At 44.9% G+C, this 52,245-nt stretch overlaps 1 protein-coding gene across 1 annotated transcript; it reads right to left on the bottom strand.

Annotated features, from left to right (window-relative positions):
• Window positions 1-6,969: 6,969 nt before the first annotated feature.
• Window positions 6,970-51,805, bottom strand: HKDC1 (hexokinase domain containing 1). Its single transcript, XM_081074820.1, has 18 exons — window positions 51,634-51,805; window positions 46,975-47,137; window positions 40,859-41,007; window positions 40,641-40,760; window positions 36,753-36,848; window positions 35,593-35,692; window positions 33,239-33,422; window positions 30,158-30,313; window positions 28,852-29,085; window positions 27,723-28,027; window positions 25,886-26,031; window positions 25,695-25,814; window positions 20,351-20,446; window positions 20,061-20,160; window positions 18,518-18,701; window positions 16,475-16,630; window positions 12,418-12,651; window positions 6,970-8,324 (listed from the first exon to the last, which is right to left on the bottom strand). The coding sequence occupies exons 1-18, from the start codon at window positions 51,694-51,696 to the stop codon at window positions 8,177-8,179; spliced, it is 2,754 nt and encodes a 917-aa protein (XP_080930946.1). The 5' UTR covers window positions 51,697-51,805; the 3' UTR covers window positions 6,970-8,176.
• Between the last annotated feature and the right edge of the window lie 440 nt (window positions 51,806-52,245).

The following is a 52,245-nucleotide window of genomic DNA, read 5'->3' as shown; positions in this document are numbered from 1 at the left end:
GCTGGGGTAGCACTACTTATACCAGACAAATGGACTTTAAAACAAAGGTTATAACAAGAGGCAAAGAAGAACCCAGTAATCCCACTTCAGGGTATTTATCTGAAGAAACCAAACACTACTTCAAGGGGAAATGTGCATCCATATGTTCATTGAGCGTTGTTTACAGTGGCCAAGATGTGGAGGCAGCCTGGGTGTCCATCGATAAAAGAATGGATAAAGAGGAGGTGATATATATATATATATATATATATATATATATATATATATATATATATATATACACACACAGTGGGGTGTATACATATATACATACATACATATATATATATATATAGTGGAATATTGCTCGGCCGTGGAAGAGAATGGGTTCTTGCCATCTGCAGTGGCATGGATGGACCTGGAGGGAATTATGCGGAGTGGAGCATGTCAGAGAAAGACAGATGTAATGTGATTTTGCTTATACACGAAATCTAAAGAACAAAATAAACCAAAAAACAAACAAAAAATACAACAAACAAATTCATAGATACAGAAAATATTTTGATGGTTTCCAGATAGGAGAGGGGTTGTGGGTGAGTGTAAAAGGGGAAGGGATTAAGCAGTACAAATTGGTTGTTACAAAACAGTCATGGAGGTGTAAAGTAAAGCATAGGGAATATAGTCAATGACATGGTAATAACTATGTATAGTGCCAGGTGGGTACTAGACTAGTCAGGGGGATCATTTCTTAAATTATATACAAGATAGGCATCACTCTTACAATATCTGAAACTAAAGGTAAACTGACACAGCTCAATATCAGACTGGATTGAAGAAATGAGTCCATCATCTTCGCTGCCTCAAGAAGAAAGGGTTCTCATCTACTTCAGACTCTACAGTTATTATACACAATTACTAGATATATACATAGATACATATATCACACAAAGTAGTAGAAAAATGTGACTCATAAGCAAGAGAAAAAATAGACAATAGATATAGTCCTATAGCCCTTCTGCGTATTTATCTAAGGGAAATAAAATCATTAGCTGGAAAAGATACCTACACTTCCCTGTTCACTGGAACATCATGTACAACAGCCAAGATACGGAAACAATCTATGTGTCCATTAAAAGAAAATGCGAAGAAGGTAAACGGGGCCAAATATATGGTGATGGAAGGAGAACTGACTCTGGGTGGTGAACACACAATGTGATTTATAGATGATGTAATACAGAATTGTACACCTGAAATCTATGTAACTTTACTAATAATTGTCACCCCAATAAATTTAATTTTAAAAAAATGTGGTATCTACATACAACGGAATATTATTCATCTTAAAAGAGATGGAAATCCTGCCATTTGCGACAACATGGATGGAACTTGAGGGCGTTATGCTAAGCTAAATAAGTCAGACAGAGAAAGACAAACACTGTATGAGCTCAATTATATGTGAACTCTTAAAAAAAAACCTGAATCATAGATACAGAGAACAGATTAGTGGTTACCAGAGACAGGGAGGGTAGGGGAGTTAAAAAGCTTAACAAAAGTAATGGAAAAGTCTAGTAAAGTAACTGTATATAAGATCAATAATAAAAGTCAATTGCATTTCTTTGCATCAGCAACCCAACAATTAGGAACTAAATTAGGAATAAGTCTATGAATAAAAGAGTGCAAGACCTATGTAGGAAATTACAAAGCTTTTTGAAAAACATTAGAGAAGACCTAAATCAATGCAGAATCATTCCATGTTAATGGCTGGCAAGAAACAACATCTTAAACCAGGGGTGTCCAAACTGCGGCCCGTGGGCCAACTGCGGCCCGCAATCCATTGTTAATTGGCCCGCAGCAAATTCCAAAAATATATTTAGTTTACTTAAATAAACCAGGTGAGGCAATACGTACTTCACCTCGAGTGAGTGGCCCGGCTGTGTGTGTATTTTACCGCATATGGCCCTTGGTGAAAACCGTTGAAAAAAGTTTGGACACCCCTGCCTTAAAGAGACCATTCTCCCCAAACTGCTCTATAGATGCATTGCAACATCAGTACAATTACCAATAGGGGTTTGGTTTTGTTTTTTGTGGAATTTAATCATTTATGCCAGTATGTCATCAGTAGAAAAAGCAAGGACTATTTTAAAAAAACAGAGCTTGCAAAACTATCTGTATGGGGAAAAATGAAATTTGTTTCTAATCACACCACAGATAAAAATATCATCTCCACTTAGACTAAGAACTAAATGTCAAAAACAAAACTAAAATGTTTTGGAAAACAGAACTGTTAAAATCTTTCTGACTTTGAGGGGAAAGAAAGATTGGTCAAACAAGACACAGAAATGTTTACTTTTTAAAGAAGGTTGAAAATCTTGATAATATTAAATTAAGAACTGTGTTAATCAAAACCTAAAAGAAAATAAAAAGACAAACTAAATGAGAAGATATTGGATGTGCCTAAAATCAACCAAGGACTAGATCCACAATATATAAAGAACTCCTAAAATCAATAAAAAAGAAACACAGAGCTCATTTAAAAACAGACAAAAGCCATGATTAAGCATTTCACAGAAGAAGGAAAACATTTGGTCAGTAAACATATGACAAGATGTTGAATCTCAGAAAAATACAAATTAAAACCACAATTATAAATCACTACCCACCTATTAGAATGTCTAAAATTAAAATGACCAATCAATCCAAGTGTTGGCAAAGATGTGGAGAAACTTGAACTCTCATATACTGCTAATGGGACTGTAAAATGGTTTAACTATTTTGGAAAATAGTTTTGTCTAAAAATTTAACCAAACGACCTAGCTATTTCACTCCTAGGCATTTACCCAGGATAAATGAAAGTATATGTCCATAGAAAGACTTGTATAGAACATTCATAAGTGCTTTATTTGTCATAACCCAAAACAGGAAACAGCCCAAATACTCATGAATAGGTGAATGGATAAACAAACTGTGGTACATCCACACATTGGAATATTCAGCAATAAAAAAAATGAACTTGTAACGACATGTGTCTCAGAATAAATATACTGAGTGAACGAAGCCAGATCAAAAATTTTTGATGGTGATGGATCCGTTCTTTATCTTGATTGTGATGATGATGTCATCAAAACGTATCAAGTAATGGGGCCGGCCCGGTGGCTCAGGCGGTTAGAGCTCCATGCTCCTAACTCTGAAGGCTGCCGGTTCGATTCCCACATGAGCCAGTGGGCTCTCAACCACAAGGTTGCCAGTTCGATTCCTCGGCTCCTGCAAGGGATGGTGGGCTCCACCCCCTGCAACTAAGCACCTTGAGCTGAGCTGCTGCTGCGCTGCCGCTGAGCTGCTGCTGAGCTGCCGCTGAGCTCCCGGGTGGCTCAGTTGGTTGGAGTGCGTCCTCAAAACCACAAGGTTGCCGGTCCGACTCCCTCCAAGGGATGGTGGGCTGTGCCCCCTGCAACTAGCAACCTCAACTGGACCTAGACCTGAGCTGCGCCCTTCCACAACTAAGACTGAAAGGACAACAACTTGACTTGGAAATAAAAAGGCCTGGAAGTACACACTGTTCCCCAATGAAGTCCTGTTCCCCTTCCCCAATAAAATCTTTAAAAAAAAAGTTAAACAAAAAAACAAAACAAAAAAAGTATCAAGTAAATTATATAGAAACAGAAAGCAAATCTATAGTTACCTGAGTATGGAGGAGGAAGTAAGAGGTGGGAAAGAGAGATTGCAAAGGAAATTTTTGATGGTGATGGATATGTTATTTACCTGCATTGTGATGATGGTGTCATCAAAACAATTCAATTTTTTAAACTTTAAATAGGTACAGTTTACTATATGTCAGGGAATCATGTTTGCTGTTTTTTGACTCTAAGGGAACAGAATAATTCCTTTTAAAGAGAAAAATCCCTTTTTTTTTAGTCAAAATATCTCAATGGTTCTTTTTGGTTGGGAAAGGCAAGGGCTCTTGGGCTGGCCTAGGGATGTGTTGATACCACAGTAGGGTCACTTGCTCTGTAACATAAAGCAAGAGGAACTTTTTATTTTATGGAAGTTGTCCAGAATTCAGAGAAGAGGAGAATATGAGAAAGAAGTCCCCAGAGAAAATGGAAGAATTCATAAGATGGTAGCCAGCAGAGCCTATGGAGAAAGATGACCAGTGAGAAATTCTCTGGAGTGGGGATAATCATGGAAGTTTGTTATCTGATATTCATGTTTAAATCGTTTCTTATCCTGTGAAGTAGTCTCCCTCCACAATCCTCAAACCTTTAGTTAAGTCTGTTCCAGACATTGGCCTTGAGTTAATGGTGTTTTTGGGAATCAAAGAGGAAGGAACAGTTCCATACATCAGCCAAAACAGAGAGAGAGGCAGCAGCTGCAGGAATTTTGAGAGCAGTTGAGATGAGTGAGAAGCAAGCTGGAGCAAGAGTTAGAGGAACTGGAGGAGATAAGCATTCCCTTCAGGAATTGTTGAAATATTATGGTGGGAGATAGGCCTCGCTGTCGTGTGTGGGATGTAGAAGAGAGCCTTTTTATTTGAGAATTAAACTTGGGAATATCCAGTTACTCTTAGAACATACTTTGGGAAAAGCCACGCTAGTCCATGCTAGCTACCACAAAGGTGACTCAAGAGAAACTGAGACTCACATATAGCCTATGATGGGAATGACACCCCCTGGGATCGTCCCTTGTGGTATTAGTACACTCCTGCTCTTCAGGCCAATGCCTCAAACCACTGTCAATGACCTACCTTTCTTCCCATCTCTCCTTTCTTCTCATATTAAAAACAAAACAAAAAACCCACGAAGATGTTCACGTTCTCCCCACTTCTCTTCCTGGCTGGACCAGAAAAGAATTCAACTCTTCTCCTCTAACTGCCCTCCTAGTTCACCCCAAATATGAGCGACTAAATCCCTACTTAGTCAACTTCTCCCAAGTCCCTTCCTTCCTCTACGAAAATCCGATTCACCAGGAATTTCAACTAAAACAGCAAGAAGGGGAATATCAAGATGGGGGTAGAGGGACGTGGGTGTGAGAAACTCGTTTCCCCCAGTTGTCATCACTAGCCATCCACATGTCTGGGCAACGCCACATGTCATGTTGATGTTCAGGGTGCTCATACCAATAATAAGATGGGCCCCCTAACCACAGCAACAACCGTAACACGACCACCTTACACATGTACAAGTGGCTCACAGCTTATCCACCTGTCTACATATGTAGCTTGTGCAGTTCACATCAACGTGTTACGCTGTGAAAGTATTCTCCTTTCTCACATGAGGAAACTGAAGCTCAGGAAGCATGCCCAACTCTTCAAACCACTGTCTCTCTGCCATCGAAGATGCTATATCCCTGAATTAGTGCCAGGTCTATGCGCACATTTCAGTCAGCAATTATTAACCTGGGCCACCTTGGTTAAACCCTCCAGAATCCATAAACTTTTCTGTGAAAAAGTTACTTCACTTTCAATCACCTCTACTTGAAATTTGGCATTTCCTTCCATTATGAATGTGGGCAACGATAGTGCCAGCAGCAACTGTGACTTGATCTCTGGGCGGAATCACAGACATTTTCATATCTGCACTGTTGTTGTGAATGTCTCAAAACACTGTTTATACCACCAGGACTTCAAAATCCTGGTTATTATTTGGTTTCTGCTGACTCTTGTTACAGAATGCATTAATAACTGAGCACATATATTACTGTATCACCATTTTATTATTCTAATAACTATAATTCAATACCATTGGCTTCCTTGGTAATCCTAGGCATTTTATTATGCATTTTAAAACATTATTCTGTGAGAAGGATTGCCAAAGGGGTTATGGTGCATCCTTCCAATCTCAAGGATGCAAGGCACGGTTAGAAACTGTGTCTTCATCTTGTTTCTGTTTACCATATTGTATTGCAGATATTTACGTGTCTTTCTTTCCTTGCTAGCGTCTGAGTACTTACAAAGCAAGAACAGTGTCTTCCATTTCTTTGGGTCCTCAGTGCCTAGAACAGAACTTAGCATTCACTGAACCATCATTTATAGAGTATCTACCGTGTGTAAGTCTCAAGTCCCATTGGGTGAGGCACTAGAACAGAGAGATTCAAAGGAGAGCAATAATTCATTCCCGTGTTTGTTTGAGCATTCATTCATTCAATCATTCAATTATAGAACTGTCCGATAGCTACTCAATGCCAGCCACTGTGCTAGGATCTGCGGACAGCAACAAAAATGAGTCTTTCTTCTCATGGGCACCCATTTAGCTGATGGGAAGAAGAGAAAACAAGACTTCTGAAGACACACAAATGGGAAGGAGGTCACTTGTTCTGCAGAGTTAGGGTAATAGGGAAAATGTAATTCTAAAATCTATGTTCATTAGCTCTCTCTAGCCAAAAAGTTACAGGGAGAAAGTAACCATAGGACTAGATGTAGTTGAAGATGCTCTTCCCAAGAGAAAAAGTCTGTGGGGTCCATTCATAGGGAATGTTTACCTTTGTCATTGCTCATCCTGCTTAGCAAACTGAGAAATTAGCTCTCCATCGCCCCAGGTGTTTCAGGGACTGACCTGTCCAAAGACAGCAAGATGGATGTCTGCCCTCTCTGCAGTTCCGTTGTGGTTCAAGGATTCTATGATGCTATCAATTAGTCAGAATGGACAAGGTTGCCTGGATACCTGGGGGCTTCTTTCTCTTGTAAGAGACAAAAACTGGAAGGCAAGTAGGCTGGGCGACCTCCTCATCCTGCCAAATGTGCTGAGAGACCAGGTCGTGGGAGAACATGGTGGCGCTGCTACCTGAATCTCTGGGCCAGAGAGACTATCTCTCCAGGCGGATGGCAAAGGGAGAGACCCCAGCAGAACCAAGGGAAAGAGGGACTAGGAGTTGGAGGTGTCTTACCAAGGAATGAGAAAACTGGGGACAGATAACAAGGGCAACATGGTTTGGGGGTCACTAAGACAAAATCTGATCAGGTAAAACATTTGTCCAAAGAGACATAACCTCAACATTCAAAAAAGATAAATTTAATAAAATCGTACAACTTCTCTCCAAAGAGGTATAATCTTAAAATACAACACAGTTCATTTTGGTAAATCTAGGACCTGCCCCCAGCAGTATTTCCATACATGTGTACTAAATGTACGAAGAAGCAATTTCCCAGAGAACCTCAAATCCTCATCCATCGCCAGCCCCGGCAGGCTACTCACCCTTATAGACTGTAAGATCACGTAATAGAGTCACCAGAAGTATTCATTCAAATAAAATTTGGATAATCTGTTAAAGATATTGTAGAAGATATGCCATATATTTCCCTCTGTTGGTAGGCAGTCTGGACTGGAGACATGCTCTCAGCAACCTCTGACTCTCTGTGCCCCTTAGTCCACGGCAAAGCCTGAAGTTACCAAGTGAGCCTCCCAGATGAAATATTAATACTTCACACAAAGATTCTTGGGAAATCAAATATTTTTTATTCATTTACTGGATTTCATATAACCAACAGTCCTTCAAACAACCATCAACAGCAGCGACGCAAACCACATGTAAAATGAAAAACAAGTGCCCCAAACAGTGACACACATATTGAGACACAGAAGCCTCCAGAGTGCTGACTTAACTCCCTCTGAGAGTGAAGAGCTTCCTGCAAGCCTCCCTGGCAATCAATCCTTCTTCATCCTGGGGCTCAATACTCCAAAGTCTTTGTTTTCGCTTCACATTTGAAGTCAACATGACAAGTTAAGGACAAGTTAGATTAAGTCTCCGATTTATTACAGGAGTCCCTAGGCCCTTGAGCGTGCAGCCCCAAGTAGAGGACCCAACCTACTACAGTGACGGCTGAAGCGTACCAGTGGGAGCTCTGCCATCCAGGCCCCATGGGCAGACTGCATATCCATGGCCAAGGCCAGCGACCACAAGATCCAAAGCCATAGAGAACTGACAGGTCAGCCTCAGCTGAAAGTTCTGCTGGAAGGGGATCTCTCGAGCCACACGCATGCTTTGATTTTACAAGCTGGCCCACCTTAGGCCCAACTATGCCACACAGAGATATCATTTACTGCCCTTGAAAACCAGTAACAAACTGCTAAGAATACCCAAGAACCTTTCGGCCGCCTAGAAGGTAGTCAGCCAGAATCTTGCCTGTTGGTCCCTGACCACCTTCTCTGCCAGAGGAAAGGCTGGTCGGTATCCAAGGCTCCTCGGGCCTGACCCTGACGGGCTCCTAGTTCTCCTTCTGTGCCTGCTGTAACCTCTTGGCCACAGCAGTGATCAGAGCGGCTCCCTTTCCACTCCCGTCTTCTGACAGCATGAACGTCACGTCACAGCGAGGGGCTAATTCTTTCACAGTTTCCTGCAATATCCAAGAAAAGCTATGAAAAAGAGAAAAAAACATCATCAGCACTCATATATAGAATCAGCGTATTTATAACTGATTCCAATCTAGTTTGTTCCTTCCCGCTTGTTTCTCGAGGCTCTAGAATAGTTTATACAGCTTCTTCAATAGCTGCTTTCACGTTACCTTTTATTGAGAGACTACTAATGCCAGAGACTATTCTAGGTGTTTTACATACAACATCAAAGTGTGACAATAATAGTTTGAAAATAAGTGTTACTATCTTCACGACATAAATGAGTTGATGCTCAAAAACTAAGAATTTGTCCAAATTTGTACAACTAGTAAGTTTATTAGGATTTGAACCAGGCCTGTCTTTTTCCAAAGCCCACCTTTTTTCGGTTCAAATTTTTATTTCAAAGTTACAGAAAAGTTGAAAGCATAGTTCATTGAACACCTGTACACCTTCTGCCTAGACTCAACAAAGTTAAAATTTGGCCTTATTTTCTTTATCCATCTATCCATCCATTAATTTTCCCCCAAAACACACAGTCTTAATCACAATGATACTTGGCCTCTCTCAAATCCTTTGCGATATTAAATCCATTTGAATTAACATCCTGGGAATCAGTTACCAGGCTAGACTGTGGGATCAAAGCGTGTTTACCAGAGGCCTGGGCATCTAGGCTTCGGGTCCTGGGATCCTGGGTTACTATAATGGTACAGATGGTGGTCATCTCTGAGGGCCATCATGGCAGAGCAGGTTCTGAACCCAACTCTAATACACAACCAGTGGGTAACTCTTGCCAACCACTGAAGCTCCTTGGGGCTCTGCTGGTTAAGGGGGAGGAGAATGTTTGAAGTCTTATTGGAAGCACAGTTAGCCCCAAACTGATGTTAGCCCCAAACTTGATGTTAGCCCTAAACTTCCTGGGAGAAAGGAGAAAATGGCTTGGCAATCTCTGCTCAATCATGTCTTTTTTAGATGTATAATTTAGTGGGGTTTAGTGTATTCACAAAGTCGTGCAACCATCACCACTATCTAATCCCACAACATTTTTGTCATCCTAAAAAGAAACCTCACACCCGTTAATAGTCACTTCCTATTCATGGCACCCCCCCAAGAAGTCCCCAACAACCACTAATCTACCTTCTATCTCTGTAGACTTGCCTATTCTGGAAATTGAATATAATGGAATCCTATAATATGTGGCCTTTTGTGTCTGGCTTCTTTTACTTAACATGATGTTTTTCAAGGTTCGTCAAACGTGTAGCATGTGTCAGTACTTTATTCCATTGTTCGGATGTGCCACATTTTGTTTACCCATGCATCAGCTGATGGACACTTGAGTTGTTTCCCCTTTTAGCTATTAGGAATAATGCTGCTATGAACATCACCGAAGTTTTTGTGCGAACATGTTTTCGGTTCTCTTACGTACACCTAGGAATAGAATTGCTAGGTCACATGGTAACTGTATGTTTATATTTTTTACGAACTGCCAAACTGTTTCCCACCAACAATGTATGAGAGTTCCAATTTTGTCACATCCTGGTCAACACTTGTTATTGTCACTCGTTTTTATTATAGTCATCTCAGTGGACGTGAAATGGTATCTCATGGTTTTGATTTGCATTTTCCTAGTGACTAATGATGTTGAGCATCTTTTCCTGAGCTTACCGGCCATTTGTAGATCTCCTTTGGAGAAATGTCTATTTAAATCCTTGGCCCATTTGTTAATCAGCTTATTTGTCTTTAGTGTTGAGTTGTTTTAAATGTTCTTTATATATTCTAGATATAAAGCCCTCATCAGATATAGGATTTGCAAATATTTCCTCCCAGTCTGTCTTTTCACTTTGTATGGTGTTTAATTTTTTACAGTTCTTAATTTTGATGAGGTCCGATTTATCTATTTTTGTTATTGCTACTTATGCTTTTGATGTCATATTTCAAAACATTACCTAATCCAAAGTCACAAAGATTTACATCTATGCTTTCTTTTAAGAGTTTTTTAGTTTTCAGCTCTTAAATTCAGGTCTGATCCATTTTGAATTAATTTTTGTACATAGTGTGTGGTAGGAGTCCAATTTCATTTTTTTACATGTGGATATCCAGTTATTGCACCATTGGTTAAAAAGAATATTCTTTCCCCATTGAATAATGTTGGCATCCTTGTTGCAAATCAATTGGCCATAAGTGTTTGGGCTTATTCCTATTTTCTCAATTCTATTCCAACGAGCTGTATGTTTATCCTTAAGTCAGTACCAGACTTGTCTTGATTATTGTCGCGTTAGAATAAGTTTTCAAAAAGAGAAGTGAGTTCTTCAACTTTGTTCTTCTTTGAAGATCGTTTTGACTATTCTGTATTCTTTGCATTTCCATATGAACGTTAGGAACAACTTGTTGATTTCTGCAAAGAAATATGCTGGGATTTTGACAGTGATTACTCTTAGTTGGAAGATCAATTTGGGAAGTATTGCTATCTTATTATTAAGTCTTCCAGCCCATTAACATGCGATGTTTTTCCATTCATTTAGGTCTTCTTTAATTTCTTTCAATGATGTTTTGTAGTTTCCAATGTACACGTTTTATACTTATTTTGTTGAATTTATTACTATTTTGTTCCTTTTAACGCTGTTGTAAATAAAATTTTCTTTCTTAATTTCACTTTCGGAATATTCATTGCTAATACGTAGAAATGCAATTGGTTTTTGTATATTGATCTTGTATCCTGCAACCCTGATGAATTTATTAGTTTCAATAGGCTGTGTGTGTGTGTGTGTGTGTGTGTGTGTGTGTGTGTGTGTGTATTCCTTAGGATTTTCTATATGCCAAATTATGTCATCTGCAAACAAAGATAGTTTTACCGTTGCTTTTCCAATATGGATGTCTTTTACTTCTTTTACTTGCCTAACTGTCCTGGCTAGATTTACCCTTGATTTTCCCCTTGAGATCACACATTTTCGTTGTGGTTCCTACAAACCTCTCCTTGAATCATGATTTGACTGAGAGACAAAATCATACACGCATTTGGAGGCATCATTAGAAGCAGTACAATGCTGAATAGCACTGGGAGAGTGTGTATCCTTGCCTTATTTCTGATCTTAATGGAAAAGCATCCAGTTTTTCACCAGTAAATATGATGTCAGCTGTGGGTTTTTCATAGATACTCTTTACCAGGTTGAGGGAGTTCCCTTATTCCTAGCTCGCTGAGTACTTTTACTTTGAAGGTGTTAGATTTTATCAAATGCTTTGTCTGCACCTATTGAAATGATCCTGTGGTTTTGTTCCTTGGTCAAGTCTTGGTTCAGTGGAGAGGCTTGTAGGAACCACAACAAAAATATGTGACCTCGAGGGGAAAACCAAGAGAAGATACTAGTCATTTTGGACAATTAGCATCACAGGATGGGCTAAGGATCAAGGATTACAATAATAAGTTCATGTATGCATTTCAACATGATCGCACATTTGTATAAGCTTGTTAATACTTTTCCTGTTCACCCAAACAAAATGTAAAACATTAAATAAAAATAATAGCTTTCATCATTGAAGTTTTCGTGATGTGCCAGGCTCACTACACACACTATTTAACTTAATCCCACAACCATCTATGAGGCAGGCATGACTTTTGTCCTCACTTTACAGAGAAAGAACTGAGGCTCAAAGACAGTGAGGAAGTGGCCAAAGGCCTGCCAGCTTCTAAGTGGTAGAGCCAGAATTCAAACTCATATTGCCTGTGAGGGCTCTTAATCCTTCTGTCCACTTCTTCTGAGCTAAGAAAAGTACAACTAGCTCCTACTTGTCCATGCTCTCTGTCGTACACAATATTCAGTCTCATTAGTCCCCTGTGAGTTTGGGAGGGGATTTGTTAAAAACTACATTTACTGAGCACTGTGTGAAGCACTTTCTAGGTATGAACACACGCAATCTTCAGGCAGTGCTATGAGGTACAGGTTATTACTGCCTGCATTTTACAGATGAGGAAGCTGGGGTTCATCAGCGACGATGGTGCACCCTCCCACGTCATACCACTAGCAAGCACAGCCACCAGGGCTCAACCTTGTCTGCCAGAGTCACGAGAGTCCACGCGTGGCCTCGGCACCCTCCCACCCCGGCCTGCTCGGGCACTCACTGAGGGTGCAGCTTGTACAGGGTTCCGTCCACGCCCACAGTGATCGTCAGGCGCTCCAGCCCCTGGTCTTCCCTCCTTTTCTCCACGATGGCAGCCATGCCAGCGCCACAGAGCTGGGCCGCTCGGCGGGACACAGCTCCACACACCTCCTTCACCACGATGCTGTCCTCACAGGTGCTGTCCAAGCCGAGCTGCTGCAGGATCCCCCTGACCTGCAGGAGGGCCAGCCGGTCGCTGCAGGGAAGCAGAGCAGGAAGTCAGGACCTGCTTTGGGGGCCCTGGCACCTGCCCACGTGGCTCATAGACCCCATCCCGAGATGTCCTAGCAGGAGGGAGGAGACAATGATCCAGACAATAGCTAAGCTGGGGATACAATGCCTTAAAAGTTCTGAGACTTAAGAAGTTCTGCCATGCCAGAAAGTCATATCATCTTTAAAAAAATAAAGTGTAAGCACCTCTTGGGTTAGGCATGTTTCAATCTGTTAGCTCACTAGGAGCTATTATTAGATTCAGCAACCAACACACCAGGTACCCATTTTTCAGAAGAGGAATCTGAGGTTCAGAGTGCTAGAGAATAGAGAGGGATTCAAACACACACCTTCTCACACCACATCTAGGCTCTCCCGCGGAACACACCAGCTTCCGATCCTCTGGCCCCATTCAACTTTCCTTCCTTTTGACTTTTCCTGATCCTGTGCTTTCTCTTCCCAGCTAGACTACATTCTCTTTGAGGGTAAGACTGATTCTCAATAGCACAGCACAAGGCTGTGTACATTCAGTGGGCAAATGAATAATGTATGTACAATGTACAATCAGCGTCTTAGTAAACGGGAACCTGCTAGAACGGTAAGTACATGCAGAGAACCACCCTCCATGGGGACAGGTTAGCCTCGAGTCTAGACCCTGCTTATCTCACAGTGAACTTACAGAGCTCCCAAGCTAAACAATATGAAGTTATAGCCTTGACCGTCTCAGGTAACACTTAAGGAAGGAGAGTATTATAAAGAGAGAACAACTGAGAAACAACCTCTGTGGTCAGATAGCGGATTCAATGGGTTAGTGGGGGGCTGTAGCCAGACAGCAGAACCCTTTTGTAGACTCTAACGATGAGTTTGCAGGAGACTATTTAATGCTATAGATAATGTTTCTGATGCATTGAGTGAAAAAATAAATAATAAAATACTATGATCTTGGTTTGTTTTGGTTTTTAAATAATGTTTGTCCTTATACAGAAAAAGAAAGCAGAAGGAGCTCTGTTCAGATGCTGGTAAGATTACCAGTAATTCTTAGTTTCTTCATTACTCGTTTCTTATGAATGAATAATATTTGTATAGGAAGAATAAAAGTGGGATTTTTTTTTTTTTTTAGGATATATAAAAATAAAACGTGAAATTCCTTTCACGGTCTAGCCCTTCACAGGTTACCCAGTTCTTTCATGTATGTTCCCTTACTCGATGCTCAGGGCAATCCTTGGAGTTAAGCAGCAGAGCAATTATTTATCTTATAAAGAAGAAACTTGGGGTCCAGAGAGGTGAAGCTACTTGCCTCAGGTCACACAGCACAAACAAATTAAGTGGTAGAGACAGATCTTAAGCTATGGCTCTGAGATTGTAAATCCAGGGTTCTTCCCCTGAGAATCACTGTCTCATCTATACAACATCCTTTGAAATGGCCCACAGTCAGCATAGCACCTACCATCTTCCCATTGGCACTAAATGGGTTTGATTTTCTCTTAATTCCATTAGGGGTTTTTGTTTTTGTTTTTAATGCCTGTAGAAATCAAAGCATCCAAAGCAGACACATTTTGTGTGTCAGAAGCAAATATTTCTGGAGTCACATAGCTCCTTTCAACATGCTTTGTCCAGGAACAACTTTCTTTGTATTCAGGCAAAAAGAAAAAAAAAAAGGTAAGGCAAAGATAAATCAATTTGCTTATCTCTTGCACACGAGGGAGACTTTATTTCCTCCCACAGCAAAAAAAGACCCCTGTGGTCACCAAAGGTGATAACTTTTAACTTGCACTTCTGGATATGATGGGTTGAAGACCAGACCAAAAAAAGGATGCCGAACATTTGCTAATCAGCACTTCAAAAATACAAAATTGCTGCTGCTGCTACTGATTCCACCATCTCCTCCTTAGACAGAAAGAATTTCTCTGCAATAGTCTATCTGATTTCCCTCATTAAGTACACTGTTTTCATTTATAAACAGTTTTCTTTTTTTCCCTCTGATTTTTGGCTTGCAGGCACCTGGCCATAAAGACCAGGAGAATTAAATGAATGAATGCAAATTAAGAGAAATTCCAAAACAAAGCTTCTAATAACATCCGGTGCTGGAATGAAAAGTAGTGAAACTGACATTTGTACATTACTGGTAGTGATGGAAACTGGAACTGCGTTTTTAAAAAAGTGTGTCCATAGGGAAATGCTTCTACTCCTAAGGAAATAATTCGTGAGATACAAATGATTGTATGTACAAAAAGCATAGTTATGAAGTGCAGAAATCCATACATTACAAGCTATACATTTTATACTAAAGGGAGAGTTTAGTCAATTATAGTACAGAAACAATGTTATGGTGATGGAAGAACTGACTCTGAGCGGTAAACACACAATGTGAGATATAGATGATGTAATACAGAATTGTACACCTGAAACCTATGTAACTTTACTAACCATTGTCACCTCAATAAACTTTAATCAAAAAAAGAAAAAAAAAACAATTTAACATAATGCAGCCATTTAAAATTATAATTACACCAAAGAGTTGATATGGGAAAATTTCTCTTTCTAGAAGTATCCCAGTTAATAAATGCAGAAGGAGTTGACAGCATTAAATTATCGTCATTTTACAATTTCTAGTGAAATCATAGCTCTAGGTAATGAGCGTCAATGATGCTAATATCATAAAAGAGAAACCAACAATTCAGTGTCACCTATGAAATACTGTTGTCCAAAATTCAACACCAAATCTAACATCTGGGTCTAATTATGAGTTTGCAGGAAATAAAAGGGACAGAAGAAAATGCTGGCTGCTGCAATGAGCAAAATCTAGAATATAGGAACCTCATAGGATAAAAGAACATAGTTTCTTCATCAATCACATTACAAGGGGAAACAAGAAAGGGAGGGGAATTCTATTAATTAAAAGAGATTTAACAAACATACGAAGCAAATGCAATGCATAGACCTTGTCTGGATACTGATGCAAACAACTGAACTGTAAAAACCATTATTTTTAGGCAATTTGGGAGGTGGGAACGCTGAGATGATGGTTATGACATTAAGGTTTATCATTCGCTATTTCACGTGTGGTGATGGTAAGGTGGTTATGTTTTTCTTAAAGAACTCATATTTTAGAAATATGTTTTGAAATATTTATAGATAAATTAATAGAAAACGTGGAATTTGTTTCAAATTAATCCAGCTTGGGGGTGGGGAAAGGGGGAGTACACAGATGAACCCACTTTGTCCGTGAGTTGGTCATGTTGAAGATGGTAATGGACACGTTAGGTGCATTTTACTATTCCCTCTACTTTTGTATATGTTTAGAACTTCATAATAAAAAATCAAGTAAGAACCAGAATTGTAAATGAAAACTTCCATGAACAAACACTGAATAAACAATATACAGAATGATGTGTGTAAATATGATTGCAATCACAAAAGTGTTGCAAACGTTCAAGAACTTGAAAGGGAATATAATATGCAAAATGAAAACAGCTGTATTTAGTAGTGAGCACAGGGGTGATTTTTTTTAAAAGACTTTTATGTTATGGACACATTTTCTTTTCAAGAACAAGAGGATCATTTTCTAGGCTGAGCTAACTCTTGTGTAACAGTTTAGGAACCTTGAGACTCAGAGTGGCTGCTGGCCCCTCAGCTGGGTACACACCCCCGAGCTGTGGTCCTGATGCAGCTGGAGGGCGGGGGCAGCCCCGGGAGGCAATCCCCTGCTTGATCTCAGCTTCACTGTTTTTATTTTTAAATCTCAAACCTACCCAACCCTCACATGAGAGCAGCACCCCCAAAACAAGGTGAACCTGATCACACATCACCTTTCAATCTGGGACAGGAACTTGGTTTCAAAGATGCCCCTGGTCCGGAGACGTTCGGAAATCTGCCCACGGAAGAGGAGACCCTGCTTGGTCAGGTCAATCAGAATCTGCCGCACGATCTCCCCCAGGTACATCCCACTGGTCATTTTCTCATATCTGTTTGTGGAAGAGGGATAGGCTGGTGAGAGGAGGACACTCAGTGCTGGTGAATGATTCCCAAAAATCAATGCTGGTGAATGGTTCACAGGTTGGGGTGAGGAAGGCACGCCTTGTTGGGAATGTTTCAGAATGCGCTGCAGGGCAAGAGAAATGCAATGCCTAAGACAGCATGATGTGGAAAAGCCAGGCTTTGGAGCCTTTTGACCAGGAGCCAGGTCCCAGCTCTGCCACATGTTAATTGTATGGCCTGAGCAAGTACTAAGTCACCATCCATGGAACAGGGAGCAAATCACTGACCCCACAGGACTGTTGGGCAGCACGCATCTGGCGTACAGCAGGGACTAAGCAAAAGTCAGTCCCTCTCCTGGACCCAAAGCCAACTGGCTTTGTGTTACAAATCTGTTCTACTGAAGATTCTTGTTGCTTTATATTGCAAGAAATCTGTTCCACTAGAGATTCTGCTCCATGAAATAACACATTTAAACGGCACACACCGGGAGTGGTACAAAAAATGTTAGCTTCCTTTTCCCTTTCTGCCAGGCTGTGAGCAACATGACAGCAGGAGCAAGAGAAGAGAACCAGCAGGCAGACAGGTATGTGTGCCGGTGTTAATCACAGCGATGCAGAGATGGAGGTCACTGCCTGTCAAATGGAAATCGGAGACTCTGGGCTGGACTTATGTTCTCTTCAATGCTCATGTGAAACCAAGGAAGCAACACGAAACACACAAATTATGGCAGCAAATTCAAATGTGCTGCCCCCTTAAACTCTCACTCCAAAACTGTGAGCCTCCAGCGGATTCAGAGATACAACGAAGTCAGGAGGAACTCACTCATTGAAAAGAGCCATGATACTCAGATGCCCAATCGTGGGATTCAGAGATAAGTTCCCTTCTTTTTGGAGCAACCCCTGCTTCAGCTGGACTTACCACAACTCACCTGCCTTCCAGCTACAAAGACTAGTGCCAAAGGAAGATGAGGAACCACCTGGGCCTTGTCCAAGTCTCTTCGTATGTAGTGGTACCTTTCCTATCTGCTCAACTTCTCCACTTGGCTGTCACTCATCAGAGTAAATCTGTATTTCCACCTTATTTTATGTATTAAGACACTGAGTTTAGTTGTGACAAAGACTATATGGCCTGATAGTAAAACATGTACCCTCTGGTCCGTTACAGAAAACGTTTGCCAACCCTGTTCTAATGGACAGGCCGGGGTTAACTACCAATCCCCAGTGAGAGAGCTCCATCCCCATCTACTCTCTCTCCTACTCAAGAAGGTATACAAGAATGCAAGTGAAAATGGACTCTTTTTTTTATTTTTTAAAGAACCATTCCTTATTTTCAGTATTTTCAGTGTGGTTGGCAATTGGAATACACCTCACAAGTGACTGCAACCCATGTTGGGAGACAATATCATGGCTGAGAACCAGGATTCCCATCTTTCACCAGCAGCCACTTCCGACCCCAGAACAACAGAGGTCAGCAACCTGGCAGCCACTTCTTGAAAGGCTGAGAATGTTGACCCCTAAACTGGACCTACTAGCAGCCATCCTGAAAAGGCCCACGGAGTCCCCAGGTCCCTGCTCTGTGACACCCAGCTCACAGTGAATGGACTTTCCGACAGCCTCTGCCTCACTTCCACAGCCACCACTAGCCCTTATGGTATTTTATGGTAATTAGAAAAAGGCACCCCTTCTTTTCACTTATTAGAAAGTTGTCATAATATTTCGCTTTCATTCAAATAAGAGAGTTCACTGACATCTGACAGAGTTGTAATAAACATACAAAGCTGTAGTGTCTATGATGTGGAAACAGCACCCCCCCCTTAGGTCCGGTAAAGTCCTATACTGCATAGCCTGCACAAGTGGACACATCCACCTCCTCACCTCTGTTTGCCAGGATTCAAGGACCCCTCATCCACCTCCTTGTCATATTGGGTCTGGATGTCATCTATGCAGCCATTATCTCCAAATCCTCCCCACTCGGTGTTAATGCACATCTTCCCTTGGTCCCCTTCCACCAGCTCTATGTTCCTTAGCTCCTCCATGTAGCACATGTTGCTGCCTGTCCCTAGAAGGAATCATGAAGAGACTTGAGTCTTCCAGAGACACCACAGGCCTTAAAGAGCAGCAGGGCGCAGCAGGTAGGAATGTAGGCTCAGAGTCAGACACAACTGGGGATGGATTCCAGCTTTACACTCATTGCTGAGTGACATTAGACAAGTATCTCATCTTTCAGAGGTCCAGTTTCTTCATCTGTAAAGAGGAAATAATACCTGCCTCGTAGATTTGTTATAAAGATAAAACAAAGGAGATGATGTCCAAAAGTTTCCTCCACAGAGTAAGTATTCAGTAAATGGCACCTGTGATACCTTATCATCATCGTCACTGTCATTGTTAAGCGACAGGCACACAAAGTGAGCTTCCAAGCAGTCACAGAGTTAGCAGTCAGAGCTGGAAGCGACCGTGAGGAATCATCTTGGATAAGCAAACGCTTGGCCTCTATAAGCCATCCTTTTCTCCTTTGTCCATGACCTGGCCTCAGAATTATTCCCAACACAACTGTCCAAGCAACTATTACATTCAATTAAACAAGTCTCACCTCTTTCCTCTCCTAGATCTAGCCCAACCCCTCCCACAAATGAGGGAACTCAAGTCCAGACAGAAGAAGTAACCTGCCCAAGGTCACAAAGTGGGTAAGAGTTAGAGTGACATGAAACCTCTTACGTGGCATTGAACACACCTCAGTATGTTCCCATCTTCTTGGTCCACCTACTATTCACCTCCAGGAACCCCAAACAACTGGAACAACTTTCTCAGATTCTGTCATTACTTAACCTGTGCCTGTCACTTGGAATGCCCTTCGTCCTTCTCCACCTGTTCAACTCCTACCTGTCCCCTCACTTCTTAGAGAGTCATCCCACCAGAATCCACCCTGGCCCGTAGTCACTGCCATACTTCTCCCAAGACTCCTAAGAAGCCTATCTTGCCTCAGGCCACCCTCTTCTCCTCTCCTAGGTTTCCTTTCAACTCTTCCCCCTCCTGGGCGCCCTGATAGCCAGAAAAGGCCAGAGAACAGAGGAGGCATATGTTGGAGCCAGCATCAAAATCCAGCTCCCTCAGCCCCAGGCCACCACGATCCAACTGAGATCTCTTTCTTCCCAGAATAATCTGTTCCAAGGCCCTAATCTGAAAATCCCCTCTTCCTATGTCACTCTCCTTCTTCAACAGAAAGGACCACTTTGGCTTGGGACCCTTCATGGAAAAAGATACTAAGTAAAGACTTAGAAATTAAGGGACCTGGAATCCCAATCTTAACTTCATTTCTGCCTTGGACAAAGCCAGCTTCAGAGCCTCTGAATGGAACGATGCCGTCTTCCCTCACTATGTTATAAAGGGACCTGCAGATGTGACATGCCTGACCACTCACCTGCAATCAGGCCAATCTCACAGTTAGGATCTTCATGGGCACAAGTCATCATCGTCCCCACGGTGTCATTCACAACCGCAACGATGTCCAGGTCAAATTCCTACAAAGGAAACAGTTCTCCTGTAAGCAGAATGGTCAAACCAAACAGGCTCAGGGAGGGCACATCAGCCCAAGGTGTGTGGGTGGGGGCGGGCAGAGGTCAGGGTCACAGGGCCGGGCATAGGATGGCCAAGCAGAGGGCCTGGGGGAAAGGGGCAAGGTCAGGCATGAGCCTCAACCCCACAGCGTACGTTTCTCCTCTTGATGGCTTCCCTGAGCATGTCCACCACGTCTTCCCCTTCACAGTCAGTGGCCTTGAAGCCTTTGGTCCACTCAATGAGCGTTCCCTGAAAGAAAGGAGGGGAAGTTCTTTTGAGCAGTAGTTTGCGGGGTTACTACACAACCCCAACATCTAATACGTAGTTGACCGCTAGTCAGATGTGTGCGCTTTGGGCTACGTGCATTTCTGCAGCCCTAACCCTGGGCCCAGAGGCATCCCGAAGCATGGCACTCAGGCAGGGTCCACTGCCAAGTGGAATAATTGTCGCAGTTAGTATTTATCAGGGGTCAACTTACGTTCCCTGGCCATGGCTGCCAGAACAGAACAGAACAAAGGCCTGGATCGTAGTGATCCCACTTCTAATTTAGCCAAGGACAGATTAAGATGTGCTTAAAGATTAAGCTACAAAATGCTTAGCAAAGCATTGTTCCACAGTTAAAAACTGGAGTCATCCTTTCATTCCAACAAAACGGATCTATCCTCTTGTATTATACATCAATAGAGGAAATGTTACACAGCCATAAAAAAAATCGTGTTGTAAGAGAACGTTGGATGTTAGAGAAAGATACCATACACTGTTCACCATACACTGTTAAGTGAACACACATTAAACAAAAACAGATAGTGAATTATTCTATTATTCTTTTTAAAAATCACACACACACACACACACACTTGAATCTGACAAAAGTTCTGAAACAACACATATTCCAAGGGGTTGACAGTGGTTCACTCCAGGTTCAAGATTATGCATGTCTATATTTTCTAGTTTTCCTAAAATTAGCATATATATATATATATATATATATATATATTTATAATAGGAGAACTCTGGAATAGGAGAGGTGGCCAGCAACTCTGATGGTAAAGCCCCAACCTTTGGCCCGCCTCATCTGAGGCCTTCAGCCCCAAGCCCCCTCCTGCTCTCCACAGTGCTTGGGAAGCTGGATTCCCTTGGTCCTTTCCTGCTGGATATATGTAGAACATGAGAGATTCGCTGCCAACTGAAAAGTCTCTCTTATTAGTTGTAATTACACAAAACAATATTTTAAATTTTTATTTTTTATTTTATTGGGGAAGGGGAACAGGGCTTTATTGGGGAACAGTGTGTACTTCCAGGACTTTTATCCAAGTCAAGTTGTTGTCCTTTCAATCTTAGTTGTGGAGGGTGCAGCTCAGCTCCAGGTCCAGTTGCCATTGCTAGTTGCAGGGGGCGCAGCCCACCATCCCTTGCAGGAATTGAACCGGCAACCTTGTGGCTGAGAGGATGCGCTCCAACCAACTGAGCCATCCGGGAGCTCAGCGGCAGCTCATGCGGCAGCCATGTTCAATCCTAGTTGCAGGGGGAGCTGCCCACTATCCTTTGCGAGACTCGAGGGAACTGGCAACTTTGTGGTTGAGAGCCCACTGGCCCATGTGGGAATCGAACCAGCAGCCTTCGGAGTTAAGAGCATGGAGCTCTAACCACCTGAGCCACAGGGCCAGCCCCAAAATTTTAAATTTAAAAGACTCTTTTTTTATACCCAAATCGGTGGTTTCGTTCCATTGGTCTCCCCCTCCCTCTAAGCTGTGTCTTCATGAGCCCATCAACTTCCAGGAGAGAGAGGCCTGGGGGCCCAGTGTCCTGGGTCATGAGGAGAAGCTGTGTCCTGGTATCTGCTGATCGTTCAGGCCTGTGGACAGCTGCATGTGGCTCCTTTCCCCATGGTGTATACGTAACCCCCGTATTATGGCACTTCTATAACATGGTTTCACTCTAACACAGTTTGAGAATTGGAGAAATCCCCAAACAACACTGAGTGTAATAAGAGCTTTTAAGAGCAAAAAATATCTCATTCAAAATTAGGGAAATCCCGAACAACATGGAGCATAATAAGAGCTTTTAAGAGCAAAAGGTATCTCATTTGAAATTTTTCATTCAAGCGTGGATGTCATATCAGATTTGACTGCAGAATTTTAAAATTTATTAGAATTTTAAATCCATTTTGTTTGTGGAGTATTAAGTTCAGAGGATGAAGATATCTTGTCAAAAAGAAAACGCCGTCCGTTAACAATGCTTAGTAGTGATGACGAAGAAAACACTATTTTTTTTCCATTTTTTTTAAGGAGTACATGACTTTATTGGGGAACAATGTGTACTTCCAGGACTTTTTTTTTCCAAGTCAAGTTGTTGTCCTTTCAATCTTAGTTGTGGAGGGTGCTGTTCAGCTTCAAGTTGTTGTCCTTTAGTCTTAGCTGTGGAGGGCACAGCTCAGCTCCAGGTCCAGTTGCCGTTGCTAGTTGCAGGGGGCGCAGCCCACCATCCCTTGTGGGAGTCGAACCCGGAGCCTTGTGGTTGAGAGCCCGCACTCCAACCAACTGAACTATCCGGGAGCTCAGCGGCAGCTCAGCGCAGGGTGCCATGTTCAATTTTAGTTGCAGGGGGTGCTGCCCACCATTCCTTGAGGAACTCGAGGAATTGAACTGGCAACCTTGTGGTTGAGAGCCCACTGGCCCATGTGGGAATTGAACCGGCAGCCTTCGGAGTCAGGAGCACGGAGCTGCAACTGCCTGAGTCACCAGGCCGGCCCCGAAAACATTATTTAATACATATTAATATGTTATACTTTTGGTGAAAATTGCTTTAATAAAGGTATTTCTCTTAATTATAAAAATATAATAGTATGTTTTTTTAATTTTTGGAATCTAACCCCCTTTTTTGTACTAGTTCTTTGTGTCGTATAACACGGACTCGCATAACAGCATTTTTAGGAACTTAACAACCGTGTTATATGGGGGTTACCTGTGTTATTAATGGCAGCAGCAATAGAGGAATGCATTGCCCTTGTAAAAAACTAAAGTGTTCCTAATAATGATAAAGTCCCTCTAACTATCTCCCCAATCTGAGAGGTAACCTGTATTATCAGTCTGATATGAATACTCTTGGGCCTTTTTGTGTTTACATGTATTTTTAAATGAATTTGTTCCGTGTGTGGACTGCTGCAATTTGTTTCACTCAGCGATGTGTCCTCTAGACCTTTCCAGGTCAGTCAATATGGATCTGACACATTCCTTCATTGAGCAAAATATTCCACAAATATAATTGTACAGAAATTTTAAAAATTCACAAAACATACCTGTAGAATAAGTACTATTGTTATCTCTATTTTTCAAATGAGGAAATCAAAGTACAGAGGGGTCAAATAACTTGCCCAAGGTCGGACAGCCAGTAAGCGGAAAAGCCCAGATTCAAACCGAGCAATGAGGTCCCAGACCCCTGCATGCTCGTAACTGTTAGACCCTGCTGTCTCCCAACGGGGTAGGAAATATGTGTGAATCACTTGGAATGCTGTCTGGCACAGAGCCAGCACGATGGCTGTGTGTGTTAAATAAAAATTAAGTGATGAATTCCACGTGATTGATACACTATAGTTCATTTATTTAGTCACTCTCCATTGCCAGACATTTGGGTGATTGCTCATTTTTCATGATTAAAAAGCAGTGCTGCAGGGAACACCCTTGTTCCTTTCTCCTTGGGCACGTGTTTCAGAAATGAAATCTTGAGAAGTAGATCTTCCGGCTCTTAATGTTCTGGCATTTTTCATTTTGAGAGGTCAGCCTTATTACCCAATAATTCAGTCTTTTGAGCCCATTTTTCCCCATTCTCTGAACGACTGGAGTGGGGTGGGGAGGGGCCTGCTGAAGCGTTTGTTTCCATGGTGTTCTCAGAGCCCTGGAGAGCTCCCTTTCAGTTCTGATTTTGCACCTACCCATCAGATGAGACCTGCATGCCTCGATTTCCTCATGTGAAAAATAAAATAGGATAGGAAATAGAGCGTAATGCACACAATAAGGATAAGTATTATTTCTTGATTTTGGGGGTTTTTAATTATATATGTGCAGTTTTACTGTGCATCAAAATCAGAATGGTTCACAAACACTGGCATCGAAAGTATGCCGCCTGGGCCCTGGGCCCCACAAGGGCAGAATGCGAGAGCCTGGGCTCTCAGAGCCATGTGCTGGGTTGGAGCCCTCCACCACCATTTATAAGTGTGGCAACTTGGACAACTTCCTTAACCTCTCTGTCTCTCCATTTCTCTTAACGGCAAAATGGTGATTAAAAACAGTGTATATGGCACAATGGAATATTATTCAGCCTTAAAAACGAAAGACATTCTGACATATGCTACAACATGGATGAACCTCGAGGACATTATGCTAAGTGAAACAAACCAGTTACAAAAGGCTATAGTATGATTCCATCTATGTGGAGTACCTAAAGTGTTCAAATTCACAGAGACAGAAAGTTGAAAGGTGGTTGTCAGGGCCTGGCGGGGAGGGGGAATTGGGAGTTATCTGTTTAATGGGGACAGAGGTTGTTTGGGAAGGTGAAAAAGTTCAGAAAATGGATAGTGGTTAAGGTTGCACAGCAACCTGAATGTGCTTAATGCCACAGAACTGTACACTTAAAAATAGTGGTAAGTTTTATGTTATATATATTTTACCACAATAAGAAGTGGTAAAAAGCACAATACAACAAAACAAAAACAGTGGATTAGACAAAATCTTAACAAATCTCTGGTGCCATTCTTCTCGATATTGTCATGAGCTCTCTCTGGTTGACCTGCTACGCCGACCAGCGTCCTCCCTGGATACTCAGGAGTGACATTCTGCTTTTATGCCTCGCTTGGTGAGATTCTATCAGAGACAGGGAGCTCCATACTCCATGAGCTGGTGAATGGTGTTTTTATCCAAGCATTCCAAGAAAGGCCTTGTCATACATGTTTCTAAATTATTATGAATATTGTATTAAAATTATTATCCTTGATGTTCTTCAGTGCCAACTAAATAAGTGTCCATGTGATAAATTCCTTCTGAAAGTCTAATATCAAGAAAGAAAGGCATTTCTTCTAACGCACTGGTAAGGTTTTGTACATCAAACGAGAAAAACCCCGCAAGCCATTGTGTATCCGTTTACACTCAGTGCCCAGAAAGACACACATACGACGGCCTGAGTGTTACAAGTGGACTTAACTGGTCGTTACCTCATTCTATCTCTCCATAATGTGACTTCGCCTCTCTTTTAACAGTACTCTGATGTATACTCTCTATTGTATACTATCCTCAATTCTTTTGTGAATTTCAATCCAAAAAAAATAATGAAAATGCAACATAATAAACAGAAAAAATTAAAATGGTAAAAATCCTGCGTCATGTTTCCCCAGTGGCCCTGAGCCTAAGGCCCCCAAATGAAATGAAGTCAGGTCTCTTGAGATTCCACTGGTGGAGGAGGGAAGCCCAGCGGGCTGGGGGCGAGTCTGGCGGGGCTGTCGTACCTTGTCGATGCTCGTTTGGCGGCAGGGGAAGGAGAACGTGAAGCCCAAGGGCAGCTGGGCTCCCTTGAGGCCCATGTAGTCCAGGAAGTCAGCGATGCACTGCACGATGTGGTCAAACAGCTGCAGGGAGAGAGTGCCCGTCATACGGGGCTGGCGGTGCCCGCGGAGCAGGAACCCCAGCCTGCCTTTACCTCCTCGCCGGTTCCCTGCATGATCTCCAGGGGAATGGCAAAGATCTTGTTGTACATTCGCACCGACCTCCGCCCGCTTCTGATCTTCACCAGGAGAACGCGGAAGTTGGTTCCCCCGAGGTCCAGGGCGAGGAACTTTCCTTTCTCTGTGGTGGAGAAAGTGGGGCTGCATTCCACAGGCACGCACACAGTAGGGAGCCGTGGGGAGGCACTGGCAGGGCGAGGAGGTGCAGAAATGGAGCAGACCAGAGCCTGCACCCCAGGGGCTCCCAGGCCAGAGGAGTGGGGTGGTCACGGAGCTCGGCATGGGAGCCCTGGGCAGGCACCTGGGGCCTGCCTGAGGCCAGCCTGACTTCCTGGTATGTAGTAAAGGCCGCGCGTGACACGTATGCCCAAGGAGCCTCTGAGGCTGCGTCCGGGCCAGGCTACCCTGACTGCAGTGTACTCTGGGAAGTGATTCCGTCTTGTCTGTACAGCCTAGAGGAATTGTTCATCACTGGCATGAAACGATTCTTCCTGTTCCTGTTCTCCCCTTCCCAGATACCCACACCCGCACCTGACTAATAAGAAACCGTATCAAGTGCGACCCCCAATACCATGCGTTGCCTCTCACTTCGCCAACATCGCAGAGCAGCACAGTCTGTTCTGGGAAGCCTTCACCTTGCTCTCTGCCCCACTCACTCTGTTCTAATCGCACTGGTCATTTTGCTATCCCTTGGATCAGTCCCAGCCAGCTCTCTTACCCCTTACCCTGCTCCGTTTTTCTTCATAGCCCCTGTCCTTACACAGCATCCTACCGTGCTTGTTGACTGCCTGCCAGCCTAACAGAACGTAAACTCCACAAGAATAAGGACTTGTGTTTTCCTCACTGCTCTATCACTGTGCCTAGAACACAGCTGGACATATAGTAGGTGCTTAAGGAGAGTTTGAAAAACGAGGCAGGAGGATAAAAGGGATGAAGGAATGAATAATTGAACAGTGTCTTTTCTGCTCTCAGTTTTTTCCCCCCTTGTAGACTCAAAGGAAGATCTGGAGAAGATCTTTGCCGTTGAGAGACCCAAAGTACAGCTGTGTGACCTTGACCATGTCATCTAACCTCTCTGAGTTTCCATTTTGACATCCATAAAATGAGAATCATTTTCTCTTTCTGTAACATACAAAATGGTGGTGACGAGAAAATGAAATTAAAGGTTCAAAAGCCAACTACAAGACATAAAGCATTTCACAAAGGTTGTTATTTCTGGGCGAGGTTCACGTGGTTTATAGAGATGAAGTAACTTATCTATGAGTTTTTGTTTCTCATTTGTTTGTCTTGTTCTTTTGTTGTTTTTGGTTTCTAATAAATTAATTGTCATGAAGTAACTTATCTAAAGGACTGCCTGCACTGTTGAGTGGCTCCTCTCAGCTGATCACAGCGGACCAGGAAGAAGGATCAGGGGTTGTGACAGTCAGGGGCAGATACCGATGAGAGAGGACAGCAAGAGAGGCAAGCCCCAGGGGAGAAGAGAGGCAGAGAAGTAGGCAGGAGCACAGGCCAGGCAACTCCAAGTACCCAGGAGACAGCATTTGGGTCCCGTTTGCCAACAACATGGGGTACACTCCATATTCTCAACTACACAGACACACACGTACCCTCACTTGGGTATTCTTTCACTGCAATTGCCTTGGATCAACCAAGGCAAATATATTCAGAAGCACCAACCGTCTACCCTACTCCCCCTTCCTCCATTACAGACAAGAAGCCAAAGCTCTTAAAACAAAAAGCCTTACTGGATGTAAGGACTTTTGATGGGAGCCCTGGGGGACCAGTCAGAGGAAGGAGCTGTGCAGGGCCCACCTGTGCCGTCCGGCATCCCACACACATAGGTGGGCAGCATCTTGACCGTGGCCAGTGGGTGGGTGTCCTTCTTCAGCCCGTACTCCAGCTCCGCCCGCATCTTGTCCCGCACACGCACGAGCTGCTCCGGGGTCAGCCGCAGTGAAGACAGCACCCTGTCAATCTGCTTCCGCTGGGCCTGTACGCGGGAGGCCACCGCCGTCACCATGGCGGCCCCCTTGGTGCTGCCACTCTCCGACAGGAGGAAGCGGACGTCACAGTTCGGGACCAGTCTCCTCACCACCTTGTGCAGGCGTTTGGGGTATCTGAAGGCAGGGGTGATGGGAAAATAGGTAACAATCATAAAGGCCTGGGCCCAGCCAGTGGGAGCAGACATAGGGTAGCAGTGGAATGGGGTCCTAGGAGCCCTGCTAGGCCAGGGCTCACCTCTTTAGTTGCTAAAGGGGTGAAGAAGAGGGATGAGAAGGTGGAGGGGCTAGGGCAGTTGGAGCAAGTGGGTGGGACATTTGGGAGGCTCAAAGAAGTGGCTATTTTATCGCTCATATGTTAACCAGTAGGGCATGTCCATGCATAATGTATTAGCTGAATAGCATCTCTGCCCAAAGGGGAAAGGTTCTTTCCCCAGCTTTTTCCAGGGTGTAACCACCTGACTTCTAATACACCTCTGAGAGCCACAGGGGCTTTCACTCTCCTGCTTTCTGGGAAATTCTCATTTCCCTGTGTTTTCCTACCAGTATCTTTCATATGAACTTGGAAACCTTTACCAATTCAATTTTCCCCATCTATAACTGGGTATATCTTACATTCCAATCTTACCACATAACAGATATTCAATGATAATGGATAGATAGATGACTACATGGATAGATGGATAAACACACAGATGGGTGGCCTTGCTAGTCAGGCAACTGGCATTAGCAGAATATTTCTTTAAGAATGATTCCCCCAAAGCAACCCAGCCAACTAGATGGACGTAGTCTCTAAATTTACCCTTTCCCCTATATTCTCAGAACCAGTAGGAGATGGATGGTTCCCGCAACCCAGAGAAGCATAGTTTAGAAACAACACTGGGGCTCTGCTCCAGGGGAGACTCCTTTGTTGGGGGGGTGGGCTGGCAGGTAGCACTCACTGAGGATGTATCTTGTAGAGTGTGCCGTCCACGCCCACCGTGGTCCGAAGCCGCGCCAGCTTCTTGTTCTCCCGGAGGCGTGTCAGGATGGCTGCTAGGGCCGCTGCACAGAGGTTGGCTGAGCGGAAGGAGACGATGGTGCAGACGTGCTGAACCGCAATGCAGTCGGCCTCCGAAGGCTCCAGGCCCAGATCCGTAAGGATCTCTCTTGTATTGGCAAGGCCTTCTTTATACCTGGCCAGGGGACAGGAATGAGGGGACTACACTTTTCCATTCCATGGGAGTCCCCCTCAGAGAACCAGCTTTCTCACCTCTCAGAATGCTGAAAATAAATACACTGGCACACAGTAATAGAATGACGATAATAATATCACCAATGGTCATAGCAGTCCCCATTTATTGAACACTCACTATGTGCCAGGCATTTGTCTAAAAACTTGACATGGATTAGCTCAATCCTCACCACAGTTCTGGGGGAAGTACCATGTTCCCCTATTGTACGGAAGCGAGCCCTGAGGCACAGAGAGAGTAAGTAACTTGTCCACAGTCACACAGCTAGTAAGTGTGAGGGCCAGGATTTGAACTCAGGCAGTTAGAGTACAAGACCCACCCTTTTACTCACCCTATACTATACTGCCTTTTTCTGAAACTCAGTCCCTGCCAAGCTCTGCACAGATTCTGAGAGTCAGAGTCTCTGAGAGTCAGATGCCACTTAGATCAGTTAATCTAGTAAACTACAAAATCCAGGTAATGCCAGGGTTTCTACGCCAGAGGAACAGGACCCCAAGTTGACTGGGGTGAGCCCGCATTGCAGGGACCTGTGTATAAGGCCTCAAAGCCAAAGCTAGTCCCCAACAGTACCAGGTAGAGAAGGCTCTTCCTATAGCAGGAGTTCTTAACTGGGATTCCAGGGGTCAAAGGAGACCCTGGCATTATAAGCAAAACTGTGTGCAAATATACAATTGGGGGGTAAAGGGTCCAGAACTTGAATCAGATTCTCAAAGGGGTCAGCGACCCTAAAAAAGTTATAAATCTCCACTGTAGGGTGAAAGAAGGCAGCAAAACATGAGGCAGGGGATGGATCTCCATCAGCAAAATCCTAGGCTGATGAAACCAACAAGAAGCCACATGTGAGTTTCGGCCAGCTTTGCTGACCCACCTGCATCTGTGCCCAAATCTGAATCATCCTGGGGAATAAGGAAGACCTGGGCCCCTCTGCGTACCACCACCATGAGCATAGCACACCTGGCCACCCACCCCATCCCTCTGCAGAGTCACGGTAGGAGGGACCCAGCCAGCGGCTTACTTCTCCATGAGAGCCACGTGCCGTGTTTCAATCTTGCCCTTAGTGAGGAGAGTGGAGGATTTCTTGCCACCAAACAGGAGGCCTGCCTTGGCCATCTTCAGTAAGATGAGCCTGACGAGTTCGCCTAAGTACAGGCCACTGATCATCTTCTCAAACCTACAATTTGGAGAACAGATCAGTGGCAGCAATGGCTTTGGTTGTGCAGCACCCTTTCCCAAAGCCCATGAGCCATGGCCCGTAGTCATGAGCACGAGTGGTGGGAGGGCCGCTCCATGGGGCAGAAGGCCCAAGTCCCTGTCCCAGCTTGGAGTGTGCTCGGGAGCCCACTTATCCTCACCGAACCACTCTCCTCACCTATAACAGGGGAGGACTAAACCAGAGGCGATCTAAGATTCCTTCCTGCTCACAAAGCATTTGATTCCAAGAATCTTTATCTCAACCCCCCTGGCCATGGGGGTGCCATTCTCCCCTCCAAGTACTAACCAGGCCCGACCCTGCTTAGCTTCCGAGATCAGACGAGAATGGGCGCGTTCAGGGTGGTATGGCCGTAGACAAGGGGGGTGCCATTCTCATGTTAGGTTTTAGGAATTAACCGCAGAGCCTTCACGTACTTTCCCAACCATGCCATGACAAACCACATTTCAGATGCTTCCAACTCCTACACCATCCTTCTGCCCAAGAAAGACGCTGTGTCTGTGAGCAGGGCTTGGAGAGCCCCAGAAAGGTTCTACAGTCATGTGGATGAACTATCCCAGGAGACTACCCAAACCTAGACTCTGAGTCTGCATCTAAGAAGCAATTACTAATTGTTTCCCAGGTAAACTATTAAATACAGTGTTTATTTTCCATATATAATAGGGCACAAAATTACAGGCAACCTGTTTCCTAATCAGTTTTATCTATTTCATTGTAAAAAGTCAGAGCATTGCAGAAACAGAAGACGAAAGAAAAGAAATCCACGCTGACTTTGGGGAAATGGAATTTATTTTAAGGGACATGGAGAGGAACGGGATGACAAAGCCTAAGAAAGCAGGCACCACTTCCTTGGGCTGTGACTGTTCTGTGTCACCAGGGAAATGGGTGTGTGCTGGGGAGCAGGCACATCCAAAGCAGAAATTTACTTTCCAGCTGTTCAGTTCTATGTTTGAATGATTTCTGGGAGGTACTTAAAATATTTATCCACCAGGGCTTCTTGAAAACATGTCTGCTCAATGCACAATGGCTGGAAAAATGCACAATGAGCCTGGAGCATCTTACTGCGCCAGAGAAAGTGATGAGAACATGTCAAAAGGACATAGGGACCAGCCTGCAGGGGCTTCCACTGGCCAAATCTGAAAAAATTTGAACATCAAAATAAATAATGATAGGAAGAAATTATAACCCATGAAATAAAAATTTAAAAATCCATTAGTCCATATTAGTATAAACAGATAAGTGAAGGGGCTAGGAAAGCTCTTCCTTACAGCAGAATAACAATAAACATAGAGGGAATGATGGACTTAGAAATTCATCAGTGGAGGCTAAAACTAGAAAATGAAAGTTTAATGAGAAACAGGTCTTTACATGGCCTCAAAGTATCTCTTCACCAGATACTTATTCATTACAGAGGGAATCGGAATAACCTTATGGTGGAGAAACTGGCTGCGTGTCCCCGTAACCAAGTGATTCATGGTGGCGTCCCCAGTAACAGAACGAACATGTGCCGCCAGGTGTCATGCACTGAAGAGGACACACATCACTTGTGGATACGCCTGCCAAAAATGCCTCACCTGAATCTAATCATGAGGAAACAGACAAAGCCAAATTGAGGGACAGTCTGTAAAGTAAATGAATTCTATGCTTCCAGATCATGAAAAACAAAGAGCTGCTAACTACAGAGGTTTTCAAGATTAAAGGAGGCTAAAGAGACCAGCAGGAAAATACTAATATAATGGGTGGTCCTGGATTGAAGCCTGGACAATTTCTTTTTCTTTTTTATAAAGGACATTAGCGAGTCAGCTGGTGAATTTTGAATAAGGTCTATAAATTAGATATTAGAACTGATTAAGTGTTAATTTCTTAATTTTGATAACTGCACTTTGGTTATGTTAAGGGAACGCACTAGTTTTCAGGTAACACACTCTGAAGTATCGAGGAGTAAAGGGATATTATATTTGCAACTTAAATGGCTCAGAAAAAATAATTTTATACAGTGTATTTTATATACATGTGTACTTTATATACATGTGTATTTTATATGTATTATATATACATATACACACAAACATACAGAGAATGTTACTATTAAGGGAATCTGAATAGTTACTGAATAGTTACTGAATAGTATCTGAATAGTTACTGAATAGTTACTGAAGGGGAGTTTTGTACAATTTTCTTTCACAACTTTTTATAAGTCTGAAATAATTTTTTAAATTTTAAATATTTTTTTGCATTCAGCAGATACTTAATGAGTTGCAATAACGTGTAAGACACTATGTATAGAAAGGAAATAAAAATCACACGTGTAGCCTGCCTTCGGGGAGCTCAGCATGCAGACAGAACTGAGCCAAAATGGTTGTTCCCAGGGTTGGGGCTGGAGCAATGCACATAACACCCCATTAGTAAACAGTTCTCCCACAGGTGAGTGTGGGACAAGAGCTGAGAAAGGCTGCATGACACCTGAGGCTGGGAAGGAGTCCCACCGGGTACTGTGTGAGTCAGAAAGTAGGGTGGCCAGGAGCACTGGAATGTGGCTGAGTCCTGCTTCCTCGGGCAGCACTGGTTTGTTATGTGGCCACTCTTCCAAATGAGCCAAGAGGGCAGGACCCGAGTCACCTGGTTTCCAGCTGTTATGTCCCCTGCCTCACACATGTGGTCCAAAAATATGGACTGAATTTAGAATTAGGGTATGACCTAGGGGAAATCATATCCTAGGCTTCTGTGTCCTCATCTGTCCAATGAAACTGAAATACAAGCTTTGCCTCAAAAACTCTTGTGATGGATAACTAGTCACCACGACAAAGCCTCCCAGGGCTAAAGTGTCCCCGAGTGCTTGGGTATTTCCTGGGGCTGATGCGAAGGTGAGAGTATGAGGGGACTCACAGCTGCTTCCCGGGGTTGAGCGAGCCGAGGTCCAGGTCCCGGTCAAACTCGGTGCGGATGTCCTCCAGGGCGCCATCGTCTCCAAACGCCCCCCACTCGGTGTTGACGCACATCCTCCCCTCGTCGCCTTCCACCAGGTCAATATTGCTCATGTCCTCCATGTAACACGCGTTGGTGCCGGTGCCTGAACAAGGGGTCAGAGGGAATATGCAGAGAAGGAAGGGCGCCTGGCTGAGCATCACAGACAGGACTCATCTGCCTGAGAGTCCTCCCCAGGCACCACCGAGTGCCTCTGATCCACTCCCGGGACTGGTTCTCGCCGAGGGAAGCAGCTTCCTTTGGCAAGCCCGGGAAGTTCCTGAGACTTAAAGCTGACATGTGGAGTCTCTACTCCTCAGGGTGTTGATTGTATGCTGTTCTGAATGGAGTCAATTGTGAAAAGTGTCTGATGAATATGTATTGAGAGCTGACAAAGCACATTTACAGAGAGGAGGGTGAGTTCACCTCAACCTTATAGATATTTTTTTTTAAATCACCAACCCACAGTAATTTTTAAAAATCCTTTCCTGAAGCTACTTAACCCTCTTCTCTATTTGATACTAAAAATACGCTTTCCTCATGGCCTGTCACAAACTGTTCTAGCATAAGCTACAACCTTATCTTTGACAGTGATTAGCTATCACCTAAGAAAGCAACACTCCATTATTCAAACACAAAATCACTCCGAGGAAATGCCTCAAACACTCCAAGTACCAGGAAGTGACTGCAAATGGGCACAATCTGTTTGGGCCAATTGGGATGATGGAAATGTTCCAAAATTGGATAGTGGTGATGGTTACAAAACTCTGCAAATTTATTAAAATTCATTGAATTGTACACCTAAGACAGGAGAAATTTTATATGCCTCAATAAAGCTGTTTTGTTTTTTTAAAAAAGAAAAAAAAGAAGAAGAAACTTTTTTTTTTTAAGCATCTTCCCCTGGTTGGTACTCTGGCCTGAGGATTTTAAAGCCAACATGAGAAATAAGAAATGCAGAGAAGCAGAATGTAATACAATATTTGGAAGAAGCTTTTCTCAGAAAAGCATGAACACCATTTGGGCATGGCACCCAATCTGCGGGTTACCTGACATTGTCACTAAGATAGACACAGTGGACACTAGCTGGATGCTGTGACTGGCAAGTGCTCGTCTCCTGAGGTGTGGGGCTCCAGAAATGGGAGAGCAGATGAAGGCACTCAGGTATAAAGATTGTATGCTTTGGGAAAGTCAGGCTGAGGAGAATGTGGTCAGAAATTAAGAAAAAGCAATTCAGAAAACTTCCCAATGGTGGTAAGGAACGGGGAAGTGGAAGGGTATACTCAAGAACAGCCTATGAATCCAATCCATAGCTTTATTGTCCCCTAAATAGCCTTCTAACAGACCCCTCCTGCAGAGCCCCTCCCAGCCCAGGGACCCCTCCACCGCACACCTCCACTGCATTGTCACCTCTCTGGTCCAGGCCTCCACCCATCTTGCCTGCACATGACCTCCTGGCTGGTCACCTGGCTTCCACTCTTGCCCCCAGTAGTTGATTCTCCACACAGCAGCCAAAATGAGCTTTTGTAAAAGTACACACCCACCCCATTTATCATCCCTCACCAAAGTCCTCCAGGCCTTCCTGGATCCCTAGGGGTAGCAGCCAAAGACCCTACAGTGGCCGTGGCCATTCTGTACAGCCTGCCCAGTCCCGTCCACTCCCTCCAACCTGAACAGCCTACTCCCCTCAGCCTTCACTCACTTTGACTCAGCCCCCAGTCAGCCTTTTGGGGTTCCTCAAGCACTGGACTCCTTCCCATCTCAGAAGCCATACGCTTCCTCTTTTCTTTGCCAGGGATTCTCTTCCTCATGATCTCCTCTCTGCTCCCTCCTCCTCATCACTGAGGTTCCTGCTCAGATGTGACCCCTCAGAAGGCCTGCCCTGACCACCCTACCCCACTCATGCTCAGTCACACCACCCTGCTTCATTTTCATCCCACTAACCACCACCTGAAATTACCTTTAGGCCTTGTTTTGCCCTTTCACCCACTGCCCCACCGAAAGCTCTGTGAGTCCAGGGACCTTTGAGTGCTAACTCACCACTGAGAACCCAATACAGAGCACAAGGCCTGACATAATAGGCACCCAAGTGAATGCTTGTTGAATGAATCGGTGCATGCGTGTATTCATGTTCATCTTCCTATGTTGTTTCTCCTAGATAGAAAGTACCAATACCCTTCCACGGAAGTTACTCAGCGATTGCTGAAACTAAGCCCCACACCAGCCCCTCCCCCACAACTCCCTCCCCCCCCAAAAAAAAGCAAGTCAAATTGAGTTACCAAGGATGACACCAACTTCACAGTAGGGATCGTCATAAGCACACGTCATCATGGTACCCACGGTGTCATTGACTAAGGCCAGGATCTCTACGTCGATGTCCTGTTGGAACATAAGCCCAAGAGGGCGTCAGCAGGTGGGAAAAAGACGTTAGCCCTTTACCTTTCTCCACGCAGGAAGCAAAAGCAGTGAAGGTGACTGGGTGAGACGATCACTAGATCTTGCCCGCGGGGCCTGCCTGGAAGATGCAAGGCCTTTGTCGAGGTTCAGGGGTCTAGGGGAAAGAAAGAGCAGGTGGGAGCTGAAGAGGGGAACCCATGCTCCTGCTTTGTGGTTGAAGGCCTCTGTGCAGTGGAAATATGCACAGCCTACCAAGACTCTAGCCCTCATTTGAGGACCCCGGGGAAAGCGTGTTTATCCTGGGAGCAATGGTGTTTTCAGGAAAAAACACCAAAGTCCTCATCTATCGGGACATCTCAGCCAAGTGCTCTCTGCGGGCAGCACCTTTCTGCCAACTCACCTGAGTTATTGCACCACAGTGCCCCAAGGCTTGGGGGAGTATTTCAAAGTAAAATAAAAATAATAAGAGAAAAGCACAGACTACAAAGAAAACGATCACAGCTTTAAAGAGAAAAAAAGACTGGAAGGGTATCTATCAAAATAGTCCTCTTGCTGTCAGGGTAACAAGTAATATGGGTTTATTTGCGTACTTTTCAGTGAGCAAGGAGTATGTCTTGCTTTTGGAGTTATTTAGATTATTGTAAAATTTATTCAACAAAAAGAGACATTCAATGAATAGAGAGTAGAAAGTGGAATAGAGAGCCAGACTTGAAAGAGAACTTTTGAGCCTCAGAGAGGAGAGGTGGGGGTTGGAGCATTACACACAGCATGAGGGTCTAACCAAGAGGGCCTGAGGGGGCTGTGGCAGCTGGGAAGGTCCCAGGGAAGAGCACCCAACTTTCCACAGTAACTGGAACAAGCTCCACACACCAAGGCCCACCAGTGGGTTTATCCAAGTTCGCCCACCTGTACTACAGTGAGACGTTCCCTAAGATCGATTCTTTCTCTGATTCTCCTTCCAGGGCAGGCACAGTGTGAGATGCCCCCTCAAGAGAAAGGCACAAAGCCTAGAGGGCTCCCCATGCTGAGGCGAACTCCTCACCTTGTGTTTTTTTATGGCTTTGGTCAGACGGCTCACTACATCTGTGTCCTGGACTCCCCGAGCCTTAAACTTCTTCGTCCATGAAAGCAGGACACCCTAGGGGAAGAATTCAGATCCAGTCAAAACAAAGAGAGATCTGAAAATGAGCTGCAGGAATTTTATGCTTGAAGTGCACGACTCCCCCCCACCCCAACCCGGCTTTCTCTTCTTTAAGCTGAATCACCCCAATTCTTTCAACATTTATTCACAGGCCTTTTCTAATAACTTAAACATCATTACTTCTCCCATCTGAGCAGTCTGAAATATGACACATAGCGGCAGAAAGAACAACTGCGGAAGAGTCAGAATACTTGTATTCACAAGCCATTGGACAAGTCATTCAACCTCTCTGACCCTCAATTTACTCATCTGTTAGATGGAAATGTCACTTCCCAGCCTCTGTCACAGGAATGCTCTGATGGAAAGACCTGTGGTAGACACATACTATGTGTACAGAATGCAGTTTGCCAGGTGTACAAAACAGAACTAACATGGTGTTAGCTTGTGGAACTCCCTCAGGAACTTAATTTCAACTTCGAAAAATGGTTCTCAACTTGCATCATCAATTAGTTGCTTAAAATCGGTGTTTCCCAAGAGTTTTGTGTCTAAAACAGCAAATAATCATAGAATTTTTTCAGGCTGGAAGAGAACTTGGAGTTCAGACTTGACCGAAGCCACACACAGTTAAGGATGGCTGAGCCCAAACTCACGAACACCTCGACCACACTCCCCCAATCCCCTCAGTTTATGGATAAAGAAGCTGAGGTGCAGAGAGGAAGGAAACTGCTCTGGGTCTGAGCGGGAGTGAAGGACAAAACCAAGCTGGAAACCAGGTCTCCCGCTCGCTGGTGAAGAGCAGCTGTTCCCTGCACCACAGCACCACCTAGTGGTAGCTCTCCCTAACTTCTGCTCCCACAGGCCATGGTAACACCCCTTCTTCCTGAGAGATGGCCGGGTGGCATCCCCCACAAAAGGTGCTATCCCCCACAAAAGGTGCTAAGCACAATGTGGGACCTATGGGGGGAAGGGTGTATGGGGGAGTGGGGAATAAATGCTTGCGATGTACTGTTAAGTGAAAAAAAAAAGCAGTGCATACAACTATATGTTTTTTAAATTGTATAGCATAACATCCATATTTAACATAGATATGACTGAAAGGAAAAGCCAGTAATTCTAGTAGTGGGTATCTCTGAAGATTGGGATTAGAGGTGATTTCTATTTTCCTCTTTAAACTTTTCGGTTTCTACCTTCTTTTCTCTACCTCTCTCTTTTTTTTTCCCTACCTTGAAGAAGCATTACCATTTTATCAGGAACACACACATGCACACAAACTTCTCTTCGGCTAAGACTTTTCTCTTCCCTCAATAAAACAACAACCACCACAACAGCAACAAACTGACCTCCTTTAATTCCCATGCCCTGATGTTTAATCATGTTTTAGTTGCACAGAGGCAGCCCCCACCAGACCTCACGAAGGTCTCCCTCTCCCACCTCCTTCTGCACGCCTATGGCTGACACCATCGTCTCCAAGAGCCCTTATTTTTGTGTCACAAAATCTACACCTGCAGCAGAACCATGCTTAAATAGTTATGCCCACACCCAGTTATTACTAAGGCATTTCCTTGTAGCCATACTATTCTACTTAATTTTAGTCTTCACTGAAAGGCAGTTTGGGGGAAAATTTTATGAAATACAAGCAATTCAACTAGACTTTGATGAGAAAAAGCATTTCTCCCTCCCTTGATATAATCAAGCACGCTACTGTAGTCTAAATGTTACCAGAAAATCCTTACTGGAATACGATAAAAAATGGGTCAAAATGCTTTCAGGCACGTGCTGGCATTTTTAAAAACATCCTAGAGCTGTGTCTTTCTGGAAAGACGGTCTGGTCCAGGAGTTTGTGAGCATGGGCTGAGCCACTCTTGGTCACGTGGCCTTAGGCAAGGCTCTTAACTCCTCTGAGCTGCAGTTTTTCTCAAATATAAAATAGAAATAATCTTACCTACCTTATATGATTGTTTGGGGATTTTAATGAGATAATACACATAAAGAGTTCAGCAGAGTGTAAGATACAGTGTCAAACCGGAGGTGCAGTGTTTATTATTATTACTATTACTATTATTATTATTATTATATTATTATATTATTATATTATTATTATTGAAAGGTGCTGGTGGATACTTGACTTAGGTAAATGCCGAAATCCTGGATGGACAAACCATACACTCACCCTCCATTTATCAAGAAAATATGCAAGTTTGATTTTCAAAGTCACATTAACTCCCACAGAGCTTGAGAATTTTCTCCCGTCTTCCTGGGGTCTCTGTTCCTGAGCTCCAGTAAGAGGTGTTTAACTATTTGGTGAATCTGATCTCCAGGCCTGATTCCTGACTCCGCCTTGCACTTCGACTCCTGGGACCTCTGCTCTTCTCGCCAGCTAAGATGACCGCCACTTCAAAGCAAAGCGCCACCTGGCCTCTTCTGACATTCCCTGAAACCTTCATTATACTATTTCCCCCAGTCCTTTCTTTATAAACCTCAGCCCATCCCCTGTATAGACACAGGAGGGCAAATTCCCATTCAATGGAATCAGTAAATGATAGATTGTACTTTACCATTTCCAGCTATCTGACACCTGAGAAATACAAGACATTGTGCTAGAGACCCTGAGGGTGGACAGGAAGAACAATATAAAGCAGTGCTTGCCCTCCAGAAACACCTGCAGAATTGCGGACAAGGTGCAGAAGCTGAAAGAGCCGAGTCACGAGTCACGTGGAGACAACCATCCTAACCGTGCAGCCACCGCTGATACAGCAGGTCCCGCACTGGGCACTTGCAGATGTTTGGTCTCAGCCCCGCAAGTGGGTGTTATGTTCACAGCTTGTGATGTACAGTGAAAGCCAGCGTTCAAGTAGTTAAGTAACACGCTTAACAAGTGTGACACAAGTTTTCTGAGCCACGATTCACAGCCAGGTCTGAGGGATGGGAAAACCCACTTCCTTTCCACTATCTGACACCCATAAGTGGCTCAAGCCAATAATATCCAACACATCCCAAGTCGGTGCATGATGTCAAGGTGGTCTGTGCACTGACTGCCAGCTGGGTGTCATGCCCTGTACCCGGGCCACCACCCCAGACCTGACTCTTACCATAAACCCCAGGACCCAGAAAGCTCACTGTCCTTTTATATGGTCCCTCTTTTATCTCCATAGATTTACAAAAGAATCAGGTTTTTACATCTACATTTACACATTGAAATTGGAGACACACCGAGATGGCAGGTGGCACAGCCGAGATGGCAGGTGGCACAGCGGAGACTGTACACCCAGGTGTGGTGTCTGCTCAACAACACTGTCATTTCAGTGCCCCCCCCAGACTCCTACTAAGGGCTCACCATCCAGGTGAGGTTCCCTGAGCCTCCCCACTCTGCTTACTCATCTGCTGTCAGTGGTTCTGCCATATGATCCCCAGACCAGCAGTATCCGTTATTACCAGGGAACCTGTTAGCAAATTTCAGGCTGCATTGAGTAAGAAAACCCCAGGTGGGGCCCAGCAATCTGTGTTTATCAAGACTCCCCCTCCCCTGGCCCCCCAGGAGGATTCCAATGCAACTGAGGTCTGAGAACCCCTGAACTACTGGACGAGAACCTCACTGTTCTCCTGTGCTGTGCCCTGTGAAGTGCAAAATGAAGGCCGCTGCGATAACAAGTTCTATGCCTCACATTTCCACCTCATCAGTTAGAAAAAGAAAAGAAAAAACAAGCCAGAAAACTGCTGCTGATGGCTCCTGTTCCCACCCTGCACAGACTCCAGCCTTGCAGCTTCTGCCCTCCGCACCACCGGCCTTACCTCTTCCAATTTAGTCTGTGCGCAGGGAAAAGAGAAGGTTAGGCCCAGGGGCAGTTTCTTGTGCATCAGCCCTTTGGTCTTCATGAAATCCGCCAGACAGTCAGCTACATATTCAAACAGCTGCAGAGATGAGAAAGCACGGGCCACTCATAAACTACATGTCCAGGCCATCCGACACCCCACCCCAGCCCCGCTTTGTAGAGCCCCTGCCCTGGTACCTCGGAGCCAGGCCCTCGGATAATTTCATTGGGTGTCGGATAGAACTGACTCTCCATTTGGACGTTTTGTTTCCCCTCTTCAGAGACTTGCACCTTCAACACTCGAAATTTGGATCCTCCTAGATCCAGGGAAAGAAACTCCCCATTTTCTATTAAAAACAAACAAAAAAGTTATTTACTGAGGGTATGCTATACAGCAAGCTCTGCGTTAGAAGCTGGACATGCAAGAGATGTCATTAAGTCTCACCTCAAAAGCTAGTATTATTATCACTTTGCGAGGGGTGTAAATGTCTAATCAGTATGCTGGTTTGTACACCTGAAACAGAGAACAATCTGATGGTTGCCAGATGGGAGGGGGTTGGGGGTGAAAAAGGAGAAGGGGATTAAGTATAAATTTCCAGTTATAAAATAAGTCATGGGGATGTAACGCACAGCACAGGGAATATAATCAATAATATGGTAATAGCTATGGACGGTGTCAGATGGGTACTAGATGTATCGTAGTGATCACTTCATAATGTATGTAAGTGTCTCGTCACTATGTTGCATACCTGAAACTAATATAATATTGTATGTCAACTACCGTTGAAAAATAAATTTAAAAAAAAGAAAAGAAAAAAAGCCAGGTATCATTACGTGTACTTACTGAGACTCCAGAATGCAGCGGCTGCCATGAGCCCCCCCAGTAAGGGGCAGAGTTGGGGCGTGACCCAAGTCTCTCTGACTCTGCAGCCTGCGCCCTGCCCACGGGGCTATGCTATAGGGAGGAAACGTGTTCCTTTGAGGAAGGCAAACGGAAATTCAAGGCAAGTACTATTAGAGATGGGCATTGAGCGGGGAGTCTTTCCTCCCTCCTCGGGAAGAGAGAGCTGGTACTCCAAGCACGGGGCTGAGCGGGGAGGTGGGGTGGCAGGGAGGATACTCAATATTTGGGGCCAGAGTCACTCCCAAATGAGAAAATGTAACACGACCCAGCCCAGTGCAAGACAGATGCTCTTACTAACAAGGTGGAAATGATACACACATCGCAGCCAGGCCGCCCACCCTGATGACATCAACTCAGGCTCCAGACAGAATTTCTGCCCAGGACCCTGCCAGTACCTTCAGCGTCAGTCACAGACATGGGCTAGGAACTCGGGTGGGCAAACCCTGGAGCCAACAAGCGTTTGTATAGAATGTATAGACCTAAAGAGTGGCTACCCATGCCAGGCATGCTTCATGCTATATGCCCAAGGCGTGTGTAAGGGAAACTCCATGTCCACAAACCTGGGAACCCAAGTGGCCTTGTTTTGTACCATGTGACCCCCAGGTACAGCTAGCTTCGTGGATCTAAGCTTCGCTGGCCATTCAGACTCACTCCTTATGAAAAAAAACATAGAGGGAAATTGCTAGTAGGTGGTAAAATCGGAAATGGAAGCATCTTGCAAGCCGGAGGTCAGCAGGGCAGCCAGGGTAGCCCCACGGATATCGCCGAAACCATGGAGTCGCAGTCCCCTGAGTGGACCACAGTTCCTGCCCTCGGAATCCCACAGGATCAGGTGTGTCTCCTTCCCAGTTACGTGTGCTTGCACAGAAACCCCCAACCCCCTTTCCTGACCTGGCTCAACCAGGTTTCTCTGTTCCTGGCAGTCACAGAGCTACAAGCAGGCGCTCCTGGCGCTCTCCAAACTGGAATGTGCACGTGGATTTCCCAAGAATTTGGTTAACACGCAGATTGTGATGGAGCGGAGGTGGTGCTTGCGACTTTGCCTTTCTGAACAAGCTACTAGGTGCTGCTGCTGGTATGTGGACCTGTTGGTGTAGCAAAGGTTTAGGGTCCTCATTTACAGACTCAGCCAGCTGGATCTTTTGTTTCTGTGGAAACGTCTGGACATTTTGTTTTTGTGGAAACATCTGGAAAGTGAGATGCGTATCTCCCTAGGTCAGCCCCAAAAGGAGCCATTTATTATTCCAACAGGGAATACAGGGACCTACCTGACCCTGAGCAAATTTTGTTAGCACTCATCATGTACCAAGCAAGAGATGTTTTCACAGATGTTACCTTGTTGCATAAGAAGTACCGTAAGGTAGATCACACAATCCACGTACAAACATTTACTGAGCATGACTCTGTGCCAAGTAATGTGCCAGGTGCGAGGGGTGCAAAGACGAAAGACTTTGGGAGCCCATCAGACGTACAGGCAAGTAAGTCACTTCCACACAGTAGCGAAAGTGCTCTGATCGTGGGAAGCACACGGAGCGGGATCTAAATCAGAGCAGGAGTAAACAATCCAGAAAGGACGATACAGAGCCGAGTGCTGAATGAGAGAGAATCAGCCAGCTGGACAGGGGAGGGGAAGGGTGGATGGACCCCAAGGAGAGGAAACTGAGCAAAGGAACCAGCTCACACTGGGGTGGACAGGAGAGGGGGGATCCTGTGCTTCTGAGGAAGGAGGGAGGTGTGACAGAAATGAGGCTGGCAGGTGTCTCAGGGTAAATTAGCGAGGATTTAGAAAGCCGCCCCACCCCCAAGGAGCTTGGGCTTTATCTGGAAGGTGAGGGGGAGCCACAGAAAGACTTTAAGCAAGAGAGTGCCAAGGTCTGATTGAGATTCTGGTAAAACACTTCTGGCAGGCTAGACCAAAGGATTTTACTAAAAGAGGAGGTGTGTACAGACCTGGATGGTGTCAGCGTGCACTCATTTGTTCCTCGGGCCACCAGCACCATTACCACTAAGCAATCACCTCGCTCCACCAGTGACTCAGGGCACTATTCATGGAAACCACGTGGTATGATGCCCTCCATGACTCTGCCCCAGACAAAAGACTCATGGGACCCCAGGGGAGAACCTGCCCGAAAGAGGGCAACAGCGGCAGTGGGACCATCAGAGTCTTCACAGAGATTAGTATGACCTCCCACCACAGGGATGTAGTTACAGCAGGGTGACTGCAGTTCATAACACTGTATTGCGTATTTGAAAGTTGCTAAGAGAGAAGATCTTAAGCGTTCTCATCCCAAGAAAAACATTTTGTAATTGTGTCTGGTGACAGATGTCAACTACACTTATTGTGGGGATCATTTCACAACATATACAAGTGTTGAATTACTGTATTGTACACCTGAAGCTAATATATGGTATATATCAGTCATTTCTCAATAAAATATAAATTACAAAGAATAACAATTAAAAAGAAGAAAATGACCTCCCAAGAGGGTGAGATTTCCTGCACAACCTGCCCACTGTGGATGCCACTCCCCTGACCTCCCAGTGGCCCCAGGCTGCCGCGGACACTGGGCGTTTCCTCCTCCTAAGCCACGGCCAGAGCGTGTGCCTCTGGCCCTTCCCCACCCGCTAGTGCATCGTCTGGCAAACGCACATACGTTGAATGTGTAGATCCCTGGAGGTTCAGAATCTCCAGGGGGAAAGCATGCTAGGAAAGCATGTGTTTAGGAACCGTGCCAGGTGAGTCTGATGCTCAGGCAGGTATGGGACCCCTGCGCCTATCAGCCAACTGCCTCGGGGCTCCCTGGGCTCACCCACAAGGCTCACCCTCCAGGAGGCCTAGGACGCTGCCAGGAGGAAGAAGCCAAGAAGGGAGGCAGCTGGGGTGCGGCCCACAGAATCAGTCACCTTCCCAGTCAGTGGACACTTCCCTCGTGATGGTAAAGGGGATGGCACAAATGGTAACAGTTGTAAGGTACTTTGTAAGCACCGTGACTGGCAGCTCCCCGACTGACACACTGAGAGGCAATGAGCTCCAGTAGTTTACCTCCTCTCAGGTGGGTTCCGGTGGCCGGAGGGGAAACTACAGAGAGCGGGTGCACTCAGAGGGTTTCTTTGGAAACTGCATACATTTCTGAAATGGAGGCCCTCCAGGATTAAGAGAGTGCTATTTGTTTGGTCTTGTTGGTTAGTGATCATGAAATTACCTCACTAGCTAGTTCACAGGAGCTACAGCAGACTTGGGACAACATTTTGTAGATTTTAAAACACGCCTTCCACATGACCTCCTCTGATCCTAATGACCCTGCATGTTGGTAGGACAAACTGGCCACGTCCCTTTACTGATGAGGATAGGCGTACCGTGGTCCTGGGACTCCCCAAGGCCACGTGGCTTCATAGGGACTCTGCCACAGGATCACTGGTAAGACGCATTGTGTGATGAGAGGCTTTAAGGAGACAGTGAAGAAAGGAGGTGGCCTAAGGAGGAAGGAGTTTTCAAAGCTTTCTGAAGCAGCCAGGGCCAGGAAGGCACATCTGGCCCAGCATCCTCCCAACCATCAAAGGCCACTTCCCTTTGCTCCTGGGGACAACCTCTGCAGGAGGCGCCACGGCACAGGGAGCCAGGAGGACTTCACCCTCCCTCTGCGGCTCCCTCACTCCCCCCACACACCCCAGGACTCCGCTGCTTCTTCCAACTGGCCCTGGATGACCCATCAAGGACCACAGTCCCCTCAGCACTCTCAGAACAGTGTCAGGAACCAGGCGAGATTTCAAAGCAGGACTGTCTGTCTCCAAAGCTTCTGTTCCTCCGGGGTGGTACACTGCCCGCCCTGTATACTCACCCACCAGCAACGGAGCAGGTCTCTCTCATCAGTTCCCAGGGGCCTCTCAAACCGCAGAGCCAAGCTACTTTGACCCAGGCACTGTCCCAAAGGGACCCGGAACCTGGCTAATCTAATCTAAGGCCCCTGAGGGCTCCCCAAACTTCAGTCCCTCTTCCTTCAAGAGGCCCAGAGCCCTTGCTGGAGCCTGGATGGAACACTGGGACCCTGACCCTGGGGTAGCCCCTTGGTCCTCAGTACTTTCATCCATCCTGGGGATAAGAGGTACACCATGGGGATGGTGTGGGACAGTGAGTCCCTAGCACCCTTAGACCACAGGAAGCGCCTGGTAGATACCAGTTCGTTTCCCTCCTATGGATTTTCCCAGAGGCTGAGATGGAGGAGTTGGATGAAATCTCATAGATTCCTTCTAGAGTTCTCTAGACTGTGTAAGCAAGATAATGGACCCCCAGAGTTGTCCACATCCTAATCCCCAAGTCTTATGAATACGTTAGTTCCTATAGCAAGAGGGAATTAAGGCTGCAGATGGAATCGAACTTTCTCCTCAGGTGAACCTGAGGTTGGGAGATTATCACGGACTATCTCAGTGGGCCACATTTAAATGTGGAAGATGCAGAAGGGACTGAGTTAGAGAGAGATTTGAAGATGGTACACTGCCGACTTGGAGATGGAAAGGGGCTTGAGAGAGGAATACAGGCTGCCTCTAGAAGCTGGAAAAGACAAGGAAACAGATTTGCCCCTCGGGCCTCCGGAAGGAACCCAGCCCTGCGCACACGTTGGTTATAGCCCCGTGACACCCACTCCACAGCTGTGACAATAAATGTGTCTTGTTTTAAGTTGCTGTGTGTGTGGTAATTTATTACAGCAGCAATAGAAAACTAACATATAGGCCAACTCTGTCATTTTACAGATAGAGAAACTAAAGCTCAACATTTTGCCAAAGGCCACCTAGGAATGGCAGAGCCGGGCCGGCCTAGAACGCAGATGTCCTGAATTATCATTTAATATTCTTTCTCTGATATCATGCTGTCTTCCATTACTTACTATTGATAGCCTAGAACCTAGATACCTAGGCATAAAATGCCATTTATTAGCCAGTGAAATACCTCCGGGCCTAGTATGCATCGGGCACTACGCCAGGGGCTCAGAACACGGGGTGGAGAAGCCCCAGCCCCAGCCCTCATGGAGTGCTGGTCCGCGGGGAGATGGTCACACACAGCAGGGTGATGGGCGCTGCCAAGTACCTGATCCAGCACGGGAATGCTTCCCAGATGGGGGCAGTGGTCTCTACACTGAGATCAAAAAGCTCCATTGGCATTCACCAGGGGAAGAATGCTGGAATGTTCCGACAGGAGAGGGAACAGAATGGGCAGGCAGAGAACAAGCAAGGTACATTGGTTCAAAACTTTTGATATTGAGTTTGATTGATGCATCAAGAGCTGGAGGTGGGGGGAGGGTGTGGAGAAAGGGCTGGAGCGACAAGCCAGGGAACAGGAGCATACGTCAGGTACCCATCAGCTAAGAAGGACCCGGGAAAATCGGGACCCCAGGAAGCCCCCAGCCCCACTCACCTGAGCCGTCTGGAATGGCCCTGACAAATGTAGGCAGCATCTTCACTGAGGCAGTAGGGTTAGTGTCCTTCCCCAGACCCTTCTGCATTTCAGCCTGGAAACGAGTCATGATGTCCAAAAGGGTCTCATCAGACAGACGCATGTGATACAGGAACCTGTCCACCTGGAACAGACACCGGGGTGAGCAGGGTTAGCTGCTAGGGCACCTGCCCTCCAGCTGAGGCTGTAAATTCCCACCACGTGGGGACAGTTTCGTGATGTGGATTCCCAAATGTTCCTTGCCTGACCCCTTATCAAGCTGGGGACGAGGTGGGGAGTTAGAAGAACAGAATGGAAGGCTGGGGAAGGTGAGAATTTATTCCTCTAAAGTGTAAGCTCTTAGGAAGAACTGATTCCCCTATTTTTATGACGGGTCAATGGAAGGGCAAAAACTAAGAAAGATTTAGATTTTCTAATGCCAAGTTCAGAGCCCCCACCCTTGACGCACTGCTTCTCTGCTAGAAAAGACTAGCTATTAATGTATCTTGAACCTTGAATTAATTCCTAAACATGGAAGCTCTTTCGTCCAATGATGACAGTATATGTCCAAACATGTTTCCCTTTGTTTATGAGCTGCTAGGAAGCTCAGAGCTAACCCCATTTCCAACTGCAATCTCTAAAATCTAGTCCTTTAAATTTCCATTTTGTTTTTATCTGAGGCTGCTCTAATCAAGTTTAATTTTTAATGCCAGCTCAAATTGCTATTGGAAATCAGTGGGTATCATTCAAGTAACCAGGAAATTGAGGTACAGGACCCCCAAGGGAGGTAAGTTATAAAAATCACTATGACTGTGATCAGTCCACTGGAAGGAGATATGTCACATCAGGAAAAGCAGAACAGCTTCGTCCCCGCTGCTAATACTTTGGGGGCAACCTGGATTCCAGGGCTCACTGGATTATTGACAAGGGCAGGAGGAGGGCCAGTGGCCTAAGTGCCCTGCATTTGCCACTCGTGCTTTGTATACTAAGGGGCCTCTCTACACACCAGGTCACAAGAAGTCTCCATCCAAGCCCGTTCCTAGAGGAACTGCTCTCCCACGCTTTTTCCTAAGGCTAAGAACATACATTACAGACTACAAAGTGCTTTCATGCCTGTCCCCTCATTTAATCTCCATGATATCCCTTTGAGGCAGCCAGGTAAGGCCAAAATTCTTGTCCCTGATGGAGACACCAGGACCCCAAGTCTCAGAGTCATAAAGTAGCATTAGGGGAGCTACAGGTAAGTGGCAGCACTGGGACTGCAGGACCCACAAGCCCAACAGACAGACTACACCAAAAGTGCAGCGGCCACACGACCTTAATCACAGGGCAGGTGCCTAGCCGTCAGTTAGACCTAGAGGACAGGCAGCCCAGCTCAGTCAGGGCCAATACAGAGACCCAAGCCAGTGAAATGGCCATGGTTCCAGGGACTTGGGGGCAAGAGAGAAGCCAGAAAACCATCAGAGAGCCATTAATAAAACAGAACAATTGGGCTGTCAGCACATTTGAGAAGACAGTATGGAACCAGGTCAGGCTTCACTAAGGGCTTCCTGTTCATCCTGCATTTGTTCATGACTAATTGGTTGGCACTGCCGCTCACAGGGAGAAAGCTGATGACAGGGATGTGACCCAAGTAATTTGGGCTTGGGAAAGGCGAGATGTACCACACAGGAAGGAAACTTCTTCCTTTATCACCCCAAGGCCTCTGAGACAGTGGCCCCGAGCCTATTGCTCATGTTCACGCAGCCCCAGAGTATAAAGAACCTCTCTGGTCATCCCCATAGGGTCATCCCGTCTGTGTAAGTAATGGCTTTAAAGCTACTTGGGTCATTTGTGAGCTGCAGTTTAACAAAGTCATTCAGGACTTTGTGTTACCGTTCCCACTGCTTCAATAAGTTAAAGTTATGCAAAAAGAATGTCAATTTAGCAGCAGTTTCTTGTTTATTCTTTGTATCTTACAGTTCCTGGTACAGTAACTGGAAGGGAAGAATGAAACGTATGTGGGCACAAAGGAAGAACATTGCTATATTTTCAATGCAAATAGGTGATCTGGGGCTTGTGTAGCCAGGCATACATGTTGCAAGCCCTGAGGGAGGAGGCTTGAGCTGCAGGAGCCAAGCAAGCCCGCTTCTGGAGTGGCTCCCAAACCATACATGGCACAGCTTCTGAACAAAGGAGCCAGCAGGCAGCGTGTTTAACATAGGAAGGGCAGATTCTGAAATGTAAGCTCAGCGTTTACAGAATTATGGGAGGTGGGAGCTGCAAGGGACTCAGAGATCACAGTCCAAAGGTTCCATTTTATGAATCAAGAGTCATAAAAAGGGTCAACTCTTGGACTCAGTGATTTCACTTCTGGGAGCCTTTAGGAAAGAATCCCAAAGCTGGAGGGCATTAAATACATACCAATGTTTAGCAAAACAATTTTTAACTGTCAAAAAAAAAAGGCATTTTAGAAAGTAGCCGAACGTCCTACAAGAGGGAAAAGTTAAATTATGGCATATCCAAATTGATTACTAGGAAGATATTTGCATAATTATAAAGAAATGGAGAAATGTACATAAGTGGTTACAATATAACAATAAGTGAAGGACACAAGTTCAGAATTGTATACACAATATAAATATAAATGTAAAAACACACACTCTGAGAAAAGGGAGCGGTGGGATTAAAGGTAACATTTCCACTTTTCGTAATGTTGACTTACTAGACTGTAAAAAGGACACTTTGAAAACCTAATCGGTCCTTCTCTTACCAGTGAACAATCTACAGGACAGTGGCCAGGCCCACCCCAATGCTATGAATAGGTCAAATAATATCAATATATTAAATTGGAAGAGAAGCTGTCAGAGTGGTTTCTCTCTTCTTTCTTTCCTCTCTCTCTCTCTCTCTCTCTCTCTCTCTCTCTCTCTCTCTCTCTCTCTTCTTTGTTTTATTCTGTATTGTTTTTATTTTAATGTTGGTACAGAGAGGTTTTAAAAAATTGTTCCAGGGTCTGATAGCAATCCTAGAAGTCAAGTAAGCTCAGGATCTTGATAAGTCTAGAGACCGGAAGCACAGGAACTAAGAAGGGGACTGGCTACCTGACACCGGAGGGAAAAGGAGCCCGTGCCTTTTGACCAGGTGTATTTTCACCACTTGGAGAAGTGAATGAGCCAGTGTTCTCTGAACCTGTGACTCATCCCAGCAATCCATAAACCAGCCTCCCATACTACCCCAGATACCTGCTGGGTCACTTCCTTAAGGTGGCTACAAAGTCTTCCTGACCGGCCCTACTCAGCTCCCTCTCACAGGCTTTCTTGCACGTCATAGGGACAGGGTAGGTCAACCCTAGGCCTTGACACAGGCTGACCCTCCAACCAGAAGAACCTGGAACAGATCAGTGGAAGCTGCATTTTCAGTCATAGAGGCCTCCTGAGACTGCACCTGGGCTGGTGGACAAACATGTCCACCTGATTTTAGGGAGTAACAAAAATTAACCACCACAAAGAGGCCCAAGGAAAGGAAATTAATTCGCAAAACCTCAGGTGTCAAGGTTCCAAAGACCCCCGCTTTGGGGGTTGGAGAGATACCACGCAGGTTGCATCTTTACCAAGCAAGTAATCACAGAAAGTGAATTCTTCAGCAGTGCTGGAGAGCACGTTTCCACCTCCTTAAGAAGCCAGTAAAGGGCTCTGGGAATCTAATCAACAAATGTAAATACAGGTTACATCTGATTGATTTATGATATTTTAAGATCTGCTATAACCTCTAATCCTACTCTGATGAACAGGATTTAGTGGGAGTTTATCCCACCGAGCATGAGGGCTGCAAGGGACCATCTCCTTTTCTCTCAGTTTGAAACACCACGAAGTATCATGGCACAATGGAAAGAATGCAGGAGGAGGAGTCGGTGACTTTGGTTTAATCTCCCCAGCGCCACTTTAAACATCTGGGTTACCTTGGCTAAGTCCCCGTGCTGAGAGGATTTCCATTAACTGTATATTGAGAGACACTCCGGGGAGCTGGTATGGCTGGAGTGGCAGGCTGGGTTTCTTCCAAGCTGCCAGGAGGAAATGCTGATGGCCTCCAGTTGAGCCTCAGCAAATTTTAACCAGCCCACCTTGGAACGAATTTTGTCGGTGAGTTTCTTGGGCAAAGTGGCAAAATAATGCACACCATGACTAGCATACCCTTGGCAAACAGCACATGCCAATCATAAGTATTTCGATTACTGTACATAAAAACTCACCTCCCTCTTGGTGTTACATGTATATTCTTTCAAGCACATGAAAAATCACAGGAATTACTTTAAAAGATCTCAAAATTTCTTTTATAATGATTCTCCTCTCTTCTGTAGCCTTCTCCCCAAACATGCCTTACATCAAATAATACAAATGGTTTCTAAAGGCTTTCTCTTCATCCCCTTGTCACCCGGGGATCTGCCAGGAAGTTCCGAGGGAAATTCAAGGCTCAGGACAATATGCAACACCCAGCCTGCGGGAGACCTAACTTCCTCTTCCCTTTCTGTGAGTTTTGTCTCACCGGTCCTGTGCTCCCTCTATGTTTTTAAATAAGCTCTCTTAAATCCTTGCGATGAACGCAAGGTATCAGGTCTGTCAGTGAAGAGTGAAGCACGCATTTCTCAGCTTTGGGAGTCCTTACCTTCTTGATCTGATCCTCCTTCATCTTGGTGAAGTAAAATGCCATCAAGTGTACCGCAAACATTTTCCCCAAGTTTGGTTTCTCCTGAGATGGGCCGAGATTTCAGGGCAGACTCTGGAGTACTGCCCACTTCCAGTTCAGGCAGGAGGCCTGTGGGGAACTAGGTGCTACAGATTAAATACTTCCAGGCTGCTCAGGCAATGATTAAACTTCGCCCCCTCTCTCTGGTCCCTCCCTCCTGCACACTTGATTGTCTAGTAGAGTCTCGGGATGGTAGCTGAGAGTTGGTGGAGGGGAGGCAGGGGATGGGTTGTGCTTGACTCTGAGACTCCAGTGATACAAAATCTTGTTGCTAAGCAACACTCTCAAGCCAGGGCTCCACCAAGCCCACTCAGCCGAGGAAAATCTTCTGAGAAGTTGGGTGTTAAACAATACCAACTTTCAACCAGCTGAGCTGCTTTGCAAATGTCTAGGCTTTTCTCTTTAGCCCTTTTCTCCTCAGCCCAGCAGTATAACTCCATGACTCCCTGCTCCTCTGTAGCACTGTTTTAATTAAGACTAAACATTGCCCTGGTCGGGGAGATTTCAAGAATGCTGGGACAAATGGCTCTG

Source organism: Rhinolophus hipposideros, assembly GCF_964194185.1.
Source record: "Rhinolophus hipposideros genome assembly, chromosome: 15".
NCBI lineage: Eukaryota > Metazoa > Chordata > Mammalia > Chiroptera > Rhinolophidae > Rhinolophus > Rhinolophus hipposideros.
This window is presented reverse-complemented; position numbering and strand designations above follow the sequence as displayed.

Coding starts and splice junctions, on each gene's coding strand:
- HKDC1 (XM_081074820.1), bottom strand. CDS start 51,696: ATGTTTGCGGTACACTTGATGGCATTTTACTTCACCAAGATGAAGGAG. Junction 36,849..40,640: donor CACAGACTAAATTGGAAGAG/GTAAGGCCGGTG, acceptor TTCTTCCCCTAG/GGTGTCCTGCTTTCATGGAC. Junction 33,423..35,592: donor TGAAGTTGGTGTCATCCTTG/GTAACTCAATTT, acceptor CCCCTTGTTCAG/GCACCGGCACCAACGCGTGT.